Raw genomic sequence first — 72,089 nt, 5'->3', positions numbered from 1 at the left:
TTGTGGCTGCATTTGACTCTTTCTTCTTTGCCTCTTTAGCCTTTAGCTTAGGGCAATTCTTAATGACATGATCAGTTGCCTTACAATAGTTGCACCTGATCTTTTTCTTGCCTTTATCAAGAGCCTTCTCAGACCTATTGTTGCTACCTATGTAAGGAGAAGAAGTTGCAGACCTACTAATAGGAGAAGAAATAGTGGAAGGGGCTACCTTACCACTTCTTCTCTACTGGAGGGCAGCAACAAATGCCTGATCAATTGCACGCTGCCTAGCCTTGTTTTGCCTAGACTGCACTTCTTGCAAGAGCTTGTTGACTAAAGTATCATACTTGTGACAACATCAGGTCTATCCTCAGTAACAAGTCTCCACGTGGAAGCAAAAGTCTGATATGACTCAGGTAAGCATCAAGAACAGTCTGCACAAAAGAATGATCAGGAATAATCTTACCTACAAAAATCAACTGTTCCTTGAGATCTTTAATCTCAGCAAGAAAGACATTCATGTCATCATCTTCCAGCATAATCTTCGATTCTAGCTCTTTACGCAGGTAAGAGATTTTTGCCTCGTTACGACCTGCATACAAACCAGCTAGAATATCCCAAGCCTGTTTTGCTGTTTTAGGTGAACGAATATGTGGAGTGATGTTACGTTTAACAGAAAGTGCAATCAAGGCATGAGCCTACGCATCTTTACCATCCCCAACGAGCTTGTTCAGCACTGGGTAAAACAGCAGCAACAGTAGAGCTGCTAGAACCTGCAACATCCTCAACAGATCCTACATCCACAGAACCTGGACGTACATCCATACCCTGCACAATGTTCCACACTCCTTTTGCAACCAAAACATGCTGCATCATGTATGCCCAAAGTGGGTAGTTGCTGTCTCCATCCAGTTTGTCATCAGCAAAGACAACATGCGAAATACATCATTGCTATTATCAGCCATGGCCACTGATGCAAAAGCTACCTGTAATGGAGCAAAGAGTGAACAGAAAGCAACTCATGCTATGTAGCACGGTCCACAATAGAATACGTATGCCTTTGCAGAAAACTGCACTGTCGAAATTTCTGCACAAAGTGACGAAAACACTTGTACAGAACTTGTAATGCAAAAATGGAGCCCGAAACGACCTCAGATTGTAATTTCTAAGAACCTGCAAGCGCTCGTAAAAGCTCACCTCAATCGAAGAACGTGAGTCGGAGGGTGCTAGCGGCGTAGCCTTGGGAGCCGATGCCTGCTCTAATACCAATTGTTGGAATTAGGGTTGCAGGAAAGCACACAAAGCTTGGAGAAGAAGAAGCAAGAATGCACACAACACACAGTGTATTAGATTGTGTCAATGTACAAAGATAAGTTAGCCCTAGAAGGACAGGCGTATATACAAGCCGGGGGAAAAAACCCTCCTAAAGAGGTAAAAAGTGCCCCAGTGGTCCTAAGTGTGTTCACACACATCACTGCCTGTATATATGGTAACAAAATTGAGATAGAAAATCAAGGCTCAGGGAACAGCCATAAAAAATGCTCACCTTTATGTAGGGTTCGGACTAAAAAACCTATATTAAGTTAGAGTTTAGGTTAAAAAATGCTTATAACATAATTGTTTAAGCAACTGAAAACCAAATTTGTGCAAAAGCTGATGAGAAGCCAGCTCTACAACACATCCCAAGAAAAAACTAATTTTCAACTGCCAAAACGGAGATATACAAATATCATTATATGATGCAAGTCAAAAAATCTCGTATGCCTTCATATTTCCAAGTCCAGGCAGCAAATTTAAGTCTTTAGTATCAGATAGAGGTATAGCAAACCATGCTTAGCTATGTGATAACAACAAGGTAATGCTTCAAAAAATTATCATAGAGTTTCATATGAGATATAGTATTTTAGAAAACAACTATGTAACCAATTGTGACTAGCATATTATATCACCAAAGAGAGACAAGAACCAAATATTGAAAGAAAAAAACCTAATCTTAGGAGTCCTCATGCAATCCTTATGCAAACCATACAAAAACATATTGAGATTTTTAATTTTTTTTCCAGCATCCAAAGGATATACATGACCAAATTTTTTTTATGGTCAGAATAGCCATTTCTCAAAACACATCTCTAAAGAGTCTTCCCCGACCATGATCAAGCCAAGATATCCTAAGCCATCATATAAGTAGTATATCACATAGAGAAACATTTAGTGTTAAACTTCAGTCATGTAAAGACCTCAAGCATAATCATTATTAGGGTGGATTCCACTGCAGAAAGAAATTAGTTTATTAAAGCATCAAGAGTAGTGCTATCATAATTTCAAGTAGTGCCATGAAGAGAAGTGGAGGTTACGGCCAAAAAAACCATGAACTTGCCATATGAAATCAATGTATCCATCCTTACAAATGAGCATCAAGCAACCACCCAAAAAAGAAAGTTGTAGAAGAATTTGTGATAGGGTTGTCACATGCCGAACCAGTACACTCATTTAATGAGCAAGAGAAGGTATCAAATAAATTCTTGACAGAAGGCTGAGCCCTAATATTTCTTTATTATAAAGGCTATTCACACTACAATAATAGACTCACAAAGATTAAGTATTTTTTCTTGTGTATAACTGCCAACGATGTGGTTAAATGTGTGTGTGTGTGTGTGTAAAAAATATTATCTTCTGTGAAAGATAATTATGTGTGTGTGTGTACCCGTTGATCCCATTTTGGATTAACAACAAGTATGCTCCTCCATTTGAGGATATTAATAAGTGTCATGCAAAGGCACTATAAAAGTTGTACATTATGAGATATTGGCCACCCAAGGCCTTAGTTAAGTAAGTTTTGGATGCCCAAGTGTGAATAAGGGCCAATTGTATATTAGGCATTTTCTCATAATGTATATAAGGCCTTAGTTAAGTAAGTTTTGGCTACCCAAGTGTGAATAAGGGCCAATTGTATATAAGGCATTTTCTCATGATGAATAGACACAATCTCCCTTTCTGCCTATTGAGAGCTCTTGTTTGTGTCTTGAGACAAAGATTGAGAGAGAGCATTCTAGCACTTGTGCCTCTTCTATGCGTGTATGTTCCATGCTTGTGTTGAAGAGTGAGAAAGAGTGATTGCCTTGTGTGTGATGGTGCGAGCGACTCTACGGTGACAGCGTGGAGGTGGAGCTTGGAGGATTGGAGCTTCTCAAGTGAGCTTGGAGGCCTCAAGGGACTCAAGTTCAAAGCATTGGTAAGCGCCCTATGACAGTTGTGTTCTATTGCTCTTCCCTTAGGTGAATGCATTGAGTTCCCTGGAGGCGTGGTAGCCCATAACATTTTTGACGTCACTGCCAGGGAAACGCCTTTGTTTCCTCCATCCTCTTTGAGTTTCAGCTCCCATTACATAGGATTCATGATTGCCTTTGCATTCTCGTGGAGTATTAAATAGTGTAGGAAATAAATGGATAAGATTTGAGTGGAAGTTAAAAATCATGAGAAATTGGTTGTGTTTGGTGTGTATTTGTGTGGTGGAGTGGTCTTGGAAGAGAGCTTCACTGTTTTTCTAGTTAATTTTGATGTTCGCATCACCAGAATCATTAACATACATGAACGAGCAGGTTGGTGTTCTATTTTTCTTTATTTTAAAAAATTTACAAAAATCACAAAAAAAGGAGCCATTAACTATGCCTTGAACTTGTATTACACTCCTTAGGCGTGGCACAATCATCTTGGAAGCAATTGGATAAGGATTTTGCACCCAAAATCACTTTAGTCGACGTGGGAAGTTCTCATGTGAAACTGCAAGAAAATCGTTTACTATGTGAGCCATTTTTTGTAACTTCACGTCGTTAAACACTCCCAACACCAACATCCCGATTAACACCGCAATTCACGGGATTACCTTGCCAAAAATAGGTAGCCTTATCCTGACACCTCTGACACCATAGGGTCTGACAAAATTAAGAATCGTGTAGAAAATCATTCACGACGTCAACTATTTGAGAGCACTTCATGGCATGAAACTTTTTCATTTCACGACGTGAACCATTTTCATTTCACGACATGAACAATTGCTTTTCACGACGTGAAACCTTTTCTCTTCCATGACATTAAAGAGAGAAAATCTAACCGTTAAAATGGTAGACGGAACATCTTCAGGGCCCATGGGCTTTTAGAGAATGTGAGACTCAAACTCTTTACGTTTCGCTACCATCATACATTTGACTTTCTATGCCAACCAGACTCATATCACATAATATTGGGGAGAACCTTCATGAGAGAATCCAAATTGGTGCACGATTGGGCATTATATCATGTGTATGTGCATAGGGATTCGTAAATTTTAAAGATAGATCTGAGAATGTGGAGAGCACACCCCATGGAAGGGCAACTGTTCGGTAATTATTCAGTCATAATAACTGAGCGGACCACATCCGTACAAATATGCCAACCCATGGTGGAAAACTCCAAAGAGGAAGAGGAAATGGAAATGTATGCATCACTTCCGCTTCTAGAGTTCAGTGAATGCATGTGCTAGCTACCATAGATGTGATACAACTGAGAGAGGAACCCAATATGTGGAATCTCGAACTGTTCTCACTACCTCTGTTAGTATGGTCAATTGGAAAACCATTGATGAGAGGAATCATAAGAGGAGTTCTCTAGCATAGAAGAGACTAGATCACAAGGCCGTACCAACGCCCAACACCTTAGAAGATGGCAAAAGCAAAAACGATATATTACTCGACGAAATGACCTACTACGAAGAAAACCCACGGATGCCCAATGGTTGAGATACCTCGAAGCCACTAAAGTACACGACGCGTTTTCTAAGGATTGGGGTGAGGAATTGAGTAAGATATCACTTGAGGGAAAACATAAGAAGGAAGTCATCCTTCAAGAAGCCACTAAAGTACACGACGCGTTTTCTAAGGATTGGGGTGAGGAATTGAGTAAGATATCACTTGAGGGAAAACATAAGAAGGAAGTCATCCTTCAAGAACCAGAAATGCGCCAAAAACGAAACAAAGCTTTGGCAAAAGTTGAGCGAGAGGCCAAGAAAGTTATGGATCAAAGAAAAAGTGAGAATGAGGATAGACCAGACTTGCTTTCATTACCATACCATTTCAAAACCTACACAGTTGACGAACGAAAAGTGGTCCGACTGATGGCAAAAAGAGTTAAGGAAGATGGGTTGTCCACATCATACGATGGTTCAGCTTAAGTCAAGGAAGTTGATATTGCTGGACTAGGGGAGGAAGCCAAACCTTTTTATATCGCTAACGGCTTGACTTCGGTTGAAGAAAATGAGATTGTTACCCTCCTTAAGGAGTTTAAGGATTTTTTCACCTGGAACTACAAAGAGATGAAGGGTGTACCACCTACGGTGATGCAACATACAATCTCAATCATGGAAGGATCAAGACCACCAACCAGGCAGAAACCATACCAGATGAATCCTAAATATGCGACAATTGTAAAGAAGGAAATCGATAAACTCATTGATGCGGATTTCATCTATGAGATAGAACATATGGATTAGTTGTCACCAATCGTAATAGTGCCAAAAAAGAATGGGCAACTTAGTGTATGTGTCGATCTTGAATAGGTCAATGCAGCTACTATAGAAAAGACCATTATCCATTGCCTTATACGGCACATGTTTTGGAGAGAGTGGCATACAAAGTCATGCCTTTCGGTCTAACCAATGCCCCAGCAACATTCCACAATGATTGATGTGCACAGCCTTCAAAGACTACTTGTAGAAGTGGTTGGAGGTATTCATTGATGATCTGTGTGCACACTCTCGATGGGCAAACCATCTAGCTTGCTTAAGGAAGGTGTTTGAGCAATGTTGATTATATCTCGTATATCCCTAAACCCTTTAAAGTGCCAATTTTGGATCAAACACGGTGTGATATTGGGACACATTGTCTCTAAGAATGGTATATCCATGGATGATAGCAAGGTCAAGTTGATCTTGGAGCTGCCACCACCCACTAATTACAAAGGTGTGCAAAGATTTATGGGCCACATTGGGTATGACCGCCACTTCATAATCTTCAATGTTGAAATCACTAGGCCATTGTACAAGCTACTCATTGTCTTTGAATGGACTGAGGAATGCTAGGAAGCATATGATCGATTGAAGCAGGCATTGGCTAGCGTGCCAATTCTAAGACCACCCAATTGGGACCTTATATTTCATGTGCATATCAATGCATCAAACTTTTCTATTGGATGCGTACTAGCACAGCCTGGTGAGTTCAAATTGGACTATCCAGTATGCTTCGCTAGTCGTCAATTGAATATGATGCAGAGGTAAATTTTACTCCCACGGAGCGAGAAGGGTTGGCCATGGTTTATGCAATCAAGAATTATCAACATTACCTATTGGCCAACAATTTTGTGTTCTTTGTGGAACATCAGGCCTTATTATATTTGGCGAACAAGCCTTGCACCACGGGAAGAATCACACACTTGTTGCTATTACTATTGGAATTTGACTTTACAGTTACGGTGAGGAAGGGGACACATGTGTTGGCCGATCATATGTCAAGAATTCCAAATGAGGAACCAACAAACTGGTGTTGATGATGACCTCCCTGATGCTTGTTTGTTCAAATTGGACATGGTACCCAAATGGAGCGAGGAAATATCAGACTATCTAGCTTATGGTTTTCCGCAACTACCTTTGAACAAAGATAAAATGGAGCGGCTTATCAAGCCTACTGTACCTTATCAATTAATTGCAGGAGAACTATATAAGCTAGGTAAGGACAATGTCCTAAGAAGATGCGTGAGAGAACTGGATAAAGTACATTCTGGGATAGCCGGTGGAGATTTTACGGGGGAGATCACGGCTCGCAAGGTGCTTCAAGCAGGACTATGGTGACCTACGTTGTTCGGGGATGCCATAGAGTTTGTCAAAAGATGCGAGGAATGTCAGTGATTTGCTATCCCGCAACAAAGGGACAGGATGCCACTCACCCCTGTTATTGTAAGACAACCTTTCAAAAAATGGGAGATTGATTTTGTTGGACCTATTAGTCCAGCGGCGCACCCATCACACAAGCCCGATATGTAATTGTGGCCATGGACTATTTCACAAAATGGGTAGACGCCAAAGCCTCAAAGCAAGCTTATGCACGAACAACAGCAAAGTTCTTATATGAGAAACTTATCTCAAGATTCGACTACCCATTAGAGTTAGTCATTGATCACATTTCATTATTTAATGAGTGATTGATCACTTACTTGCTGGATTCATAATAGTCCACCAGAAGTCATCAACCTATTATCCACATGCTAATGGTCAAGCGGAGAGTACAAACAAGATTTTGTGTACTATCTTGACAAAAACATTGGAAGCAAGTCGAACAGACTGGGAGCATAAGCTAAGAGCAGCCTTATGGGCATACGGAACATCATATAAGGTAGCGACGGGATACACTCCCTTCCGTCTAGCTTATGGTGTTGAGGCAGTAATGCCTATGTAATACCTAGTTCCAAGCTTAAGGATTGCATTGCAAGAACTTCTGACACAAAATGCATTATCTGAAAGGCTAATCAATTTAGAGAAGCTTGATGATACTGGACGGATTGCATCGTATGGACTTATGGTCGAAAAACTACAAAGAAAACACTAGTTTGACAATAACTTAAAACAAAAAGAACTAGAAATGGGGGACCTTGTCCTCATGTATAGTATAGGGAGCACCAGAAAAAATAAACTCAAGTAAAGAGGCCTAGGACTCTTTCGAGTGTCCGATATCACACCTCACGGGTCGGTTAGAATTGAGACAATTGACATCATACATATGGAGGGTTACATCAATGGAAGCAAACTTTAAAAATATTTTGGGCCACTTACCCAAAAGATGCTCTTGCAAGAACATCTTTTAAAACATGGTCACTATTCTAATGGAAGTAGACCAGCGCAGGCGTGACAACTTACCCATAGACACTTTCTTCAGCTTCAAAAACAACCCCAAGAGATGCAGGAAGCTTGGTCACACTATCGAAGAATGCTACAAGAAGAAAGGAAAACAACAAGAAACACATCATGCTAAGTTGGGGTAGCCACTTCCTCTTATACTAACTCAGATGATGATCCAAAGCCCTTAACAACCAACAATGATGCACTGGTAATCATTGTTGACTCATTGTCTCTTTATAGTGGGATGACTACGCTCTCTAAAGCCCTTTAACCTTTTCTCGATAATTTGTGTGGGGTACTCTGCCTAGATTCCAACTCTGAATGATATGTATTTCTTCTTAATATGTTTATCATGGATTCTATTCAGGGGGTAATGTAACTAGCTCCATGGCCTCAGAGTTGAGTCCAAGGACCATGTTTTGGGTATGGGTTTCTGAATCATGTGCATCTACTTCTGAGCCATGCTTACTATTGATAAGCCTCTGAGCCATAAAGATTGAACCTCTGATCATGCTCAGCTTTGAACCTCTGAGCCCGATGGTAGAACATGCCATGTTCTAGCTTCAATTACTGCTATCCTCTCTAGAATCTTTTTTTACAAGACTAGACACTGCCTCTATTGAGGTAAGACCTTCCCTCTTCATATTAGTTTTGGGGGTTAGACACTGCCTATTTACAGGTAAGACCATCCCATAAGCATTGCATCCATGTTTTGTGTCATGGCTTGAGCCATCCACCATGACCCAAAGGGGGGTATATTAGATATTAACGTATCATTCCTCCTAGCGTAGTTTGAGCCACGAAGCTATCTCCTACTGCAATGCTATCTCCTGTGATTTAGGTGGCCTTTAATACGGCTCAGTCAAGCTTATAAAAGAGCTCTTGTAATTTCATTTTATGTATATGTGATCAATCATTGTTTCACCGTGCAACCACCGCCTCACATCTGTTATCCTCTTCTTTTCTTCCTTTCTCTACACGTACAGTTGCCACAGATTCCTTTCATCCTGCATAGCTCAATCCTCCAAGTGTAGTGGTCTTAACCAATTCCAACAAAAATGTCCACATTCAAGAGCATATCCACTAATCGCACCCATATCCTGGAGGCATAGAGCGTAGCAAGCCTCACAAAGAAATGGTGGTGCATCTCAAGAAATAGGTCATCGAAAAACCTTTGTATAACAAGCCATGGATATAAAGGTAGATAAGACACTCTCATGTCGAAAGACCTATAGAACTCTCAACATGCAAGATTAAATGCACCGCCCTATCGCAATCCTCTGCATAATCGTGTGCTATTCTACCTCAGCCCTAGCATTCTCCGCCTTTGCCCTAGCGTGCTCAAAAAGTAAAGCACATAAAAATGATTGTTCTGTATAATTAGGTATAACTTAATAAATTTATAGGTTTAGACATCAATTATAAATCTTTTAATTACAAAGAGAGAGACCTACTGGGTGGATGTTGATATCTCTCACCTGGTGTGCCTCTGTAGTGGGTACCTTTGTTGTCTGCAATATACTACTCTAAGACGATCAATCTCACCAGATATCGGACCCTACGCAAAACAATCAACCACCATTAATTTAAAAATATATAGAAAAGTAGATATAAAGATATAAACAGAAAAATAGATAACCATAAAAACCTATAGAAGCAATGAATATGTATAAATACCTCAACATTGTTGGGCATCAATCGTGAAAAAAGACACATCACATGCTAGATGCTCTCCGTGGCACTACGCACGTCAATCCCCGCCTAGTGCCTCGACAATAGTAGATAAAGGTACAAATGGTGGGTCTGTAGTAGCAAAAAATGCATGTAAGACTATTGGACGTTACCTCCCTTGGTCATGGAGATGATCTCGACCAGCACCACTATCGCGCCAATGGTTGTAGTCAATTTTTTATCGGGGTTACTCGGCATCCTCCCATATGCGAAAACATATTGACTATAGATATGTGCTCCCATACAAGGATATGAACAAGAAAAAGATCCAAGTATGCTCCATCTCTAATAGGTCCAAGCTCACACACCTGACGATATGTCAAGCCACGTGATACTGGAGGAGCAATACGATGATGTGCTATCCACTCATCTATATAAACAACATCATAAAGGCTACAAAGGGATGAGAGCATCGCCTCCAAGTTTGACACAATATTTAAAGTAGATGAAGTGTCTCTAGTACTCCTACGGATAGCTCCTACCTCACGGTCCATCTCTATGATGAGGTCCATAATAGAAGAGTGGCCCTCCTCACATGACCCTAAGCCTAACACAAACAAGCACGGCAATGTAAAAGACCAATGTGAAAGGTCCAATAACTAGTGCTAAGAGAACACTAATGTAGTACTAATGAAGCTCTAAAACACAACTAATGTTAGATTCACCATTAATGGCACTTCAATCCAAGAGAGAACACAAAGGAACAGTGAAAACGTGAAAATGATGTAAGAGAATGAGGGGGGGGGAAAGGTCTTTTATAATCTTGTTTGAGGTCGTATGGCATAACTTTTAGGGTTCACAAAATAAATGGCCCAGATTTACATATGGTTTTAGGGTTGGTAAAGTGAACAGCTTAGAGTTGTTGAAAATGTCTTAATCGACATACATGAATGGCTCTAATTATATCCATGTATCTCGATTGAGATACATGAACAGTTGAGATTATTCACATAACTGGATCGAGATATCTCCATCAAGATATATAAATGGTTGAGATTGCATCGTAATATCTCGATCAAGATATTTGAACGGTCAAGATCACATTTCCATATCTTGTTTGAGGTATGTGGACGATAGAGATCACAATAAAGTATCTCGTCGAGATATTTTGACAGTCAAGATCATGAGGGGCATGGTTGCATTGCATGGCCTCACAGTACATGCTGAATGTACATTTGAGTAGGTAGTTATGCGTATGTCAACCGAGATCCCTTGTGGCATTGACATGGATCCTAATTAACTAAGTTTCTCAATCCAGATATCCAAGTGGCATTAACATGGATCCTAATTGACTAAGTTTCTCAATCCAGATATCCAAGTGGTAGTGACATGTTTTAATGACATGGACCTTGATCGCGATATGTGAGCCCTTCCTATTGTGCTAGCATGGTGATGGTTGGAATCTCGATCAACTTGATCGAGATATTGGGCTTTTGGCTCGGGGGATATGTGTTAAGATTTTCATATTTCGATTGAGATATCCCACCCTCAACTTTTGCTTCTTGCGTCGATGTTCTATTTCCTTTGAGAGTGAATGAAAGTGATCACCCTTACCATGCATCCGCTCGATTAACTTTCAAGGAGGGTCTTTAGGTGGCACTACAACCATCTTGGGTGGGTCCCTTGTTTCCAAAGTGTCCCATGGATGATCCTCCTAGGATGAAGTCTCGGATTCTATAACCCAAGTTTTGGTGGAATGGGTCAATGTAGGAGAGTGACTTCCAATGAGTTCTCATGCTGAACTATTCGGATTCTGAGTCACTGACACCTTTGTACTAGCATTGTCTGGTCTTGTCAAATACCAAGGTGGCTATGAGCGGCGCTAACATGGTTGACTCTTTGTTTGAATGAGCATTGTTAGATGCACTTTCCTCAAAGAGTGAGTTGTTCCTTATGAGCTGCCCAAAGTACATGTGCATTAACTCTTAGAAGATGATTTAGGTGATTGTAGATAAGTGAAGGATGGGTATTCAAGGATAAGTACAAGTATATTAACTCTTAGAAGATGATTAAGATTATTGTAGATAAGTGAAGGATGAATCTTGCTAGAAATAGTAGCTTTCTAGGATGCATGTTACATCCCATGTGTAGCTCTTTGGAGAAATAGCACGTGATTGTTGAGGAATAACACGTTATTTGACAGGAATTACGACCCGACAGTAAGTAAGTGACCCGAGGTACCCATGACCAATTACAAGTGTTTAGCCTTTCTAGCCGAGTTCCTCATGTTCTGACCTTGGCATACAGACTTGGGAAATTCTTAAGAGCCCTCACAATGTCTAATGATGGGATTTACAATATTTAATGAAGACTCTCATTACAAAATGTGCAGACCTTGTCGATGAAGAACCATGTTATCTAAAAGTGGTTAGCAGTATTTGTTTGTAATTATGTGTGTGTGGGTATCTCCAAGGCCATCATATGAGTAGAGGCATGCATGTTTTTTTAGTGTGAGTGTGTATGGGAGCCTTGTGTGAGGTGTAGATACATGTGCAAGCATATATTGACATTGAATAAAATTACATGGATCAAAATTACAATGCACATAAAATTACATTGAAAAGTATATCATCGTTGTCCACAAGAGGAATGCGCACTATATCCTTGAACCATATAATCATATTGTTGTCCTTCATCTCGGAAATGCCACATTTGGCTCATCTATAATGAAACCCAACCTCAGTGTTAGAAAAACATTGTCCTTTAGTACAATTTTCATTATCCTTTAGTATAATTTTCACGGCTCAAATTGGAAAATGTGGTTATAATTTCACCTAGCCCTGACTTTAAAGATTCAAAACATTGAAGTAAACCATGCATTTTTTTCATTAAAAACAGGTTGGTGGGCTTGAAGGCCATCCTTTTTTATATTTCTGGCACTGCTCAGCCTCGTCTACATTGAAGTCTGAATCATCATCTGCGGCCTCATCTTCCTGCAGGTCAGCATCATCTTGGGGCTGTTCTTCCAAAGGCACAGTGGTTTACAGGTGCTTGTTGTTGTTGTTGTATGTGAGGGAAGGCACAAGGAAAAGGGGATTTCCTCAGATGCGATGGAAAAGGGGACCTACTAGAACCGGCCGGAGAAGAAGGGGCCTCCTACTCAGACGCACGCACAAAGAGGACCTCGACACTGTGTGAAAGGCCATGGCAAAGTAGGCCACATATATTGATGTTTCATCATATAGGTTAAGTAATCCCACTGATAAAATTTTAGTCCTCAAGTACTAACTTAAAAGAACTATGTAGGTTTCATCATATAGGTTAAGTAATCCCAATGATAAAATTTTAGTCCTCAAGTACTAGCTTAAAAAAACTATATACAAGCGTTTCTTAAAATATATATATAAGAAGAAGACTAAGAGCGACTTCACACGGGATGGCCACGTTCTTTTTTCCCAAGCATCTTGAACTCAACCAACGAGGCCCATCGAAAACGGGTGTACTTTCATGTGTCAAAAATCTTACTTGTGTCGTTCGGTCACAATGGCCAGTGCACCAGCTCACAATCAAACCTACTACAAAACTAAGAATAGGACACAATCAAGCTCAGACATTCCATTGTAAGATCAATTAAGTATAGTCATTGAGTGGCACTGGGAGTGCTTGGATCAATGTTTCCATAGTCCCATGTGCATTTTACAATTGCACAAGATTGGGACATCAATATTACCTTTTGTCTATGCATTGTAACTGAATGCTAGCATGCAAGGAATCCAAATATAAGGCTTTCAACATTGTATAGATTCATCTTTACAATGTATGTGAGAATAATCCTTTGATATTAGTATACTTACAGGAGCATGTCTTTGATTAATGTTTAACTGGCATTAATTGGGGCATACTCAATATGCTTCCGTGGTACTAACATTGCATAGGTATCAAAGCCCTAAGTTACCCACAAGGAGCCCTTACATTATGCTTGTTCTAAGGCATCTTGCATGGATGTTTGCATTAAGGTTATTTGTTTTTTTTTCACTCAACAAAGGTTTTTGCTAAGGTTTTCTAAAGTAAGTCTTTGTGTAATGTATGCATAGTCTTGCACAAGGTTTCATGCTAGATAGATCTGACTCTGGATAGAAAATTCAGCTCGATAAATTTAAGTTTTTCTCAAAAAGAAAATATGTGTTTTCTTCATGGAGACATTGCAAAGAGTTCTTGAGACTTAATTTAAGGATGAGTTAGAGGTGTGGGAGCAAGGGTCAAGGCTTATAACCTATGGATGCACAAATTAGAAAAGCAAGAATTCAAGCATGATGAGTTATGGCAACGTTGATAACCACAGAGAGTCCACCAGCAAGGGTTGAAACTCAACAAGTGAATTTCCTTGGGCGCCTAAGAGCTTCCATGGCTAGGAGACAATTCCTTAAGTAGAGAGATTGTTCATTCCATAGATTCCATGCCAATTTCTTTGGGAGGTGTGCTTGAAGCAGGGTTCTTTTTTTAAAAGATAGATTCAACTTAGCCTCGAACTTGTTCCATTTTTTTAAAAGCCTTGTCAAGAGGAAAATTTCCTCTTTGAAATTTTCAAGATTTAATTATAATCAGACAAAAGTGTGAAGAATTTGCTTATTCAGAATTGCAATTTCTTCTGCAATTCATGGTGAAAAGGATTATGGTAAGGCTCAGTTAAAGTATTTTCAAAACACTGGCTTGAAGCGAAAGCTACAGTCCGACCATAGCACATTCTTTAATCAATGTTTAATTAGCATTAATCAGGACTAGAATGCTTCCACAATACTCATGTCACGTTAGTATCAAAGTCCAGACCACTGATAGATATCCACAGGGACAAACTAAGACAAATCCTCTGCCATGCGCCCTCAATATGGAGGAGAAGAAACTCTGACAGCCCTTGGTATGGAAAGACTTGGTACCTCCCCTACAGGAATTGTAGTATTGGGAGTCCATGTTGGTTTGGGATAAGCTGTTGTGATTAGCTGTTGGTGATGAGTCCTAACCTTAGAATGGTGGATTGGAGCTACCATTCTAAGGCTAGGACTCATCACCAACAGCTTATCACAGCAGCTTATCCCATTACCATGGACTCCTTTGACATCACAGGAGCTTATCCCATACCATGGACTCCTTTGACTTCCAGCACTGCCTGGCACATATGGCGTGCACCGATGTAATGACGCCATGGAGCGCATTATTTAGTGTTACATTCTCCCAATGTGACTCTTCCCTGTCCTTCGGAGCAGCTTATCCCATACCATGGACTCTTTTGACTTCCAGCACTGCCTGGCACATATGGCGTGCACCGATGTAATGACGCCATGGAGCGCATTATTTAGTGTTACATTCTCCCAATGTGACTCTTCCCTGTCCTTCGGTGTAGTCTTCCTTTTAGAGCAGCCAACCATGAAAGGAACATCTTTCTTATGGCATTTTGGAAGCTTCCTTTAAGCTCTACCTATATAAATGGAGCAAGGTGAGTGCTTAGACACTCAATTATTTTTCTCTAGCATTTTGAAGATGTGCGCTCTTTTCTACTTTAAAAAGCATCTCTTTCTTGGGAAAAAAAAAAAGGGTGTAGTAGAGTTCGTTGTCCTACCCTTCAATTAAGCCAGCCAGCAAGTATACACAGGTATCACTGACTCTTTTTCCCTAAACCAATGTACTACAGGTAAGTTTTGAAAAATAAAGAACCTAAAATGTGGCACATATATGTGACATCACAGCAACAAGGCAACCACATTTACTAATTTGGTAACACTTTATTAAGAAGCAATGTATTTTCATCACACAACACACTATCCATTTTTCTACGAAGATCATCTTGCCATTGTTTGCCATATTAAAAAACTCTCTTCTCGAGTTTAGTTCGTGAATGATAAGGTGTTACAACCACAAAAAGAGGCTAGAGGGCCTTTTCACACAAACTGCCAGCCATGTGTAGGCCACACTACATACATGAGGATTCCCACCAAGAGACAACGCCCGCAAGATACATGGGCAATATATGTTAAGGGTCTTACTTGAGAGGCATACAAGGTTGTTAAGCAAAATTAACATTAATGGTGTAAGACTGCTTTGTAATCTGCCTTCATAATATTGTGCAGTTCTTAGCCTTCTTTTTAGGCTTCTTCTGCTTTGGGGGCTGTAATACTACTCGTATTGCTGCATCAAAGACAGTTTTCACATTCTGCAAGGCAAAAAAGGAATCACTTGCAAACCTGGAAGCTCACTTCTGCAAAAGACATCATCTCAAGGCAACCAAATGCTAGGATGGTAATCCCATACCTGTTGTGTCTTTGAGCTACACTCAACATATGCAGCAGCACCGACTTGCCGGCACAATTCTTCCCCCTGTTCATAGCTAGCCATTAGTACGACTCTTCACCTTGATCTCAAAACATTAAAAGCTAAAAGACAGGATCCCACATTCACACATGCATGTGCCACATCCACACAATGGCAGACGCACCACAATTCTTGTCAAGATTGGTGAACATGATGCAACAAAACTATTGTAGCTTAACATTTATATAACAAAAGAGGCACTACCTAGCAGTTAGGGCATCGGACTTCCATCCTCTCCACATGTGCACCCAGTCTGTATGTGTTTCTTCATAAACAGGGCCCGCAATGGCCTGTGCTAAACCCTAACCCAAGTGTTCCCTTGCCAGGTACTCTGCTGCAAGCGTTTGTAGTAGTAATAAGTCGAAATCAAGGGCTTGTTTCCACACTCGATGGGGTTGGAAACCAGATCCAGAGGTGGTTGAAAATAAAAAAACCTTGTTTTTTTTGTTAGTGACAGGATTAAGACTAATCTACTAGGATTAACACTAAACACTCAACTGTAATTAACAGAAGTCAGGCTTCAAGCAAAAGATAGCCTACACATGGGTTGGTCCACAATCGAGAGTCAATTTCATTAGATCTAATTGCCAACTAAATAGGCAATCTTCTATTTTCATCAAGAAGGACCTCTTAACAGACCCTTTTTTACATGCATGTAAGTTTATCATGGTTGACTCTCACACTACATGTCCAGACAAGGGTCATTAAACCCCCACTCGTCCAACACATGTGGGATCCAGACCTCTCATGCATGGCACAAGTGTTCAGAAATTTTATTTTATCGAGCCGGTTCTCATTGTAATTTGAATACAAGTGAGTACTAAAAGACCTAGGACAAAGTGCCCAACACACATAAGTGTGTTCACACGCGAAAAAAAACATGTGTCCAGTCACAGGGAAAAGTGCCCATGAGTAAGCTGGGTTCACACCTGAACTAGCCAGGAGTGGACATGACCAACAAACCTCCCTCAAGTGAATGGTGTGAACGAGTAGCAACAGGGTGATAAAGCTGTGAATGCTGCCCTGCACTATGCTCCACAGTAAGAGTGAACTGCAGTGCCAATGGAAAAAGCAAGCACTATATGACTAGAAAAAGGAGAATCCCCAATGTCATAGTGCTAACGCTAGAGCACAGTAGTACATAAATGCATGACCAGAAATGCATGGCAAAGATCATGTGGACATCAACTGCATCAAATCAAGAGGCATCGCATAATACCCCCCCTGAAGGCAAGCATCCAAATGCCAAGCTGAACTACATGTAATCCACATCAATGCTCTGTAACTGCACCAGTGATAAGCATGAGAAGAGGTAGCAGATATACACGTGTAAAGGCAATAGGATCCAGAAGTCATGCCTGTGAGACATGCAATGTAAGCTGCAGAAGTGATACTCATCAATGGATGATCCAATGAGGAAAAATCAGCAATTGTAGGGCTGATATAAGTAAAAATTCAGCAATGGAAAAAGCTGAAAATGGGGAGAGAAAGTGGGGGCTCGAGGCGGGTTATCAGCCAATGTTATGAGAGGATAGGTGAACTCTCAGCGATCCCATGATCAGTGGCATGTATGGCAAGTGTAAAGATGCATAATCCCACAATGAATAATATACATGTGACATGTCAAAACCATGAGAGCAGGCCAACACTGGCCAAGTGTGTAAAAGGCACTCCCAATAAACATCACATGTGAGAAAGTGACAATGTCAACACTATAGAAACAATCCCGCTGCAAGGGAAAACTGCATAAAAGGCATCTCTAGTAGACATCACATGAGAGAAAACGTCTAGCATAAACCAGCATAAGGGTCAACAAGCATAAGTGACCATGAGGCATCACCAACTGCATGTGGGCAAGTAGAATCCCCCCCTAAAATGCATCTGCCAGAAAATACATATCATGGAGTACACACTATAAAGCATACTCATCAAAAGCAATGGCATAAGAAGACATCTCTGCAAGCAACAAAGATGTAAGTGTCAAGGCTGACACATGTGTAGCCAAATTGGTCTGATCCGCAACTGTGGAAGAAGATGCCAGCTTCTTCTTTTTTTCACTCTCAATACGCTTCCTGCATTCCTCTATGGTGTGCCCTGTTTTCCTGCAATAGTTATAGCGCTTTTCTTTTCAGGCTTGTCCTCTATCTTGGGAGGATCCGATGGGCTAGGTTTAGGCCCAGATCTATCCCCACGAAAAGGAGAAGCCATTGCTGACTCTGCAGACATCATGTTGTTCCTCTTGGAACGAGATTGCTCTTCACTGAACAAGAGAGTCACAAGGTTGTCAAAAGTGACCACATTAAGTGCATTGCTAGCCAACAACCGCAAAGTGGTGCCAAATGTCTAATAAGAGTCAGGCAAGTTGCTCAAAATTGTCTGAACAAGATAGCTATCTGTCAAGACCTCATCAATGTTAATGAGCTGCTCTCGTAGGTCCTTCACATGTGTAAGGTACTGATCGATAGAGTCACCTTCAAGCATGCAGTCAATCTCAAGCTTGCCCCGAAGGTAAGCTACACGAGCCTCATTGCAACCTGAATACAACGCCGCCAAGGTATCCCAAGCACCCTTTGCAGTGGTGCAAGAACGAATGTGTGGAATGATATGCCTGTGGCATGAGAGAGCAATCAATGCATGGGCCTAAGCATCCCTAGCATCCCAAGTACGCTGGTGCTGAGTAGGAGGAAGATGAGGAGGTGGACCTGCAAGAGGATGAGCGGGAATCACTTCACCTTCCGCTGGAGCAGGTGTAAGAGGACGCTCCTTAGTGCCATCCACATACAACCATACATTTTTGCCAGTGAGCTTGTCCTCTTGAGATAGCATTCCAAAGAGGTCATTATTACTGTTGGCCATGATAGCACAGCAAATCTGTCACAAGTCACCACGAGTATGCAATGCCCAGAAAACCGTAAGAATGTGGGAGATAAATAGCATGATAACCAATGGACGGAGAGGGAACTTCTTCACCACGAGAAATACATATGCATGTTCCAAATTTGCAAGTGTACTGCACGATGATGCAAATCTGTCAAAGTGTCCACAATGGCATACATATACTGCAGCAAACCACAAATGTATACATGTGCCGTGAAAAACACAATCAACTGACACCTGTAAGAGCTACAAGCGCTCGAATCCTGGCAGATCAAATGAGAATTGGTCGAATGCTCCAAAAATGAGCTCAATGTAGAAAAGCCCTAATTTTTAGGCAACCAATTAGACCAAATCTAAACCGGATCTGCACCTGAAAATCTGCTAATGCGATTGTCACCTGTACCAAGTGTTGCAATGCCCAAAAATTGGGAGAAATGTCCCAATGCCAACCAAATGTGCCTGTAATACCCAAAAAATTGGGGGAAATGTCCCAATGCCAACGAAATGTGCCTATCATACCCAAAAATTTGGGAAAAATGCCCCAATGCCAACCAAATGTGCCTGTAATACCCAAAATTGCTGCAAATAGTACCAATTTCTACAAAATTGAGTCAATTTCTACAAAATCTCCAAATTTCTAGTGCAATTATGCACCAAATCTACTGAAATCAATGCCAATGTGTGCCAATGTTGCAATTGCAGGCTCAATTGTAAAAAGCCCCAAATTTGAACAAGCAATGTGTGCAATTTCAGGTCAAACCTTGCAAATCTGGAATTTGAAGTTGCTTTGGGCAGTGCAGAGCATGCACAATCGCAAGTACAATCGTACGGTGCAGGTGCAGGTACAGTCGCATGACGGCGCAAGTACGATCGTACGACAATACAGTTGGTAAGGGACATGATACAGGGTGGCGCAGGTGGCGGCAGGTACGAGCACAGACTGCGGCGACGCTCGGCAGATGACGGGCGGCACAAATCTAAGGGCGACGATGGTAGATCTGAAGGCGGCGACCCCAAATCTGGCAGTTGTGAAGCCGGCAGTGCACGGATTTGGTATCTACAGTCGACGGCGGCGCACGCAGGGGCAACGGCAAAGGCGACAATGCCGCTGCGAACTGGGCTGCGCAAAGGGCGACGGGCGACACTCGATGCAGACGATACTTGCATACGACGCAAATCTGGTGGCGGACGCAGAGGGCGGCGGCGGCGTGCAGCTGAGAGCGGCGGCAGGGTGGCTACAGGGCGGCTGAAGGCAAAACCCTAACCCTAACCTAATGCAGCAAAACCCTAATGCCCTGATGTGTGCAATAGGCTCAAAGCTCTGAAGGGCAGCAGGGGGCAAGTCCTAATGCAAACCCTAACCAAGCTCTGATACCAAGGTTGGATAGGAGGGAAGCTAGCTTGCACGCGCGCGCGCACACACACACACACAACCTCAAGCATAGAGAAACGTGAGTGCTAGAAAAGATGTACTCAATAATGATATGAAATGAAAGTACAAGTGAGTACTAAAAGGCCTAGAACAAAGTGCCCAACACACATAAGTGTGTTCACACGAGAAAAAACCTATGTCCAGTCACAGTCACAGGGAAAAAGTGCCCGTGAGTAAGTTGGGTTCACACCTGAACTACCCGGGAGTGGACATGACCAACAGCCACGAGACGAGTGCGAGAGACTCGTCTATCCATCTCCTCTAGCTTTTTGTAGAGCTCTACATATATGGCCTCCTCCTCTCCATTACGCTCCTTGTGGACACTTTTAAGAGTGTCCACCGTCAACTTGAATTCGTCGACGTTTACCTATAAACTTTATAATTGATTAGGGGCTAAATAATAAAACATTGAAATTTATGTAAGTCTAACATGTTACATAACAATATACCTATCTAGCTTGACTCATATCGTGCATTGCACACACCATGCGCAAGTTATTGCGGCAATAGACCAGCCGATTTACCTGTCTCATGCTCAGTCGATTACCTAGCTTCATGTGTATAAGTCAGTAGGAACTCCAGTTCCTCTCACATGCACCGGAAGAGCAATCCTAATCCATAATAAAAATAAACAATGTTCAGGATTCTAGTATCTACACATAATTTAGTACATTGGTGCCAAGTGGTTAGTGGTTACCTGCGCTAGAATCCTCAAAGCCACTCTTTTGTAGGTGAGGTTATTGGTAAGCAAATGACTCCCACCAAAAGAGAGGCTTCACCATAGAATCCCTCCTCCAACATACCGCATTGGCGAATGCGGGGCCCCTCTCATCATTACAATTGATGAGCTCCTGTAAGAACTCAAATTGCCCATTCTCATCATCGGGTAATGCTTTCGATAAGAAAGCATCCCTAGCTGAAAGCAACTCTTGATCAGTGAAAAGTGGGAGTGATTTGTAGGCAGGATGCAACAAAGCAGCAAGGCCATGGATAGCCTCTTCATCCACTTCCATCTCTTCTCCACGAGTGCCAAGATAGCATCGTGTCGAAGAGTAGCCTCAAGGGGATCACTGTGAATTTTAAAATAAAGTGGAGAATATCTTATATGAGAAAAACGAAAGAACAAGTATTTAGATTCAACATTCTATTTTAGTTTATTACTTATTCTTGAAAAGTCGAATCTTATTTACCTTGTTAGCATATACTCTAGATCAAGCTCATCGAGGATTGTGGTGCGGGTAATCTCAGCAATGGCCTCTCTCATAAAGTGAGTGAGAAGCCCCATAGTAACCCCCTCCATGTCTGTCATGCATAAAACCCTATACAAGGGAGTAACCGCAATGACTAGGATGCGGATCTGGCGCCAAAACTCCTCTCTCAAGCATAGCCGTTGAATGGCTCTTGCCTCATCGACAAGCGAAGGTATCTCACCTTGTATCCATTCTTGCCACTCTAGTGAAACCACTCTTACTTGTAGCTTAGGCATGACATCAAAAAGGCGCTCTAGAAGAAGCCACATGTAGACAAAGTGCGTCGAGGATGGCTTCTTCATCTCAAAGTCGTTGTGATGGCGGAAGATAGCAAGGGCCTTGACTTTTTGACTGAAAAAGTGACAATTTGAGTGGTTTGTGTCACCACACTCGTCACCCACTCTAACTTGCCTCCATAAGCAAGTCAAGGCAATGAGAGAGACGAGGAGTCCATATTGTGGACTTAAACTCCTCCTCAAGCAAGCAGCCCATCTTACCACAATTGGACGCGTTGTCCGTAACCACTTGAACCACATTTTCAGAACCTACAAGGATGATGGATCATGGATGCATGAAAAAGAAAAATAAATAAGACTTGAAAGTTGAGTAAAAGGCAAAGGCTAAACTTTCAAGCTTTAAACTCCAAAATTAAAATTGTATCTCACCTTGATTATAGCTTGTCGAATGTGGCGATAGATGACCTCGCTCGAGGTTTTCTCCCCCACCTTTCTGATATCCACGGCCCGCAAGAAGTACGTGCCAAGAGGGCAAGATACTAGAATGTTAAGGATGCCCCTCTTCTTTCTATCGGTCCATCCGTCAGAGAGGATGGAACACCCATACTTCACCCATCCCGCTGGGACGGGCTTGAGAGTCTTGTTAATTCTCTCCTTTTCTTCATCAAGTGCCTTCGTGCACATGTCGTTGCCATTGAGGAGTTTTGAGGATACGAAATGCGAGATTGCACTCAATGATCGTGCGTACAATCTCCACATTTGCGTCTTGTTGCTTTGCTAGGACTTAAGAGAGAGAGGCCACATTTGCATGGAGCCTCCAAGAGTGGCTTGCCTCTTGTGTGGAACCTCAAACTCACTTAGCCTCTTTGATGAGGGGTTGGAGTTGGTGAAGGGGAAGAAGGATGGGGAGAATGATGAAGAGGATATATCCATTGTCAACGAGATGACTTCGTCTTGCACGGCGACAACTGCAAGGGACATAGTAACAGGGGACGGAGAGGACGGAGGGCCAAGACGCAAAAACGCCGTCCCGAATCGGCAATTCGTTCCTATGCGGGCTGGGGACGGAGGGGACGCCTCGCGCAGATGCGTCACAAGGGGACGCCATCCCAAGAACGGTGGATCGGTACAGGCAAGTCGGGGACAGAATTGGAACGGGACGTCGTTTTTTTCCCCGTTGTTTTTTTCGCCCATTTTTTCGCTTTTTTTCGCCTTGTTTTTCGTCGTTTTTTTTTTCTTCTACCCGTTGCAGCTGACCGTTGCTTTCCTCTCGTTGCTGGCTAGCAGCTGCCCGTTGCTTTCCGTGCAAAGACTGGCCTAGCTGCCATCACCCGTGACATGAGCCTATAAGGCTTGTGCTGAGTGCTCTCCTCTCTCTCTCTCCCACTCTCTCACTCTTGGCAAGCCGCCCCAGTCTAGAGCTTAAGGCTTAAGCAACAAGCGCTCTAGCCTCTCTCTCTCTCTCTCTCCCAATGCCCAGGCCAGGCCCCACTCCCCCACTCTCTCTCTCCCACTCCGTCTCCCACGAGCCACTCTCTCTCTCTCTCTCTCTCTCTCTCTCTCTCTCTCTCTCTCCCACTCCCTCACTCTCTCTCTCTCTCTCTCTCTCTCTCTCTAGTCTCAACCCGCAAGCTTTCTCTAGGCTCTAGCCTCTCTCTCTCTCTCTCTCTCTCTCTCTCTCTCTCTCTCTCTCTCTCTCAACTTTCACCCTCTCTCATGGCATCTTCTTCACAAGCAACCTTCGGCTCCCCACATCGTGGTGGTGCTAGAAGAACCGATGGTTGGTCATGGTGGGAAGAGGTTAATGCCAACCGCCCTGGAAGTGGAGGAGGTTCACGTCCGTGCTCTTGCAAGCTTTGCCCCTATAGGCGGACGAGTGGGTCAGACAAAGTGAGAGCCCACCTTATGCATGAGTCCGGGCACGAGGTTCGTTTTTGCACGGGAATCACATCGGAGAAGAGAAGGGAGCTTCTTGAGCACATTGTCGGGCATGAGGCTTTGAGGGCTGCAAGGCCGGCACGTGTGGCTGTGGATCCTGTAGCATTTGTGACACCACTTGAGGGGTCTGTTTCAAGGTCAGGGGGTGCATCTACCACATCTACACCACGGCCACATGGTGTAGGTTCCTTTGCGCACCCGCGCGGCGAGACAGAGTACACTTGAGGGAAGTTGGGATCCTAAGAAGGAAGAGGTTGATTGTCACATGCACTCTGCACTAAGTGCATGGTGACAAGATGGCTCATCATCAGAAGTGCAGCATTTGTACAGTTTTAGAACCCAATAGGATGATAATTGTCGTACGCCGTGACCCCATTGTACATCCTCAGTCCAGGATAAGTCAGGCACGAGCTACGTAGGTCATTCCTCAGCCTTAGTGGGTCAGTCAATCAGTCAAGTCCCTTAACCCACTTGGAGAGAATCATTCATGCATGTAGAGTCAGTAGAAGCCTTAGGGTTTGCATCAGAAAGCACTCTGCATCTTGCATAATATGCATACATATGCTTGTGCATCATTTAGAACATCCCCAAAGCCTTAGGGAATTTACTGGGATTTATCTGGTATTTTTTCCATATTTATTAGTATTTATTTATCATTATTTGCATGATTGGGCATTTATAAATATTAAGTTTATTAAATGACCAACCTCCAGTTAGTATAAATAGGCTTGCCTAGAGCCTCTTTTGCTCATTCAGTCTTCATTGTGCTAAGAGCTCTCCTCTCTCTCTTGCTCTCAGCATAAGACTAATCCATGCCCTAGTGTCCATAAGCTTTCTTCTCCAGCCCTTGAGAACCATAGCTTCAATCCAGCCCTAGGTGTTTGTCCTCAGCCTCTAATCAGCCTGAATTCAGCATCAGTTCATGCCCATAGTTCAGCCCCAGACTCAGCTCAGTTCCACGCCTTAAAACCAGTAGCATTCAGCCTGCATACCTGCGTTTTCTGGTCCAGCACAGCAGCAGTGCTGCGTTTTGCTCCAGCCGTACAGTTTCCAGCCCTACAGTCATCTGTTGCTGCTGCGTTTCAGTCCACAGTCTTCTCCAGCCATCAGCGTTTCTGTCCACAGCAGAATCCAGCCTTGAAACAACAGTTTACAACAGTTTCCAGCATTGAAACAGTTGTTTGCATCAGTGTCCAGCATTCTCTGCATCATCAGCACATTCAGCAGTCATCTGGTGAAGGTAACTCAGCATTCATATGTGTTTTCAGCATTCTAACAGTGTGTAGAACAGTCCACCTTCTTCTTCTTTGAGCCTCAGGTGTGCAGCCCTTCCTCATGCCCTTGGGAGGAGTGCATAGGCTCAAGATCAAGTCATTGAGGTGTTTCTACAGCAGTGTACAGATCAGCCTTACTCAGATCCTCCGAGATCTTGCGTTTGGCTTATCTACAGTCCAAAGTCATTCTCTCTAAAGTAATAAAGCAAATACTATCTCGTTATCGGGATAGGGGGCCCTTCAGTGGTTAATTCGGGACCCAATCTGGTGTACAGTGTTCATATCTCTCTCTCATCTCTTTAAAGTTGAAGTAAATGAAATGGATTGCTAAACTCACGAAACTCAGGATACAGAAGACGGTGTGAGCATATTGTGTGACAGGATCAACCAATACAAAGACTTCCGCTGCATATCACATTGGTATCAGATTCAGATAGTCCACACACACCGTATCCTAGCGTGGGGGCATCCTCGGATGGTTAGATTGCGTTCCGGCACGACCACCGACTTCAGCATCATGTCTACAGGAGAGAGTACTCATCAGCCGGAAGACGTCTCCTCCGAAGGAGACCTTGCTCTTCCGCCTACAGCAGACACCATAGCTCTTCTAAGAGCTCAGAACCAGCTACTCATGGAGCGTCTCCAACTCTTGGAGGCAGCAGCAGCACGTCCTTCTACACCTCCAGCAGCACCCGACTACATCTCCCTCTTCTTTCAGATGGAACAACAAAGGAGAGAGGACGAGGCCCGAAGGAGAAGAGAAAAAGAAGAAAGATGGGACTATGAGGAAGCCCAACGCAGGATCAACGAAGACCGGCGTCAGGCTGAACTCGCCGCTCGGGAACACCAACGTGAGCTTGATCGAGAACGTATGTTACTCGAACACCAACGGGAAAAGGAGGCCATACACTTGAGGTATCAGCAGCTCTCCTCAGTCTCCCCAGTCATAGGTGTCACCAGCCAGCATCCCGCAGCAGCTTCAACCACCATCATTCGCAGTCAACCGAATTTCAGCAAGTATGATGGTAAGTGTGATCATTCTTCAGTTAATCAATTTGTTCATCAGTTTAATGCACATTTTCCATTAGCTAGGATCACAGACCCACAAGACAAAGTCCACTTAGCGGCTCCCCATCTCACTCGTGAGGCAGTCACTTGGTGGCAACATTGGTCTAGTATTCATACTGACCAGGCCACAGGTGTCACAGCCTTTGAGTGGGACATCTTTGTCCATGACCTGAAGACCAGATTTCTCCCGCCCCAGTACATGACCGGTCTGAAAGATGAGTTCTATGGACTCAGAAAGAACGGTTCCCCAGTGCTTCAGTTTTCCGGTAAGGTTATTACTTTAGCACAGCACTTAGGGTTATCTGAGCAGGCCAAGATGGAGCAATTCATTCGTGGATTGGACTCCAACATTCGGTTCACAGTTCGTAACTTTGAACCAAGTACATATGACCGGGCTCTGACTCTCGCTCAGAACGAAGAAATGAAGCTCGACGGGGGCAAGCCCAAGCAGACATCTCAGTCCAGTACCAAACCCCAGCAGCAGCAATCAGCTGCACAGTCAGGGAAAGGTACCGCATCTTCTAAAGATGCTAAGAAGGACAGCAGTAATAGCTCCAGTTCAGGGGGTAAGAAGGATAAAGAACCTAAGAAAACCCCTGATGAAAAGGCTAAAGCAGGCATTACTGGAGGTTATCTTCCTCCAGAGGAGCAAAAGAAGTATCAGTCAGAAAATAGATGTTTTTTCTGTCATATTATAGGGCACGGTAAGAAGGATTGCCACAAATGGCAAGCGGCACAGGCTACCAAAGCTCCTTCTGCCACAGTTGCCACAGCTTCCCCAGCTCCTCCAGCCCCGCCTACTACCTCAAATGCAGTTCAACTTTTACCTTCCATGCATCCTATACCATCCGTGGTATTTGATGCTAAGCAGGAGGGTGAGAGCGATGCTGCTCAGAAGAGCCTTATCCGAGCTTATGGCTCTGCCCAGGGCCGACAGTTTGTAGTCCTTTTCGATATGGGTAGTTCTGAAGACGCCATCTCTCCCCAGTTGGCTAATAAATTGAACTGCACTTTAGTCCCATATCATTTGGATGTGGACGGGTTTACACCTGGTCTTCGCACCCACATTTCCCAGAAGGCACAGCAATTTGCCTTTGAAGTTCAGAAGGCCTCATTTCAACGAGATTTCATCGTCTCCCCTCTGTTAGGGTGTGACATGATCTTAGGAATTCAGTGGTTCCGTCAGTATGAGCCTATTCCCGATTGGGGGCAGGACACTTTTACTATTTGTAAAGGTTTTCCTGAGCCTGTCATGATTCGTGGGGATAGAAGCATTCTTGGCATCCCATTGATTTCGCATCTCCAGGCCCGACGAGCTATCCGCAAGGGAGCAGAAGGAGCACTCCTTTATATTCGTGCTCAAGCAGACCCTCCCTCATTGGTAGCATCCATTACATCTTCAGTCCTTCAGTTAGCAGACCTCCTATCCAGACACCAGGACATTATGCTTAGGGACGATCTCCCACCCAGTCTCCCACCCTCTCGCCTTGAGGACCATCACATTGATTTGGTCCCTGGATCAGACCCTCCTAGCAGGTTTCCCTATCGTCTTTCCAAGACTTTAGAGGGCGAGTTGGAAAAGAAGTTATCTGAGCTTCTCCGAGCCGGATTCATTCGGCCTTCTTCCTCCCCATTTGCTGCACCTATCCTATTTGTCCAAAAAAAGGACAAGTCTGCACGCCTTTGTGTAGACTACAGGGCATTAAACAAACTCACTATCAAGAACAAGTTTCCTATGCCCAGGATAGAGTACATTTTGGAGCGTTTAGACGCTGCTAAATTTTTCACTAAGATCGACCTCAAGAGTGGTTACCATCAGGTCCGCATTTTTGAAGCTGACATTCCAAAAACAGCTTTCAGGACAGAGCGTGGTCACTACGAGTTCGTAGTCATGCCTTTTGGGCTTACAAACGCACCAGCAACGTTCAATAAGATGATGTCTAGGATTTTCGCAGTCCATATTGGGAAGTGTGTTTTCATATTCCTTGATGACATACTAGTCTTCTCAGCCACTGCGGAGCAGCATGAGAAAGATGTGGAGAAAGTCTTGAAACTTTTGCGAGATAATCAGCTCTACATAAACGCCAAAAAGTCTATCTTTGGTGTTAAGGAAGTTCAGTATTTGGGCTACATCATTGGTTCCGATGGGATTAGACTGGACCCATCAAAGGTTCAAGAGATCTTAGATTGGGATATTCCTAAGACCGCCCAAGAAATCCGTTCATTCGTAGGACTTTGTCAGGCCTATAGTACCCATGTGCATCAGTTTTCCAACCTTGCAGCACCTCTTACCGACTTGCTCAAGGGGGTGAAGACTCGCAAGCAGAAAGTCTCAGTTACAGGTAAGGCACTTGATGCATTCCGTGCACTCCAGAAAGCTGCCTCAGAAGCACCTGTATTAAAGTTAGCATCATGGGACGAACCTTTCGAGGTCATCACCGATGCCAGCAATGTAGCCATAGGTGCAGTCCTCCAGCAGGACAATAGACCCGTGGCTTATTACAGCAGAAAGTTGGATGTTGCCGAAAAGAATTATTCGGTATATGACAAAGAGCTTTTGGGTGTGATCACAGCGCTCAAACATTGGAAGCCTTTTCTTTATGGACAGGCTTTCACAGTGAAAACAGACCACCAAGCACTTAAGTGGCTTCAGACTATGCCAAGTGCCCAGTGGAGTGATCGACAGGCCAGGTGGAGTCAAATCTTCCAACAGTTTGGAGGTATGATTGAATACATCCCTGGTAAGCATAACCCAGTAGCAGATGCTCTCAGTCGAAAGTCCAGCATCCAGGCAGTCCAAGAAGCTACCATTCTCGAAATCACAGGGAAGGACTTGGATAGTATGAAAGACCAATATGTCGACTCCCCTGAGTTTGGTACTCAGTATAGTTTGGCCCTCACTTCTGAGCCTGGCCACTATTCAGTACAGAACGGTTGGTTGTTCTACAAGAACCGTCTCTGTGTTACTCGAGAAAAGCGTTCCGCTCTTCTCCACGATGCCCATGACTCCTTAGTTGGAGGACATAGGGGTATCAACAGTACCCTCGAGAAATTAGAACGGTCCTTTTATTGGCCAAAGATGAGGCGTGATGTCTATGCACATGTACAAGCCTGTAAGATTTGTCAAAAAGTCAAGGTTCCCCATACAAAGAAGGCAGGTTTACTTCAACCTTTGCCTATCCCCGACGGACCTTTCATTGACATATCTATGGACTTTGTAGGGCCTCTACCAGCATCCACTGGATCCCGTACCACTCAGTGTTTTACCATTGTGGATCGCTTTAGTAAGTTCTGCATGCTCATCCCATGCAAGCATACGGCCACAGTCGAGGACGTAGCCCGTCTGTTTCTCAAGCATTGGTATCCAATTTGTGGTTTGCCTAGCACCATAACATCAGACAGAGACTCCAAGTTTACCTCGCATTTCTGGAGGGCATTATTTGAAAACTTTGGAACTAAGTTGCAATTGTCTAGTGCATTCCATCCCCAGACAGATGGCCAGACAGAAATTTATAATCAATTGGCCTTTGATGTCCTCAAGTCATACTGTCATGACCAGCAGTCCAAATGGGAGCACTATCTTCCGTTGGTCCAAGCTATCTTGAACGACACGCATTCATCCAGTGTCGGACGGACTCCATATGAAGCAGCCTTTGGTCGCCGTTTTTCTTCTCTTTTGACGAGAATGGTGTCTCCATCTTTAGAGGCTAATAAAACCACGGAAGCATTTTCCGAGATTATTGAGTCAGTCAAAGACCGCTTGACCAAAGCTCAGGAAGCATATAGCAGACAGGCAAATAAATCTAGACGAGATGTCCACTTCAAGGAAGGGGATTGGGTCTATTTGCGTATCATGAAGCAGAGATTGAAACAAGTGGACAAACGTTGTCCCAAGCTTTCATTTCGTAGTTTTGGCCCTTTTCCAATAGTTAAGAAGATAAGTGATGTCTCAATGAAGTTAAAGTTGCCTGCCAGTTGGACAATGCATGATGTTTTCCATGTTTCTTGGCTAAAACCATATGTTGGTCCAGAAGTGTTTGATGTTTCAGATGAACAGCAGCCAGACGTGGTAGACGAGGTAGAAGTTATTGAGCCTAAGCAGATCCTTCTTCATCGATGGAAGCATGGTTCCGGTCGACGGATTCGTCAATTCTATACGAAGTTCCGAGATCGAGGTACCCACGAAGCCGTATGGCTCGACGAGGAGTTCTTCCAGGAGTACCCCCAGTTATTGGCGGACTATTTGGAAGCCATGAACCTGCCGCCAAGCTAATCAGGAGGGAATGTCACATGCACTCTGCACTAAGTGCATGGTGACAAGATGGCTCATCATCAGAAGTGCAGCATTTGTACAGTTTTAGAACCCAATAGGATGATAATTGTCGTACGCCGTGACCCCATTGTACATCCTCAGTCCAGGATAAGTCAGGCACGAGCTACGTAGGTCATTCCTCAGCCTTAGTGGGTCAGTCAGTCAGTCAAGTCCCTTAACCCACTTGGAGAGAATCATTCATGCATGTAGAGTCAGTAGAAGCCTTAGGGTTTGCATCAGAAAGCACTCTGCATCTTGCATAATATGCATACATATGCCTGTGCATCATTTAGAACATCCCCAAAGCCTTAGGGAATTTACTGGGATTTATCTGGTATTTTTCCCATATTTATTAGTATTTATTTATCATTATTTGCATTATTGGGCATTTATAAATATTAACTTTATTAAATGACCAACCTCCAGTTAGTATAAATAGGCTTGCCTAGAGCCTCTTTTGCTCATTCAGTCTTCATTGTGCTAAGAGCTCTCCTCTCTCTCTTGCTCTCAGCATAAGACTAATCCAACCCTAGAGCCCATAAGCTTGCTTCTCCAGCCCTTGAGAAACCCTAGCTTCATTCAGCCCTAGGTGCTTGCATTCAGCCCTGATTCAGCCTCAGTTCAGGCCCAGATTCAGCATCAGTTCATGCCCATAGTTCAGCCCAAGTACAGTAGAGTTCTACGCCAGATTTCAGCCTGTTTTCTCCTGCGTTTTCTGATTCAGCAGGGCAGCAGTGCTGCGTTTCTGTCCAACAGCTCCATCATTATGCCATGTCACTGTACACCTGACTGGTGTGCACGTGACATTCCCCGCTGCTAAACTGTTGCTAGGTGGATACCTGGCAACCTTCGACTCTTCTGCGATCCTTCTCCTCCGAACCACTGCCCCCTTCTGTCTTCTGCTGGGACTGAGGCCGTCTGCAGGAGTGAAATCCTTGAGCCAAGACGCTATATACTGTGGGAACTGGATGGCAACTACCTGAGTCACCCCTGACCTGTTCCTGGAAACCTTTCACCTACCATCTCCGTCGTACCTGAAGCTCTGAACCTCCTGAGGCGATGTTGGAGCAAACTTCCGTCTTCTGTGGAAGAGAAACCCCCTGCTGCCAGTTGAAGCCAAAACTTATGTGCTCCTTTGATGATGGATGTCATTCTTCCCTGAGAGTTCATGGGTAACATGTATGCAAGACTGACTGCTAAGATGACTGCTATGCAAACCATGTGCAACCCTATATGCTGTGCAAGAATGCAGATAAGATAAATGGGTTATTGATGCAGACCTAAGGGAAAATCCCTAAGGGTGGCTTGCAAAATTTTCAGAACTGGGTTTAACTGTGCGGAAGCAATAAAACTGATGACTGACTGAATGACTGCTGGAATGAACATGCTCTAAGGCTGGTTACCCTGTGACGCTCTGATACCAATGTGACATGTAGAGGCTTCGACCGTAGTAAACACAACCTTAGTCTACACTTAACTGCACTTAATGATGTTTGAGAGACAAACAGATATGTGTCAATGCAATGCAGCTATATTAGATGAATGAAAGATGTTACAATGAAGATCCAAATGGATCTGTAAGACTGAATATGCTGCCTATATGCTGAATATGCGGGCTGAACTGCTGATTATGATGCTGAATGCTGTCCTGAGGATGAAACGCAGATCTGACGGGCTGGTGATGATACGTTTGCCGAGGACGAATGCTGATGTAGATGTGTTTACTGATGATGCTGCTGAGATGATGCGTTAACTGAAGATGCTGCTGAGAAGGATGCGTTAACTTATCTGCTGATGGGATGCGTTAACTGAATGCTGATGGAGATATGCTGAAACGCTGCTGATCCGGATGAAGGATGTGCTTCACTCTGATGATCCCCTGATGACTGAATGGATGATGTGCTGAATGGAGAGGCTCTGCTATTTATATGGGTGAAAGGCTGCTGGTCGGCCAGATGCTGTAGTCGGCCAGATGCATAACTCCCATAAAATACCATAATACCATAAATGGTAGTCGGCTGCCCCAAAAATGCATAAAAATGCCTGATAAATGCTGGTAAAAATACCTGATGAATCTGTGATGCTAATGATGCCATAATGATGGTTAGATCCTGTCATCATGACAGTATGAGCCTATTCCCGATTGGGGGCTTGACAGTATGACTTGAGGACATCAAAGGCCAATTGATTATAAATTTCTGTCTGGCCATCTGTCTGGGGATGGAATGCACTAGACAATTGCAACTTAGTTCCAAAGTTTTCAAATAATGCCCTCCAGAAATGCGAGGTAAACTTGGAATCTCTGTCTGATGTTATGGTGCTAGGCAAACCACAAATTGGATACCAATGCTTGAGAAACAGACGGGCTACGTCCTCGGCTGTGGCCGTATGCTTGCATGGGATGAGCATGCAGAACTTACTAAAGCGATCCACAATGGTAAAACACTGAGTGTTACGGGATCCAGTGGATGCTGGTAGAGGCCCTACAAAGTCCATAGATATGTCGATGAAAGGTCCGTCGGGGATAGGCAAAGGTTGAAGTAAACCTGCCTTCTTTGTATGGGGAACCTTGACTTTTTGACAAATCTTACAGGCTTGTACATGTGCATAGACATCACGCCTCATCTTTGGCCAATAAAAGGACCGTTCTAATTTCTCGAGGGTACTGTTGATACCCCTATGTCCTCCAACTAAGGAGTCATGGGCATCGTGGAGAAGAGCGGAACGCTTTTCCCGAGTGACGCAGAGACGGTTCTTGTAGAACAACCAACCGTTCTGTACTGAATAGTGGCCAGGCTCAGAAGTGAGGGCCAAACTATACTGAGTACCAAACTCAGGGGAGTCGACATATTGGTCTTTTATACCATCCAAGTCCTTCCCCGTGATTTCGAGAATGGTAGCTTCTTGGACTGCCTGGATGCTGGACTTTCGACTGAGAGCATCTGCTACTGGGTTATGCTTACCAGGGATGTATTCAATCATACCTCCAAGCTGTTGGAAGATTTGACTCCACCTGGCCTGTCGATCACTCCACTGGGCACTTGGCATAGTCTGAAGCCACTTAAGTGCATGATGGTCTGTTTTCACTGTGAAAGCCTGCCCATAAAGAAAAGGCTTCCAATGTTTGAGCGTTGTGATCACACCCAAAAGCTCTTTGTCATATACCGAATAATTCTTTTCGGCGACATCCAACTTTCTGCTGTAATATGCCATGGGTCTATTGTCCTGCTGGAGGACTGCACCTATGGCTACATTGCTGGCATCGGTGATGACCTCGAAAGGTTCGTCCCATGATGCTAACTTTAATACAGGTGCTTCTGAGGCAGCTTTCTGGAGTGCACGGAATGCATCAAGTGCCTTACCTGTAACTGAGACTTTCTGCTTGCGAGTCTTCACCCCCTTGAGCAAGTCGATAAGAGGTGCTGCAAGGTTGGAAAACTGATGGACATGTGTGCTATAGGCCTGACAAAGACCTACGAATGAACGGATTTCTTGGGCGGTCTTAGGAATGTCCCAATCTAAGATCTCCTGAACCTTTGATGGGTCCAGTCTAATCCCATCGGAACCAATGATGTAGCCCAAATACTGAACTTCCTTAACACCAAAGATAGACTTTTTGGCGTTTATGTAGAGCTGATTATCTCGCAAAAGTTGCAAGACTTTCTCCACATCTTTCTCATGCTGCTCCGCAGTGGCTGAGAAGACTAGTATGTCATCAAGGAATATGAAGACACACTTCCCAATGTGGACTGCGAAAATCCTAGACATCATCTTATTGAACGTTGCGTCAGTATGAGCCTATTCCCGATTGGGGGCAGGACACTTTTACTATTTGTAAAGGTTTTCCTGAGCCTGTCATGATTCGTGGGGATAGAAGCATTCTTGGCATCCCATTGATTTCGCATCTCCAGGCCCGACGAGCTATCCGCAAGGGAGCAGAAGGAGCACTCCTTTATATTCGTGCTCACGCAGACCCTCCCTCATTAGTAGCATCCATTACATCTTCAGTCCTTCAGTTAGCAGACCTCCTATCCAGACACCAGGACATTATGCTTAGGGACGATCTCCCACCCAGTCTCCCACCCTCTCGCCTTGAGGACCATCACATTGATTTGGTCCCTGGATCAGATCCTCCTAGCAGGTTTCCCTATCGTCTTTCCAAGACTTTAGAGGGCGAGTTGGAAAAGCAGTTATCTGAGCTTCTCCGAGCCGGATTCATTCGGCCTTCTTCCTCCCCATTTGCTGCACCTATCCTATTTGTCCAAAAGAAGGACAAGTCTGCACGCCTTTGTGTAGACTACAGGGCATTAAACAAACTCACTATCAAGAACAAGTTTCCTATGCCCAGGATAGAGTACATTTTGGAGCGTTTAGACGCTGCTAAATTTTTCACTAAGATCGACCTCAAGAGTGGTTACCATCAGGTCCGCATTTTTGAAGCTGACATTCCAAAAACAGCTTTCAGGACAGAGCGTGGTCACTACGAGTTCGTAGTCATGCCTTTTGGGCTTACAAACGCACCAGCAACGTTCAATAAGATGATGTCTAGGATTTTCGCAGTCCATATTGGGAAGTGTGTTTTCATATTCCTTGATGACATACTAGTCTTCTCAGCCACTGCGGAGCAGCATGAGAAAGATGTGGAGAAAGTCTTGAAACTTTTGCGAGATAATCAGCTCTACATAAACGCCAAAAAGTCTATCTTTGGTGTTAAGGAAGTTCAGTATTTGGGCTACATCATTGGTTCCGATGGGATTAGACTGGACCCCTCAAAGGTTCAAGAGATCTTAGATTGGGATATTCCTAAGACCGCCCAAGAAATCCGTTCATTCGTAGGTCTATGTCAGGCCTATAGTACCCATGTGCATCAGTTTTCCAACCTTGCAGCACCTCTTACCGACTTGCTCAAGGGGGTGAAGACTCGCAAGCAGAAAGTCTCAGTTACAGGTAAGGCACTCGATGCATTCCGTGCACTCCAGAAAGCTGCCTCAGAAGCACCTGTATTGAAGTTAGCATCATGGGACGAACCTTTCGAGGTCATCACCGATGCCAGCAATGTAGCCATAGGTGCAGTCCTCCAGCAGGAAAATAGACCCGTGGCTTATTACAGCAGAAAGTTGGATGTCGCCGAAAAGAATTATTCGGTATATGACAAAGAGCTTTTGGGTGTGATCACAGCGCTCAAACATTGGAAGCCTTCACAGTGAAAACAGACCACCAAGCACTTAAGTGGCTTCAGACTATGCCAAGTGCCCAGTGGAGTGATCGACAGGCCAGGTGGAGTCAAATCTTCCAACAGTTTGGAGGTATGATTGAATACATCCCTGGTAAGCATAACCCAGTAGCAGATGCTCTCAGTCGAAAGTCCAGCATCCAGGCAGTCCAAGAAGCTACCATTCTCGAAATCACAGGGAAGGACTTGGATAGTATGAAAGACCAATATGTCGACTCCCCTGAGTTTGGTACTCAGTATAGTTTGGCCCTCACTTCTGAGCCTGGCCACTATTCAGTGCAGAACGGTTGGTTGTTCTACAAGAACCGTCTCTGTGTTACTCGAGAAAAGCGTTCCGCTCTTCTCCACGATGCCCATGACTCCTTAGTTGGAGGACATAGGGGTATCAACAGTACCCTCGAGAAATTAGAACGGTCCTTTTATTGGCCAAAGATGAGGCGTGATGTCTATGCACATGTACAAGCCTGTAAGATTTGTCAAAAAGTCAAGGTTCCCCATACAAAGAAGGCAGGTTTACTTCAACCTTTGCCTATCCCCGACGGACCTTTCATTGACATATCTATGGACTTTGTAGGGCCTCTACCAGCATCCACTCGATCCCGTAACACTCAGTGTTTTACCATCGTGGATCGCTTTAGTAAGTTCTGCATGCTCATCCCATGCAAGCATACGGCCACAGCCGAGGACGTAGCCCGTCTGTTTCTCAAGCATTGGTATCCAATTTGTGGGTTGCCTAGCACCATAACATCAGACAGAGATTCCAAGTTTACCTCGCATTTCTGGAGGGCATTATTTGAAAACTTTGGAACTAAGTTGGAGTTGTACACCCATACTTCACCCATCCCGCTGGGACGGGCTTGAGAGTCTTGTTAATTCTCTCCTTTTCTTCATCAAGTGCCTTCGTGCACATGTCGTTGCCATTGAGGAGTTTTGAGGATACGAAATGCGAGATTGCACTCAATGATCGTGCGTACAATCTCCACATTTGCGTCTTGTTGCTTTGCTGGGACTTAAGAGAGAGAGGCCACATTTGCATGGAGCCTCCAAGAGTGGCTTGCCTCTTGTGTGGAACCTCAAACTCACTTAGCCTCTTTGATGAGGGGTTGGAGTTGGTGAAGGGGAAGAAGGATGGGGAGAATGATGAAGAGGATATATCCATTGTCAACGAGATGACTTCGTCTTGCACGGCGACAACTGCAAGGGACATAGTAACAGGGGACGGAGAGGACGGAGGGCCAAGACGCAAAAACGCCGTCTCGAATCGGCAATTCGTTTCTATGCGGGCTGGGGACGGAGGGGACGCCTCGCGCAGATGCGTCACAAGGGGACGCCATCCCAAGAACGGTGGATCGGTACAGGCAAGTCGGGGACAGAACTGGAACGGGACGTCGTTTTTTTTCCCGTTGTTTTTTTCGCCCATTTTTTCGCTTTTTTTCGCCTTGTTTTTCGTCGTTTTTTTTTTCCTTCTACCCGTTGCAGCTGACCGTTGCTTTCCTCTCGTTGGTGGCTAGCAGCTGCCCGTTGCTTTCCGTGCAAAGACTAGCCTAGCTGCCATCACCCGTGACATGAGCCTATAAGGCTTGTGCTGAGTGCTCTCCTCTCTCTCTCTCCCACTCTCTCACTCTTGGCAAGCCGCCCCAGTCTAGAGCTTAAGGCTTAAGCAACAAGCGCTCTAGCCTCTCTCTCTCTCTCTCTCTCCCAATGCCCAGGCCAGGCCCCACTCCCCCACTCTCTCTCTCCCACTCCGTCTCCCACGAGCCACTCTCTCACTCTCTCTCTCTCTCTCTCTCTCTCTCTCTAGTCTCAACCCGCAAGCTTTCTCTAGGCTCTAGCCTCTCCCACTCTCTCTCTCTCTCTCTCTCTCTCTCTCTCTCTCTCTCTCTCTCTCAACTTTCACCCTCTCTCATGGCATCTTCTTCACAAGCAACCTTCGGCTCCCCACATCGTGGTGGTGCTAGAAGAACCGCGCACGAGTGGGTCAGACAAAGTGAGAGCCCACCTTATGCATGAGTCCGGGCACGAGGTTCGTTTTTGCACGGGAATCACATCGGAGAAGAGAAGGGAGCTTCTTGAGCACATTGTCGGGCATGAGGCTTTGAGGGCTGCAAGGCCGGCACGTGTGGCTGTGGATCCTGTAGCATTTGTGACACCACTTGAGGGGTCTGTTTCAAGGTCAGGGGGTGCATCTACCACATCTACACCACGGCCACATGGTGTAGGTTCCTTTGCGCACCCGCGCGGCGAGACAGAGTACACTTGAGGGAAGTTGGGATCCTAAGAAGGAAGAGGTTGATTGTCACATGCACTCTGCACTAAGTGCATGGTGACAAGATGGCTCATCATCAGAAGTGCAGCATTTGTACAGTTTTAGAACCCAATAGGATGATAATTGTCGTACGCCGTGACCCCATTGTACATCCTCAGTCCAGGATAAGTCAGGCACGAGCTACGTAGGTCATTCCTCAGCCTTAGTGGGTCAGTCAGTCAGTCAAGTCCCTTAACCCACTTGGAGAGAATCATTCATGCATGTAGAGTCAGTAGAAGCCTTAGGGTTTGCATCAGAAAGCACTCTGCATCTTGCATAATATGCATACATATGCCTGTGCATCATTTAGAACATCCCCAAAGCCTTAGGGAATTTACTGGGATTTATCTGGTATTTTTTCCATATTTATTAGTATTTATTTATCATTATTTGCATGATTGGGCATTTATAAATATTAAGTTTATTAAATGACCAACCTCCAGTTAGTATAAATAGGCTTGCCTAGAGCCTCTTTTGCTCATTCAGTCTTCATTGTGCTAAGAGCTCTCCTCTCTCTCTTGCTCTCAGCATAAGACTAATCCATGCCCTAGTGTCCATAAGCTTTCTTCTCCAGCCCTTGAGAACCATAGCTTCAGTCCAGCCCTAGGTGTTTGTCCTCAGCCTCTAATCAGCCTGAATTCAGCATCAGTTCATGCCCATAGTTCAGCCCCAGACTCAGCTCAGTTCCACGCCTTAAAACCAGTAGCATTCAGCCTGCATACCTGCGTTTTCTGGTCCAGCACAGCAGCAGTGCTGCGTTTTGCTCCAGCCGTACAATTTCCAGCCCTACAGTCATCTGTTGCTGCTGCGTTTCAGTCCACAGTCTTCTCCAGCCATCAGCGTTTCTGTCCACAGCAGAATCCAGCCTTGAAACAACAGTTTACAACAGTTTCCAGCATTGAAACAGTTGTTTGCATCAGTGTCCAGCCTTCTCTGCATCATCAGCACATTCAGCAGTCATCTGGTGAAGGTAACTCAGCATTCATATGTGTTTTCAGCATTCTAACAGTGTGTAGAACAGTCCACCTTCTTCTTCTTTGAGCCTCAGGTGTGCAGCCCTTCCTCATGCCCTTGGGAGGAGTGCATAGGCTCAAGATCAAGTCATTGAGGTGTTTCTACAGCAGTGTACAGATCAGCCTTACTCCGATCCTCCGAGATCTTGCGTTTGGCTTATCTACAGTCCAAAGTCATTCTCTCTAAAGTAATAAAGCAAATACTATCTCGTTATCGGGATAGGGGGCCCTTCAGTGGGTAATTCGGGACCCAATCTGGTGTACAGGGTTCATATCTCTCTCTCATCTCTTTAAAGTTGCAGTAAATGAAATGGATTGCTAAACTCACGAAATTCAGGATACAGAAGACGGTGTGAGCATATTGTGTGACACGATCAACCAATACAAAGACTTCCGCTGCATATCACATTGATACAGCTGTGGCTCGTTTCTTCTTCCATGACCATATTGCTTTCCAAACTGCTAGGTAAGCCTTGACTCTTCCCTCTTAACATGATTTTTCTAAGTTTCATTCTTGAAAGTTCACTTGTTTCTTTTTGTAATCAGATCCGAGTACTTCAAGGCTATGGTGAAGAGGATTGGGGAGTATGGTCCAAACTACACCCCCCCCCCATTCATCAAAGTCTCTACGTTCGTGCAAAGACTGGTCTGGCTGCCATCACCCGTGACATGAGCCTATAAGGCTTGTGCTGAGTGCTCTCCTCTCCCTCTCTCCCACTCTCTCACTCTTGGCAAGCCGCCCCAATCTAGAGCTTAAGGCTTAAGCAACAAGCGCTCTAGCCTCTCTCTCTCTCTCTCTCCCAATGCGCAGGCCAGGCCCCACTCCCCCACTCTCTCTCTCCCACTCCGTCTCCCACGAGCCACTTTGTCACTCTCTCTCTCTCTCTCTCTCTCTCTCTCTCCCACTCCCTCACTCTCTCTCTCTCTCTCTCTCTCTCTCTCTCTCTCTCTCTCTCTCTCGAGTCTCAACCCGCAAGCTTTCTCTAGGCTCTAGCCTCTCTCTCTCTCTCTCTCTCTCTCTCTCTCTCTCTCTCTCTCTCTCTCTCTCTCTCTCTCTCTCAACTTTCACCCTCTCTCATGGCATCTTCTTCACAAGCAACCTTCGGCTCCCCACATCGTGGTGGTGCTAGAAGAACCGATGGTTGGTCATGGTGGGAAGAGATTAATGCCAACCGCCCTGGAAGTGGAGGAGGTTCACGCCCGTGCTCAGGCAAGCTTTGCCCCTATAGGCGGACGAGTGGGTCAGACAAAGTGAGAGCCCACCTTATGCATGAGTCCGGGCACGAGGTTCGTTTTTGCACGGGAATCACATCAGAGAAGAGAAGGGAGCTTCTTGAGCACATTGTCGGGCATGAGGCTATGAGGGCTGCAAGGCCGGCACGTGTGGCTGTGGATCCTGTAGCATTTGTGACACCACTTGAGGGGTCTGTTTCAAGGTCAGGGGGTGCATCTACCACATCTACACCACGGCCACATGGCGTAGGTTCGTTTGCGCACCCGCGCGGCGAGACAGAGTACACTTGAGGGAAGTTGGGATCCTAAGAAGGAAGAGGTTGATACAGCTGTGGCTCGTTTCTTCTTCCATGACCATATTGCTTTCCAAACTGCTAGGTAAGCCTTGACTCTTCCCTCTTAACATGATTTTTCTAAGTTTCATTCTTGAAAGTTTACTTGTTTCTTTTTGTAATCAGATCCGAGTACTTCAAGGCTATGGTGAAGAGGATTGGGGAGTATGGTCCAAACTACACCCCCCCCCCCATCATCAGAGTCTCTACGCACCACATTGCTTGACAAGGAGAAGCGCCTTGTCGAGCAAGCTGCAAAGAACACAAAGCAACTATGGGCAAAGAATGGAGTGTCAACTCGTTGCAGATGGATGGAGTGACACACGAAAGCGGTCCATCCATGGTCTCGTTGCATATTCCCATGGCGAGATGTACTTTATTGCTTCACATGATGCCTCACGGACAGGGAAGAGTGCAAAGGTGCTTGTAGCAGAGTGGGCAAGTGGCATTGAGCTCATGGGCCCGGAATGTGAGGTGGGTTTTGTTGCAGATGGCGAGGCTGCAAATAGGGCAGCTTGAGCTATTATTGAGGGCATGTATCCACACATGACTGTGTCATATTGTATGGCACATTGTTTGAGCAATCTTTAAAAGGATATTGGAAAGAAGTCATGGATTGAGTCAATCATTCAGGAGGCCAATCAAATGGTCACATTTGTCTTGAACCACCAGTTCCTCCGCCACGAGTTCTCCAAGAAATCAAGGCTCTCACTTCTCAAATACTCACACACCCAATTTGCCTTCAACTTCTTGATGCTGGCCCGCTTGAGGGAGTGCAGTGGTGCATTGAGGCAGCTCTTCATCAACGACGAGTTCACCACTTCTGCATTGGCTTCAACAGCCATAGGCATATTATGCAGGGAGCATGGAGAGAACACTTCCTTTTAGGAGGATGTGAAACGCATCGATGCTATGGTGAGGCCTATTGTCCACTTGTTGAGGCTTGTAGCTGCTATGCAGCCATGCATCAAGAAGGTGTATGAGGCAATGGATAGAATGATAGAGAAGTTGCAAGAGTTAGAGTCCGATGAGGACACATACGAGGAGATTCGTTCCTTATGTGTGACGAGGTGGAACTCCTATGCCTCTCCTATGCATGCAGCTGCATATATGGTGGACCCAGAGTCTCAAGGTAATGGACAAGAGGGTGACAGAGAGGTCAATGATGGTTGGAGGCGTATCTTGGATTGTCTAGTGCCCAATGGAGTATTTGGGGCAAAATCAGAGACCAGCTTGCTGCATACAGGTCCTTTCGTGGTGCTTTTGGTTGTGCGGATGCACAGGAAGATAGGTTGAAGGTTGGGGCTGCATTGTGGTGGGAAGACTATGGTTCAGATCGGCCTAAGCTGCAGCACTTGGCTGTCCGCATTCTCAGCCAAGCTGTAAGCTCCTCTTGTTTGGAGCAGCTTTGGAGTTCTTACATCCATATTGCATCAAAGAAGAGGAACCGCCTTGGTGTAGAAAAGGCCAATGATCTTGTCTTTGTAAGCGCAAACTTGTGAATGCTTTGCAAGGGTGCGACTGCAAAGGCAGATCTCTTCACTCAGTGGGAGATGGAGCAAGAGGAGGAAAATGAGCAGGTGGAGACACAACAAAGCCCAGAGGATGATGCCACTACCTTTCAGACGGGTCATGTAGGCAGCCATGATCATGACGCTAATACTTCTTATGCTCTAGGCTCCGATTGAGCATTGCAAGCTCTATGATTTATCATTTAGCTATGTTTCATTGTTTTTACTTTTGAGTCTTGATTCAGCACTTTATGTGCATTGTAGACACTAGTCTTTTGTTATTTGATAGTAATCATCATTCCATGCTTATATATTGGTTTGAACTTTGTCGGTGTACTTAAGTCTTATTAGCGCCTGTTCGGTGTTTGCGCCGCGTATTGCACATTTAAAGTGATCCCTTGACTGTTCAAAGTGTGAAAACATAAATGTTATTTTATTTAGTGTGCTTTGTAGTCAATAAATTGCATATTCCATATGCCGTCCACGTCACCCCGTCCCTGTTCCATGCCTTCTGCCGTCCCCGTCCCATGTTACTATGGCGGGGGGACTCTTCCACTATCACTTGCTTTGCCAAGCAAGGAGTACTTCTTCACAATGCCATCGAAAATGTCTTGAGGGATCATCTTGCATGGTGCAATTTGCCCCCCCATCTTAGAGAGATATGCAAGAAGCCTAGTGGCAGTACTGGTGTAGGCCTTGCCACAATACTTGCAAGTCCACTTCCATGCCCCCGACTTCCCCTCGTTCTTCTCATGGGTAATGGCATGCAAAGTCAATGCTTCATGCTTTTCTCTCACGGTGAAAGAGGAGAGAAGGGTCCCGGGAGATGGAAAGGGAGAGGTAGGGAGAGACTTGAGAAAGAGGGAGAGAGAGAGAGAGGGAGAGGGAGGGAGAGGCTTGAGGAAGACTCAAGACTCAAGAGGGAGAGCCTAGAGGCTTGAAAGTTGAGGAAGAGGGAGAGGCTTTAGCCTTGTGGGGGAGGCTTGAGCCTTGGCCCTTGAGGAAGAGGGAGACAGCCTAGAGGGGACTCAAGGGAGAGGATAGACTTCAGCACTTGTGAAAGGAGTGGGGAGGGTTGAGCAATGAGAACTTGTGAGGATGGGGTTGGGAGAGGGCCTATTATATAGATAATAGGGAGAACCTAGAAGCTCAAGGCTCAATAGTCGAGCCTCAAGCGAAGGCAAGTTGGCAACCAAAGGGCCAACTTGCCAAGCCTCAAGCCTCAAGGCAAGCAAGCAAGGGCCCCAAAAAACGCCCATCAAACAGCTCTCCAAATGGCCAAAAAATGGCGAAAAAGATGGGCAAAGAACGGCCCCCAAAAAAAAGTAGAAAAAAAACGACAAAAAAAGCGGTCCTTTCAGGTTCGATTCGCACCGCACCATACTGTACCGAACCGCCTCGAACCATACCATTCGAATTGAACTGAATCGGCGGTGCGCAAATCGGTTGCAACTATGGTTTCATTGAGGAAATTTGTTCTTTGGGTGTTTCCTGCTTGGCCAAGGTTGCTTGTAATTCTACCAATTTTTTTTTTCCCATATGCACTCTTTCGAGTTGAATCTCGAGTTGCCGTATATACTCCTTTAACTTTTGGTTGTCTTCGTCTTCTTTTTAAGGAAGCGTTTCTTCGAATGGTTCTTCTTGATGTCTTCTGAGCTTGATACTATTGTAGATGGGCGAGTGGTTTTTCTCGATTTCAACTTTACCATCCAACGGATGCCCTCACCCTAGGTTGCCTGGTTGAATTACGTCCCAAGCTCTTATACCAATGTAGCATGCGTCGAGCTAGGACCGTGTGAAACAACGAAGCCTTTCTTTAAACCTAAGTTTAGTGAGTCTTTAGCAATCCTTTAAAACAGCATACATGAATCTGTAGTAGAGACGACACCAGATGGGGTCCCGAATTACCCACTAAAGGGCCCCCCTGCAAGCAGGAGTATTTACTTTATTTCTTCTTCTAGAGAACCATATACAAGCTGAACTATGTCCACAAGACTGAGCGGACTAAGTGATTGACTAACTACCAAACGCAAGGACAAAGCGACCAAACACTGGGTAGAATAGTGCATAAGCTTTAGGCGAGACTGTGAAGCTATCTTCAAGAGAAATACACCGGCCCAAGACTAAGGAAGGTGTGCTGAATACTCTTGAAGAGACTGAGCTTCTTTGCCTTGGGCCAAGAGAACAAGTATGGCTGTAAGTATACACACGCACAAGCCTAAGCATACATGCTTGAGTTTTGATGAAGATCTTTCATTTCTGACAGGTGATTTATGGACGGATGCCTTTGTATATGCCTCAAGAAAGCAGATCATACATTAAATGCTAGTTGACTGCTGGAACTAAATGGTTGGCTGATCGGCTGGCTGCCTAGCCTGGCCGACAGAAGCCCAAGCCACGTGGGCTTGGCCAACATGGCCTTGTATGCATGGCAAGAGGTTGGCTACCCCTTGCAAGGCTAGCCACCTCTTGGGACTGGCCATAGGGATGGCCCCTCTGCATGAAGTGCATCGACATGCTCTAATGCATCTACTACTATGGCTGACATCTACATGCTCTTGAATGATGAACACTTGCTGAATTCTCCTCAGTGGGTTAAGAGGACTGACCTAACACGCTAAGGCTAGAAGCATAGTCACAAGGGACGAAGGGGACAGACCCTTGGAACAGAGGGACGCCGTCCCGGGAACACTGTGGGACACGGACGAACGGACGTCCCCAACTGGGCATCCCTCACAAGGGACGACGTTCCGGGGACAAATCCAGGAGGGGACGGTTGTGGGGGACGGCTACATGGGAACGCCGTAGGTTACTGTTTGGGCAATGGTCACATTTTTTACCTTTTTTTGGCTGTTTGGGAGGGGCTTTTCATGGGCCTTTAGCCTTGGCCCATAGGCCTTGAGCCTTTGAGGCCCAAATTTCGGGCTTGGCCTCTCTCTTGCCTCCCTCCCTATAAGAAGACACACACACACACTCCCTCTCACACTTCAAGCTTTAGCTTCACACACAAACACACACACTCTCTCCCTCAAGCGGCAAGCCTCAAGGGCCAAGGTCTCATGTTTCAAGCTGTCACAAGCAAGCTGTAGCCTCTCAAGACACACTCTCTCTCAAGCTTCACACACACACACACACACACACACACACCCTCACACTCAACTTCTCAAGTTCTCCCTCAACTTTCAAGGCTCAAGCCTCACTCCCTCTCTCTCTCTCTCTCAAGCTATCAAGTGACAAGGAGGCATCCATCATCCATGGCATCCTCCTTGTGGTAGTGGCTCTTCAAGTTCCAACTACCCGTAGAAGGACGACGGGATGGACATGGTGGGATGGTCAATCACACCAAATCCCCTCATGGAGGTGGTGCAATGCAAGCTTTGCCCGTATAGGCGAGTGGGTGGTACTGACAAAGTAATTTTTAAGTGTCGTTCCTACCCCCGTCCCCGTTCCCTACATATGGCCGTCCCCCAACCCGTTCTCGTTCTCGTTCTCGTCCCCGTCCCCCATCCCTTGTGACTATGGCTGGAAGACTGGCCTACGTAGCTCGTGCCTGACATGTCCCAGACTGGGCTCACAAAAGGATCATGGCATACCACAAATAAATCCTAAAAGGTACTACTTCTACACATGATTCTTGCGCTGTTGATGAGCCAATTTGTCACCGTGTAGCACAATGCATGGGTGCACGTGACAAATCTAGCCTTAAGTTTGATGATTTGTATCACCAACTTGGGCATTTTTCAATATGAAAGGGGTCTAGTGGACTCCAAGTTGTCTAAATATTTGTTAAGTACAAGCTTTGGGAATGGGGGATCATCCTTGAATACAAAGGATCACACTCCTAAAATCTAGGAGGGTTACTATTTTTAGCCCGACTCCAATGGAAATTCCATTCGCATCATTACGTCTGGAATTGAGCAAATGGGGGGGGGCATGTCAAAGCACATTGGGCATGAGATTGGGACATGTGGAAAGAAAGTAGATCAAAGTGAGACAAGTGGCCTAACACTTGTTGGAAAGTGGACCAAAGCGAGACACGTGGCCTCACACTTGTCACTTCAGCTATTGTGTGGCTCTCCACTTGCAAATCTATAAATTGGAGCCCTCTCTCTTCATTTGGAGGAGGCTCTACTGCTTCAAACTAGCCTCTACCATGTTGGCACCTCCTCTCCACGGTTGCATTCCGTACTCGTACTTATCCGTTCGGTACTTTCAATATGTACCGTATTGGTACCATGTGTTCCATCCCATACTCTAAAAAAGCTTAAAGTGACTAGTCACTAATAACTACTAGTGAATACATGGTATGTAGGTTGATGTTGAGGAGCTCGAGCGTCACAATCATGACAATCTTGCAAACCAAGGTGGACTCCTCTAGGGAGGCGACTATCGATGCGAGGAGCAGGAGGTCCTCTTAGGAAAAAGATGAGCAAGGGATGGCGGCCTCACTCAGGGACGATGGAGCGGCTACCATGGAGTCCTCCTAAAGTGGTAAGGACCACAAAAGCCGACTCGTGCTGCCAAAAGGAAAACCAAACCAGGCAGATACTTGTGCTGAGAAGACAAGGACGGACGGAAGACTTGGCAGAGGGGGCTCAAAACGACAAGGGGAATGAAGGAGAGGAGGTAAGGCAATCCAAAGGAGGGCAAAGAAGGTGGGAAAAGGCAATGGCAGCTGGCGAGAAGGGGGGGGGGGGCGGGGGGGGGGGCAGCAACAAGGTGACGGAAGAGCAAAAGGTGCTGGCATCGAAGGGGCATGGGAGACAGGAGAGGGACAGCAGTGGTCAGCGCTGCAAGACAGGGCAATCGGCGAAACAAGGGCAACAGGAGGGAGGCGCGAAAAGGCGGGCGAAGGGGAGGCAGCACGAAAAGCCGAAGGGGCCAGGGCCAGGCCGAGCAAATCTGCACAAAGGAGGAAGGAGGGGGAGGCTCAAGAGCGTGATGCACACAAATTCCCTTCTTAATGATATGCCGGTAAGTTATCTGCCATAGAAGCATGATACTAGTGCATAGGGTTGATAAAAAAGACAGAACAAAATCACTTATTGCCAATGGCCTGGCTCTCCAGCCTTTTTATGTGTCTATACAGCCCTAGCCTAGTATGTCCACACGCATCTCTATAGGAGGCCGTGAAGAATGTGACAACATGTCACACATTGCTCTAACTACGCCATACAGTTGTATCTAGCCTGTCTACATGCATCTATAGACAGGCATCTATAGAATGTAACAGCATGTTTAGCTGCGCCACATGGTTGTATCATGCCCTAGCCTGTTATATCCACAGCATATATGTAAGAGGCTGTAGTGCATGTAACAGAAATTCACATAATACCGTCATATACCATCAAGTCATGCCAGCAAAAGAATAGCCAACATAGCAGTTTCACATTCCAAAATTTAATTTCATGACATGCCACATATATACTCTTAATTATACCCACATACCATAATTGTGACAAGGATTTATCTGAAATTAATGATTCGTCTATCCTAACTAATGGAACTGCTACATGAGAATGTCGAAGGGATAGACTCACTTGAGCTGCAGAGATCGAAAGAGCCCCAGGGTGGTCAGCAAAGAATTGTTTGTCATCGCGCAGATCTGCACACATGTAGTCCCAAAAAAACACCTAAGCCTCATGGTTCAAGAATACAAGAAATCTTCATACATGCACTCAGACCTCAGGAGCCTACCCAATTTTGTACCAACCAAAATTATGGGGACATTTGGAGCATAATGTCTCAGTTCCGGAATCCACTGCAGGATAAAGAGGGATGATAAGCATTCACATGAACTGCCCAAGACAATATTGTGCCTCATCAATCCAAAGATACTTGACATACCATTAGAACATCCATACCTTCTTTGAGACATTTTCAAAACTTGCTTTGCTAATCAATGAGAATGCTAAAAGGAAGACATCTGCTCCTCTGTAACTTAAAGGCCTCAACCTATTGTAGTCTTCTTGACCTATCACATTGGTAAAAAGCATTGAAAAAAATACTTAAAACATGAGACTGAGCATGTGCTATTATCATTTTGCAGAAAGGAAAAAGATAATATCCATGGTTACCCCTTAAATATGTTGGCAGACACATGCCAAAGTGGATAGGGGTACCCAGCCACAACAGAAGCAGCAGCACTGGATCAATCCCCAACATCACCAACATGGGTACCCCTTCAATGTGTTGTCATAGAACAAAATGATCATGCATAGGCACCCCTTAAATGTGCACATGCCCAGAGGCTAGAGTGGATAGGGGTACCCAGCCACCACAAGTACATTGTACCTGACGTGGATACCCTTCCATTGTGTTGGCAAGGAAGAAAATGCTGATGCAGGGATATTCCTTAACTGTGCTGGCAGACACATGCCAACATGGATAGGGGTACCAGGGTCATCAAGGAAGCTACACGAGCTCGATACTCAATATCATACCCCAGATGGAAACCCCTTTGATGTGTTAGCACGCACAAACCAATGCTGACTGGTGTAGCCAACCACCAAGCAGGAGGCTCCATCGCTGACATATGGGTACCCCTTCAATGTGTTATTCACAGAGAAGAAAAGGATATTGCATGGATACTCCTAGTGTTGGCATGTACCTAGCCACACGAAGGCGGCTGCAGGGCTCGATCCTCAACATTGTACAGAGGAGTTTCAAGTATTCTCGAGAAGTGCAACAAATTAAGAAGTGAATTGAGTAGGCTAAGTAAGCACCTGCAGTATCCCAAAGTCCTAGATTTATTGTGCTCCCATCAACAACCACATTTGCACTGAAATTATCAAAGACCGTAGGAACATAGTCCTGCACATCCCAAAAGTAATGATTTTGTGTTGTGTGTGTGTGTGTGTGTGTGTGTGTGTGTGTGTGTAAAATGTGTGTTCATTACTAGAAAAAAAAAGTGTGTGTAAAATGTCATCATCAATCTTCAATGGTTACTAAGCAGGAACAGCATCAAAATGTAACCTTCTGTTTCTTGACTTACCGTGGGGAAGGTATTACTTGTGTAAGAGATGAGCATGCATGTTTTGCCTACAGCTCCATCTCCAACAGTCACACATTTGATGAACCTTGCAGTGCTCATTGGTTCTCTTGAGAGGAAAAAGGGGGAGAAGGCGTTGAAGGGTGTGAAGGTGGGGTGGGGGCCGGAGGGGAGGGCCCGGGGGGGGGGGGGGGGGGGGAAGGAATACAAAATGGGTCTTGGGCTACAAACTTAACCTTGACCTAAGTGGGTTTCAGGTCCTCAATCTCAATCGACTGGGGTCCTGCACAAGGATTGAAAGAGAGCTGCATTCCAAGGCAAAGATTACAGAGTTTTGCAACAAATTTGGAAATCCGGCCAACCGTGAAGCTAAGAATAAAAAGGCAAAACTCTATGAGCTGAAGAAGAAAGCTATGGAGACGAGCATCATGGACTGTTGCTTGGAGATGGGCAGAGCAGAGAAACCCTAGACGTGTTTTTTCAGACGAGAAAGCTGCAGCAGGTGATTACTGGCAGGCAGAGACTGTGCGAGGGAAATAATAAGAACATAGGGGGGTGTAAGAAGGGCAGGTGTAAAAAACCCAACAAGGATCACGGACGCGATGGAGACAGGAGACTTGAATGCCCAAGGCCCCAGGTTGCTTTTTGCTTTGGGCCTTTTGCTTTTTTGGGGAGAGATGGAAACAAGAAGGGTAATACCTATGATGGTGGGCCCTTGAACCGTTGGAATATTTTAACTTTTTGAAATTCAAATCCCTTACTTTTAAGCCTTGACCAATTCATATTTCACCTCTCTTTGTGTGAAAACAAAAAATTTCCACACAACTTGGGGAATTTTTTTAAGCAAAATCCCAAAACTTCTAACCTTTTTTCAACCATTATTTAATAAGATATTTTTCAATTTAAGTGTTGAAATTACATTAAAATCGGGTCTTAAACTTGGAGCAAGGGTCCTAGGAAAGACGAGTTTGCTTATCCCGGAGCTTGCTCAACTTTTCAAAAATGCAACCTCTAATTTTTTTAAAATGGTAGTAATTTGATGAAATTATGAAGAAAATGCTTGTTCAAATTTGCGGTTCTTCCATGGTGAGAAGGATTCATGTTAGGTTCACTCAAAAAAGTTTCCTGACTTGGAGTTGAAAATACACTAAGCTCTAGCCAATTTTGAACTGGGCAACCCTCATAATGACAAAGGTGCATTCCACATATACCTATAACTTGATGGTCACCTTTTCTCAAAACATCTACACAGAGCAAAGGCAAATTCCCCTTTGAAAAAATAATGCACCAAAGGAACTTCACATATCTACCCTACCCACTAAAGCTTAAATAAATTATATAACCTCAAATGGACAACGTGCAACAAGAGAAGCCTAAGGACTAATGGCTTGTAATTATAGGTAGATTATGAAACATAGATTGTTATAATCATGGTGATTGTATTTATACACACATGATTGTGAATATATACATAAATAAAATGAAGAGAATTGTTTATGTAGGTTTAATCAATGAGGAGTGTGAACACACCACACACAGATAGCATCCTCCAATGGGTCAACACAACCCATTACCCTTGGAGATTATATGGGTTAAAAATTGTCGAAGCAGTCAAAATTAATACTAGTTAGAAAAAGGAAGCCAACTTGAATGATTTTCTTTTCATAGTCCGCTAATTAAGTTGATATTAGCAAAATGTTTTGTGTTTATTAATATGATGGTGCTTTTCAAAAGTAGAAAATCCTTGTGATAACATCCTTCTTATTTTAGCTCTTCCAATATAGTTATCCATAAGTTATGAGGTACATTCATTCAAAAACAATGCCAATCAATAGGACTTCAGCTTGAAAAGTAAAGATAAAGTGTCTTTTAAAATTGGATATGTACAAAGAACATTGGCATGGGATGCATGTGCTAGGATTAGCCTTCCAAATGCTTCGTAGTCCATGAAGAATGAGTCTCCCTAGTGTGGGAACCTTGGGTCCACTGGGCCCTACCAACCATATCACCTAACTTGGTTATACCATATTACAAATCAAATTGTAGGTCTTAGTGCACCTTTCAACCACATATGAGATTATTTGGGTGTTTGGGACCCACAACCTACAAATAATGTGTTACAGAAGAAGATTTCCCTCTACCCTTAGTGCATTACATATTAGAATATCAGCTCGCACTTACATGTAGCCTATGTGGCTAGATGTCAAACTTTCTAAGCCGTCTATCTAACCAAACTAAGATTTGTTGGTGAGCATCGACGCCAACCACTGTATTATTTTCACTTCTTTTGGGACACAAGCGTTGAAATGGCCGGAATTCATGGGAAAACCATGTACTGTACATTTTAAGTGTGTGCTCGCCACTTGTCTATTAAAGGCACACCATAGGATCCTAGGTTGAGAATGATAGCTTTAGAAAAGGTGTTTACACTAGCTAGAGTGGCCAAATGAGCCGCGAGGACCAAACTTTTAACTTTGGTTGCCTAAGAGTGTGAACCCTAGAGGTCACCTACAAAACCTAAGAGTGTGATTCTCATGACTTGTTCTCTTATGCCAACTAATAGAGTGTTCTTTTTCTCTACTCTCTTGTGTCTTGCTTGCCTAATCTAATTAGAGCTGTTATATGCTCATTGTGTATATGTGAGTGTATGTGAGCGAGAGAGATTGAGTGAGAGGAGGGTCGAGCTTCTTTTGGAGGTAATACCTATGATGGTGGGCCCTTGAACCGTTGGAATATTTTAACTTTTTGAAATTCAAATCCCTTACTTTTAAGCCTTGACCAATTCATATTTCAATTCCTCCACCTCTCTTTGTGTGAAAACAAAAAATTTCCACACAACTTGGGGAAATTTTTTAAGCAAAATCCCAAAACTTCTAACCTTTTTCAACCATTATTTAATAAGGTATTTTTCAATTTAATAGTTGAAATTACATTAAAATCAGGTCTTTCATACTTGCACCTCTCATTTCTTAAACTTGGAGCAAGGGTCCTAGAAAAGTCGAGTTTGCTTATCCTAGAGCTTGCTCAACTTTTCAAAAATGCAACCTCTAATTTTTTTAAATGGTAGTAATTTGATGAAATTATGAAGAAAATGCTTGTTCAAATTCGCAGTTCTTCTTCAACCCATGGTGAGAAGGATTCATGTTAGGTTCACTCAAAAAAGTTTCCTGACTTGGGGTTGAAAATACACTGAGCTCTAGCCAATTTTGAACTGGGCAACCCTCATAATGACAAAGGTGCATACAACATATACCTATAACTGGTCACCTTTTCTCAAAATATCTACACAGAGCGAAGACAACTTCCCCTTTGATAAAATACAAAGGAAATGTGTAATGCACCAAAGGAACTTCACATATCTACCCTACCCACTAAAGCTTAAATAAATTATATAACCTCAAATGGACAACGTGCAACAAGAGAAGCCTAAGGACTAATGGCTTATAATTATAGGTGGATTATGAAACATAGATTGTTTTATACACACATGATTGTGAATATATACATAAATAAAATGAATAGAATTGTTTATGTAGGTTTAAAGAACGAAGAGTGTGAACACACCACACATAGATAGCATCCTCCAATGGGTCAACACAACCCATTACCCTTGGAGATTATATGGGTTAAAAATTATCGAAGCAGTCAAAATTAATACTAGTTTAGAAAAAGGAAGCCAACTTGAATGATTTTCTTTTCATAGTCCGCTAATTAAGTTGATATTAGCAAAATGTTTTGTGTTTGTTAATATGATGGTGCTTGTCAAAAGTGGAAAATCCTTGTGATAACATCCTCCTTATTTTAGCTCTTCCAATATAGTTATCCATAAGTTATGAGGTACATTCATTCAAAAACAATGCCAATCAATAGGACTTCAATTTGAAAAGTAAAGATAAAGTGTCTTTAAAAATTGGACATGTACAAAGAACATTGGCATGGGATGCATGTGCTAGGATTAGACTTCCAAATGTGAGTCTCCCTAGTGTGGGAAAGCTAGAACACTTTGGGATTTTAGAGCAATGCTTTTGAAAGTAGCATACGATGATTTGGAGTAGGCCACCCTATCTTGGGTCCAACAACTGGGCCCTACCAACCATATCACCTAACTTGGTTATACCATATTACAAATCAAATTGTAGGTCTTAGTGCACCTTTCAACCACATATGAGATTATTTGGGTGTTTGGGACCCACAACCTACAAATAATGTGTTACAGAAGAAGATTTCCCTCTACCCTTAGTGCCTTACATATTAGAATATTAGCTTGCACTTACATGTAGCCTATGTGGCTAGATGTCAAACTTTCTAAGCCATGCATCTAACCAAACTAAGATTTATTGGTGAGCATCGACCCTAGCCACCGTATTATTTTCACTTCTTTTGGGACACAAGCATCGAAATGGCTGGAATTCACAGGAAAACCATGTGTTGTACATTTTAAGTGTGTGCTCACCACTTGTCTATTAAAGGCACACCACAGGATCCTAGGTTGAGAATGATAGCTTTAGAATAGGTGTTTACACTAGCTAGAGTGGCCAAATGAACCGCGAGGACCAAACTTTTAACTTTGGTTGCCCAAGAGTGTGAACCCTAGAGGTCACCTACAAAACCTAAGCGTGTGATTCTCATGACTCGTTCTATTATGCAACTAATAGAGTGTTCTTTTTCTCTACTCTCTTGCTCTCTTGTGTCTTGCTTGCCTAATCTAATTAGAGCTGTTATATGCTCATTGTGTATGTATGAGTGTATGTGAGCGAAAAAGATTGAGTGAGAGGAGGGTTGAGCCTCTTTTGGAGTGTAGCAACAGTGGGACGGAGTGGAGCTTTGGAGTGTGGCTATGTGGCAACATCGTCTCCTACGAGAAGCCAAGCACAAGTATTCACGAGGTGACCCTTGAAGCATACCAAGGAAACACGAGTCTTTAAGATACCAGTTAACCAACTGAGATGCTACTATGAAAGTGATGACATGAATGCTACCATCCCGATTCATCATGATGGATACCAAGCATTGGCTATCCTGGATGGTGGGGCAGGTGTCAACATCATTACCAAACGTTGTTGGGAAAATTGGGGGAAACCTGATCTAAAAAGAGCAAATCTAATCGTTAAGATGGCTGATGGAAGATCTTCGAGACCCATTGGGCTCTTGGAAAATGTTAAATTTAGACTTTTTACATTTCACTATCGTCATACATTTGTGATCATGGACTTCCTACGCCAACCTAATACATATGACATAATATTGGGGTAGATCTAGAAGTGAAAGATTGAGTGGACAGAGAAACAAAGAGAAGAAAGAAGATCCCAATCTTCTTGGCAAATTGTAAAATAGTTGAAAGATGAGTTTGAGATCATACCAAAAGAGGCAAGCAATCCCTAACTCTATCCGAGAAGAGATATAGTTTTACCATACTATATTGTGATTTTGACCGTAAGCATGGGAAGGTGGACCACTTCATACCAGTAGGAGCTAGTGTGTAAAGAGGAAAATTTTGTTAGTGGTTGAAAACTTGAGTAAATTTTTGTTTAAATTGAAAGGAAATTATTGAAAAGAGTTTACATCAAGCATCAAATCTCACTGATTTCTCCATGATTCACTCCACCTCTTTTCCCTGATTCTCTCCACCTCTTCACTTTTCCCAGATTATCTCCCAGAATATCTCCACACTTCCCAGAATATCTCCACACTTCCTAAATCTTCTCATGCTACCCTTTATTCTCTCCCAGTAGATTCTTCTTACCTTTTCACAGGTTCTTTCACATTTACATCTTCTCTTTTACAGCCTCTAACCAAGGGCTTGTTCCCGCACACATGTATTTTCAACACCTCCCCTCAAGTGAATACTCTCTAGCACACCTGGACCCTATACCAAGTTTCCCTCTTACTTGATAGCCCGCGACCAGTGCCTCAAGTCCCTAAACTCCATAGTCCTTGACACTCTCTCTCTCTATGTGTCCAAGGCTACTATAAGTGCCCGCGACCTTGACTAAAGTGCTCACACATACATCTACCACATGGCCTACATCATCGGTGGCTCAGAGGTGGTTTTACTTTGTTGGGCAGGTTACATTGGGTTGCGGGGTCTCTCTCTCTCTCTCTCTCAGAAAAGATGATCCGACTCCACTTCCTTTGGAGCCTCCATGAAGTTTGCCGATGTCGTTCCTTCTCCACTGAGTTTGCTGTAGCAGTCTCTCGCCATGTGTCCTGGCTTTCCACATTTGTGGGGCAAGTGAAGGTCCTTCCTCCTACTCTGCCTCTTCCTCGTCCTCGAGAATCCTCCACGGGTGAAGAATGCCTTTTCTTCTCCTGCTGTTGAGTCAAGCCATTTCTTCTCTTTGCCTCTGCTCTCTTGCTCTAGTAGAGCTGCTTCTATCTTGTGTAGCTTCAATTCAGGTACATTCTTTAGTGTTACTACAATGTTTTCATAATCACCTTTGTCCACACTCTTCAGAAGCACTGCTAGTGCCTCATCATCTTCTACCTTTTTGCCAATAGCTGCCAGCTGTTGCTTAATGCTTTTATATTTGTTCAAGTGTGTGATTAAAGGTTCACTTTCCTTCATGTCCAATTTGTAGGATTGCATTAACAGATTTATCTTTGAATTTTTTGCTTGTGTGCCAAATAATTTATTGAGTTCATCCCATGCATCTTTTGCCCATTGTATCCCTATGATGTGATGAATGATTTCATCATTTAAACTGAGTGCAATAAGTCCCAATGCTTTTTCATTCATGCTCTTCCACTCATTTTCCCCTCTCTCTGGGCATTCATCTCTCCCTTCAACTAATCCCCACAGATTTTTCCTCATGAGCAAATACATGGTTTTTGTCTGCCATGTATAAAACTGCTCCCCATTAAATTTGGCTATTTCTTGTGCTGAACTCATGGTGATGTGAAGGGGGTCTTACCTCTTGATCCAATTTCAAGATTCAAGGGCAGTGTCTACCCTTTTACAACTCAATCTGGTGTTTAATAGATGATTACAACGAATTTATCAGCATAAAATCACCAGAAATTACATTAAACCAATTTGTACGAAATGGTTGGAGTATCAAACTAACTCCGAATTGCAATTAAACCAATTTGTACGAAATGGTTGGAGTATCAAACCAACTCCGAATTGCAATCTGAAGTTATAGAGATCTGTATCAGATACCTAATGGTTAATTTAAACCCTCAATTGCACCAAAACATAGTGATTAGCATTGATTAATCATTGATTAGCAAATTAATCCATTATTTTGTGTGCAAAAAACAGAGTATGCGGGGAGTCCAGATCTGGTGCCTTAGACTTCAAATGAGCTCAAATGCTTTCAAAGGCATCAATAGCAATGAGTCTAGTAGAGGATTAAGCCAAGAAACACAAGATTTGATCAAATATTGAAAGCTTAATCTCTGTTTTACCAAAGTCACCTGCAGATTTGATGAAGAACTTGGATCTCACTGTAGACTTGATGAAACTGAATTCTGTCTTCACCAGCTTGTAGAGCATGCTTGAAAACATCTTGGGCTAGGAGGAATTAGAAACATTTGATTTGTGCAAGCTGCAATGTCACTTTTACTCAGAAAAAAACACGCCGAAAACACGTGCTGCCGCCGTCAGCGATTCGCGCTGTTTTCCCTTCAATTCCTTGGAGTGGCTTGTAGCCCCTTGAGTGTAGTTTAAGCTCCTAAAAGGGCTTGGCCTAATTTGAAGTGTGCAAGGAGAATGGACTCCTCCACCACTGGCTGGGGGTACAGAGATGAGTTGAAAACTAACTAAAATTTTGATTATTTTCTAATTATCTACTAATCTTAATTAATTAGATAATGGGCTCATAAACCTGATGGATTCTAGGCATGGCTCTGATACCATGTTGAAATTTGAGCATTGTGATGAGCTATGGTGGATCAAACACTAGAATCAATATCATTAACAAAGTGATTAGTAAATAATTAAGACGTAATTAGTGGGTCATTAGCAAATAAATTAATGTAGGCATGGATACTCAAAAACCAGCAAATTCTCATTAGGGCTATGCCTCAATTTATAGAGTTTACATCAAACATCAAATCCCATTGATTTCTCCATGATTCACTCTACCTCTTTTCCTTGATTCTCTCCACCTCTTCACTTTTCCCAGAATATCTCCCAGAATATCTCCACACTTGCCAGAATATCTCCACACTTCCTAAATCTTCTCATGCTACCCTTTATTCTCTCCCAGTAGATTCTTCTCACCTTTTCATAGGTTCTTTCACATTTACATCTCCTCTTTTATAGCCTCTAACCAAGGGCTTGTTCCCGCACACACCCTATTCACTTGTATTTTCAACACCATGCACCCTACCAAACTCAACATTTCCCTCACTTTGCTCTCTGCATTCTTGCCATTCCCTCTTGCTACATCCCCTGCGCCCTAGCTTCTTTGTCCACTATGGCATTTCAAAAGTGCAAGTCTAGAGCATCGCCACCACAAGTATGCCCAATGTAGAAATTTTGGTTATATTATGGCATCAACCCTGGGTTTTTGTCAAGAATAAAATTTTTTCAAAATTTTTATTCACCTAGGATCAATACATATGGTAATTTTGGCCATAAGGGGTTACCAAACCTTATTTTATAAAAAGATCCCTTTTTCTAGCATTGGACATAGTATAACAATGTATGATCACAAGTGCATTTCTATACTTAAGGAATGGTTTTTGGCCAAGTAGATGGCTTTCTAAAAAGGCGAGAAATACATACATACATACACCAACATGCATGTATGTACCCTCTCTCTCTCTCTCTCTCTCTCTCTCTCTCTCTCTCTTCTGCTTGAAAGGCTATTCACATTAAAAAATAATAAGGTAAATAGAGTTACAAATTTCCATGTCCTCTCAAAATCCCATTTTTATAAAGATCCAATTTTTGAAGTGTGTCCACCACCCTATACATGCATACAATATTCTCTCTCTCTCTCTCTCTCTCTCTCTCTCTCTCTCTCTCTCTCTCTCAACATTTATCTCTATTTCATTCATTATTCCTCTCAAAAAAAGTTGGGAGATGTAATTTTGAACAAATGCAAAAAGGACATTCACATCATAAAAAACAACACAAAAAGACCATGTTCTCACAAAACAATATCAACAATGAGTCATGAAAAACGACAACGAGTCATGAGTTGTCATTTGCAGGCTATCTTGATTTTTCACTAGTCCTAAATATTGATTAATTTTACAATCTTTTGGAGACATTAAAGAGAACTATTTTTATAACTTTTGCAAAATACACATAGTTTCAAACTTCTTTTAAAAAATGTACATATTGCTAATTTAAAGGTGAATTTTTTTTCACTTTTCATGTCAAATAACAAAATGAAAAAAACAAGGTCAATGATAAGATCTAATATTCTTTAAAACTACTAATAATTCACTCATGTCTATGTAATGTATAATACATTCTTTACTTAGAATTACAAAAATGTACCTTTTCTTCTACAAGAATTTAACTAACTTTACCCCAAATTGAATTAGAGCATATATTTGATGTTAAGATAAGTAGGTATATGTAGTTCATGGCCATAGAAGAGGCTTATCAAAAGAAAAGATTTCTTTGGATTTAGATAGAAAACCAAGGATCCAAAAGGTCAAATTTTAGATGATAGTAAGTACTACAATTTATCAGTTTACTTTATTTTGATCTAACGGTTCAATTTAGAGTTATAGAGTTTGCAAAAACATAGTTTTTAGTTTATAATGGTTGGATTTTGAGACATGAAAAAGGCAGCAGTTGTCATTTTGAAAAATTGATGGAAATTCGGATTCTAGAATCCACTTTGTTGACAAAGTGGATTTTGGAATCCAAAATTCCGTGAATAGATTTCACTTTTGTTGAATGAAAATTTAAGTTTGGCAATAATGGATAAAAATCTCCGTCGATGGACTTAGAAATTTTTTTTGACGCGATGAAAATTTGGATTGGATTGATAGAAAAAATTTCCATTGACTAAAAATTTTGTCGATGGATTGAAATTTTCATCGATGAAAATTTACGTAATTTACTTCGGAAATTTCAATCCGTCAACAAAAATTTTCATCAATAGAAATTGAAATCCATCAATGGAAATTTCAATCTGTTGAGACGGAAATTTCAATCCCAGAATCCAAGTGGATTTTGGAATCCAAATTCTGATCAATGGAATTTTTTCGTCGGGATGGAAAGCTTTTTTCGTCAGACAGAAAGTTTTGTCCATTGAAACAGACTAAAATTTTTGTCCAATAAAAGTGAAATTTTCTTTCATTATGGACCAATTTTTTTTTTGACGAAAATTTCACTGTCATGATAGAAATGTCAGTTTGACATGGAATTTTGGACTCCAAAATCCACTTTGTTCAACAAAGTGTATTATCGAATCCAAATTTCTATCAAATTTTCAAAACAACAATTGTTATAATTTTCATGGCTCAAAATCTAAATGTTATAAACTAAAAATTATGTTTTTGCAAAGGCTATAACTCTAAATCGAATTGTTAGATCAAAATAAAGTAAATTGATAAAGTGTAGTTCTCACTACCATCTAAAATTTGACCGTTTGGATCGTTAGATTTCTATCTAAATCTAGAGACATCTTTGCTTTCAATAAACCTCCTCTATGGCCATGGACTTCATATACCTACGTATCTTAATATCAAAATATGCTTAAATTCAACCATTGTATCAACTTTGTATACAAAGAAAAGTTATTTTTTAGACAATGCACTAGCCCCATGTAAGAGAGTTTCATCAAATTATATTGGCTCTAAAAGTAAACACCCATCAGTGGATAGCCTACTACGTACAACACACTCTAGAAACGTGTATTCGTACAAAACTTATATGTGCTCAAGGGAAAGTATGATCTAGAGATGCTTAGACAAAGCAAAAAAGGAAAGAAAAGTGGAATTCGTTTGCGATGTGTGGACATGCTTAATTTGCATGATATAGAAATTTTTGTGTATGGATTTGAGTTAAAAAATCTGGACACTTGCACCAGAAAACAAGTTATATTTTAAAGTAAAAGGTCCAATGACTCTCCTAGTAGTTGATTGGAAGAAGAGAACTCTTTTTTCAATTGATAATATCGGACGTTTTTGGGTTCTAGAGTAAAATGTAAGTAATGTTTTATGCATTTTTTAATTATATAAAAGTAGTATTTTTTTAAAAATGTTCAACATGAAAGTGTGTCTTTTGTCTCCATAAATTTGGAAAAAGGTACATTTTGGGTTTTTTTTTCTTCCAAAAATGAAGTTTTCGTTTGCATGATTTTTTTGTCATTTTTCATGACTCGCTGTTTATCCCATTCTTACAAAGAGTAAATCATTAAAGTTTGTCAATCCTATACATAATAAGGTGAGTACTCATGTGCTAGGGGGTAAATAAGATCATCTAAGGTGCTGTATCTCTCATTTGAATGGAGGGATCCTAAAGGTATAAGTAAAGGAGGTGTAGGAAGCAGGTAATAAGGATAAGGGGCATGCAATGTTGTAGGAGGTGCCAACAACATTCTTGGTTGACTTCCCACTACTACAAACTATGTTGGAATGAAAGATACTTACCTTGTTGCAATGGTTGCACCACCAACCAACATGTATGAATCATGTTGTAACAACCATTGGTACTTCTAGCTTGGTAGTTTTGGTGTTTACATAGTGGTTTTTTTCAACTTTTTATGGACGGTGTGGCCAAGCCAAGCAGAGACATATTTGATTACACAAGATCATCATCCAAACATCAAGGATAATAAGGGAGTAGGGAATTGTTTCTATGAAACAATTTCAAGTGAAGGAATTGAGATGATGTTTTTATTAAAAGTCTACTTATATTTAGACTCTAGTTGTCTTTAACTATCCTTACCATAGCCTCAAGCCAAGTTGAAAGGACTTGGTTTAAAGAACTTGTTAATAGAAAAATCATCTCATTTTTGGTGCATTGAGCATGGATACGGCGAGCTTGGGAAGATGCATAAGGAAACTTATTTTTCTCCTTGGGAAGTGACCTTTGATAGTCAAAAAGACCTTGTTACTTTTTTACAATGGTACAATGCCTTCGAGGTTGAATTTTTGCTAGAAGGCTTCAAAAATTCTTCATAGGATTGGCTTCCACATGGTATTTGGTAATAACTATATATAAAGAAGAGTGATTAGCCCTCATTAAATCAAGGGTATCTGGCCACTGGTTTTTTTCCCATGGCCATCCAAGTGTGAAAAGGAACCTTAGGGTTAGCTAGTATATAAGCAACCTCATTCACCGTTTAGAGTAGCTTGCTCATTTGTACTTTCTCTTTGTACTTATAGAGAGCTTCATCTCTCTCCTTTTAGCTTGCCAATCTCTTTCTTTGTACTTATAGAGAGCTTCATCTCTCTCCTTTTAGCTTGCCAATCTCTTTCTTTGTACTTATAGAGAGCTTCATCTCTCTCCTTTGACCTTGCCAATCTCTCTTATACTCTACACCCTTGTGTTCATGTCTTTGAGCATTGTGTGTGTGTGAGTCCAGGTTTCCATTCTATTTCAACTAATAGTGGTATTAGAGTAAAGCTTTTCTATAGCTTAGTTTTTAGTTTTTATCTTCATTGTGTTCAAGATTCCATAGCTTCGTCCAAGCTTTCCATAGCCTAGGTTGTTAACTTTCATCAGGTGGTTGTAGAGCTCTTCAAGTTTCCATTGAAACATGTTGCTAGTGGCTAAGTGCTTTCAACCCATGAAGGAAGTGATTCAAAACCTCCTATAGGCTTTAATAAGCAATTCGACTATAGTTGCCTTTTGCAATAGCCAATTCTTCATACAATTCAGTTGTCTTAGTAAACGACTTGATTTCCTCTAATTGAATTGCCTTTGCTAGTCGAATTGTTCAACTACGTAGTCTAAGCAATCCTACTTTTCCATTGGTTCACCCTAGTAAACGACAAATGGCAAATGGAATTGCTCCTTTCTGTGATCATTTTTATATGTGATCGTTTTCAGGTTTACAATCAGCCTATCTAACTGGTTAAATCGATTGATTTCACTTTTTGATTCCTATTTTGGAATCACCCATGATTCTTGGTTCAACCCACCGATTTCACTTTTTATCGATTCAACTTTTTGGACTGATTCTATTTTTTTTGGCAATTCCACTCTTCGTTGATTCCATTTTTTGGCAATTTCACTCTTCATTGATTCCACTTTGTCTCATTTGATTCCAAAAGTCAAATCATTCAATGATCTTCCTCCAAGAATTCTACTTCAATGATCCTACCTTGGTGATTTATCCTTGGCGATTCTACTTTTTGGGATCATCTGATTCTACTTTTTAGTTCAACCGATTCAACTTTTAAGGATCATCCGATTCAACTTTTTGAATTGATCGATTCTACTTTCTTAAATTTTTCGATTCTACTTTTTGCTAAGCAATTCCACCTTTTGTGATCGATCAATTCCACTTTCAAGGATCATTTGGTTCTATTACTAATTTTCAACAAGTTATAAATTGCTCATTAGTACCAAGTGACTTCAGTTTAAGCTTTGGCATTGATTGCCTTGTCAATTAAAAGGTCTGTTGTTCCACATATCCACTTTTATAAAACATCCATGCTTGTTTATAGCACTCTAGAAATTATTTATCAGACTAAAAATGATACAAGGATTGTCTACCTCAGTTGATAATGAAAATATACAAGAAAAGGGGTCCATGAACGAACATTCAAGAAAATTACACGACTTACGAGAGCAACTTCTCAATTTTGACGAAGTCCATCCTGAAAAGGATATGATTAACATAACCCTTAACTCATTGCCCGAATCTTATATGGGTTTCAATACTTCCCTCAGGCTTTCTTTGAGAGGCAATGCATCCCCTCTTAATTATTAGGAGCTTGTTAGCTTACTACTATAAGAGGAATAGTCCATAAAGAATGCCTTTGATCCAGTATCAATAAGACAACATACATAATATATCTCAAACAGGAAAAGTGTATGTTTTGAAAAAATAGTTTCTCAAACACTATAGCTACCCCCAGTATCAATAAGACAACATACATAGTATAGTTTCCTGAACATTGTAGCAACCCACTATCAACAATAAGACTATCCACTATCAATAGGACTACATACATAGTATATCTCACATGAGGATGATTTTTAATGGTTTGGGTCACCCTTCGATATGATGGTTTTAGTGATATTTTACTTTATTTTTTGATGATTGGGATGTATTTAATGGCCAATCAAAGTAAGTGGCTGCATTTAACGACCAAAATGCCCTAAAACGAGCATGAGCAACCTTGATCTCACAATTATATTCAAGAGTATAATTGCTTGTAAGGATTGTCCACTAGAAGGTATTTAGGCCCTTTACACAGCTCCTAGTATGAAAAAGCAAAGCATGGGAGGAGATGTGTAAACTTGAAGTGCTCGAAAAAAACATATTTTTCAACCAATCAGAATAAGCCGGTTTTTGTTTCAAAATGTCTATCATATGCAGGTTTTTGTTTCAAAATGTCTATCATATGCCGGTTTTATAACTAAAATATATAAAAAATCATTCCTTAAAATAAGGGCTACTTAAAATCTCAGCCGATTTTTCTTAATTCTGGCTGGTACAAATACATTTGAATGCCGTTTTTTTTTTCCGAGCCCTGGTGTAAAGGCTCTTATTAACATTTGGGTTTCAGGAGAAAAATACACACACTCAATTATATTCAATTTGGAGGGGAAGTTTATTAAATGAACATGTGTGAAACCATGTACTTGTACAGTGCTGTTTTTCTTCGAAAATGCCCTATGCTCTGCAGCAGCAAAGCCTTGGAACTTTTTGCAAAGAGAGGAGGACAGGAAGCACATGGTGGCAAAACTGGCTCACAAACTGGTATTTGGAAGTAGAGTGACAAGCAACCAGAGAAGCATGGAATACAGCAAGCTTTTGGAAGGTTTTACAGCTAACCTTATTGGTGTAGAGACTAAGAGGCATTCTGTGGGATCACAAGACCCCTTTCCAAGTCATCACCTCATGGCATACACCATACATACATGTCCATTAGTGAGGTAGCCATTTGAGAGATCCCACAGCCCACTTGAAGCTCTGCAATCATCATCAATGACATACATTTGTCGCCATCGTAGATCATCGTGTCTCTCTGCAGTCATCATTGTTGGAATACCAATGTTACCTCTCTGTAGTTATCATTAACACAGCATACATATGTCATCACTATGTATCATAAGACCTCTATGACATCACCATCAATGGCATACAAGTGTCAGCCTGTGTGGGTATCAGAAGACCTCTCTGCAATCATCATCAAAATGGTATACATTTGTCATTACCATGGACCATGGGACCTCTGTGGAACGTTCCATCATCAATGGTATTGTCGATGTGGATCACAAGACCTCTCTGCAATCATCACATACATAGGTCATCACCATGTCATTAGTCCTCACTGCAATGATCATCAAAATGGCATTACTATGGATGCTAAGACCAGTGAAATTATCATTAATGCCATGCATGTGCCATTGATGAGAATCGTTACACCTCTTTGCAACCATATGTACAGTTAAGAAGATCAAGGACCCGAATGTGAGACATGAGATTTTGGACATGGATCATAAGAACCCAATGCAGCCATGCATCCACAGTATAAAGCATATACCATAAGTTTCCATGGCAGTTGGAAGCTCTGATGAGAGGTGTGTAACAGCAACAAGTCATGCCTTAGAATGGTGCCCTCGGTCAAGCAGACCCTCCATGATGATTTTCTTCTTGTACTCATTGGACTGCAAGTCATACTTGCCGCTACCAACAACTGTGATGGCCTTGTTGCTCTTGGTTTTGATGTTAAGGGTGGTGGTGGTGTTATTAGCATGGCTATGGTGATGGTGATGGTGATGGTGATGGTGATGGCTTCTGACAGAAGGCTTGTATCCCACTGCTTTTCTCAAGCTAGGCAACGCATACCACCAGCATACAACACCGAGAATCGCGGGAACGTAACCCATCACAAGACCACTCAAACCTAACACTAGCCCTGCAGCTTCAAGAGCTTGGCCTAATCTCTCCTTTTTCACCTTCTCAGAGGCCATGTCCCTTACCATAGAAGTGGAGCCTCTCAACACCTTATGTGAATCGGCCTTCTGAACCAACCCATCCTCTTTGGTATCCATGTGAACAGCTTGGTTGTGGAAACCGAGCATGTTCGGGAGCGCAGCTGCATTGGCGAAGGGTTTTGTTGGCTGCCTGGAGTCTCTAGGTGTGCTGGGGGCAGAGAAAATCTTGGAAGACTCTTTAACCTTCCATCTATCAGGCTGCATGTCTTTGAAGCCCTCTCTGGGAACTTGATCAGAGAGAGCATTTTTGCTTTTGACTATCACTGGGGCAGGACGTGAAGCGGAAGGCAAGAGACCAGCTAGCAATGAAGATGAAGAAGAGGCCATACCCGATTGGGAAAAAGCGAAAGAAGAGGACGGTGTAGTAGGAGCTGCAGATGGGTGAGCTATGGTGACACTTTCCTCTTTGGGCAAATTTGCCCTCTCTGCAGAAGGTATGCTCTTCACCATTGCCTTGGCATGCCATCGCAACATAACAACATTGCTGGCTACGATTGCTGCCATTTTTATAGCCAAAGCAACAGCTTTTGCCACCCATATAGCCCCTGCTGTGGCTGCCATCAAGTACCCCGATTTCCCTTTCTGGTAAACCTTAGTTTTTCCTTCATTTGCAGCTCCTTCTGGATTAGTTCCTACAGTTTCACCCTTCAAACCACCCAAATGCGTCTTACCTTCAGTAATCAGACCACCCAAAGCAGGCTTATCTCCACTAATTCCAGCAGGCTTATCTTCACTAATCAAAGCTTCTGCTGCTCTCCTGAGGGCTTGGATTTCTGTCTGTGACGATGAGGAGATGATGATTGGGATCCAATTTCTGTGAGACCCAATGGCAAATCGCACCACTGACAATGGAGTGCCCAATTGGGCAGCCAATCTCTCTCTCTTTGCTTCAAGCTCTGCAGATACAAGGGCAAATTTGTCCAGCCCTCGGCCAGCATAAGGGTTTGAACTGGCCTTTTTAGACCTCCTGTACTGCCCCCTCAGGGCAGACATGACTTCTCTCAATGCAGCCAGTTCTGTTGCAATCTCTGAGTAATTAAAGGCCAAGTAATCTTCACGTTAGTCGCTAATCCACCGCGATTTGTTGCCAAATTGGCTTGGATGATCAAAAGATCCAAACGATTGGAGACCAAACTTGGCGATTTACAACCTGATCAAAAAAAGGGGATTTCTACCCAATTGGGCTGTTAATGTTTGATCTATTTGGATGGCTATCCAGCAAATCAAGGCGACTAATGAGTTAATGAAACAGGATTTGAGACAAAAAGGGAGATTAATGAGATGATTAAACAGAGAACTTATGCGTTTAGATAAGCTTGATGATGAGGCTATGGAGATGAAGGAAATGAGCTTCGCATAGATTTTGCAGGAAAAGGGCATACGTTGCGTTGATTTTGTTTCATTTTGAGGAAGAAAATGCAGTGAGGTAGATGAAAGCTTCTCTAATGGAGTGGCATGTTTCGCAAGCCAAGGAGGGCGACACAGCCAGCAGATACGTTTGTCAAAGTCAAAGTCGCGACGCAGAAGCTTCTGCGGTGACCGTGGGGTTTCAAACTGTGTCCGGCCGACTATTGAAGGCCGGTCCGCCCTCCATGCCCTCGTATGTGTAAAGGCCATAACTTGCCAAGGTTTGATAGATGCCAAGGTTCATGCCAAGGTTCAAAGTTCAAATCCTCTACCTCTTCCTCATGTCAAGGTGTTAGCACTCATGCTAGAACCCTCTACTAGCAAGGAATTCTTAAAGTGTCATCTCACCCGCGCTCTTAGGTGGATAGTTCCTGAATTGAGATGCAATGTGTGAATATGAATACTTTGGAACTTGTGTTACATCATATTGTTACAGTACTTATGTAATCAAGTCCTCAATGTTCCATCATTTCTTGAATGTATAGCCCACTTAACATTAGAATTATCATTATTGATACATATCACGAAACCATACATATATATATTCTTGCTTAGCTTCTCTGAAATGATTTATGGTGTGCACTGACATAAGTAGATGTTTCTGTGAATGCCAAGCCTACTAGATACTTTTCCAGAGTTGGGATTGTGTTTTTTAATCTCAAACTATCCAAAGATTTAGGAGAGATACTTGGAAACCCCATTCATGTTTGCCATTCTATAGGTGAAATTCTATGCAAATTGACTGGAGCGGTTAGTTCATGCATCCTTCCATACATGGAATAGCCACTTGGTGGCCAATTTATCTGCAAAAGTCTGGATGTGGAGGAGCCCCAATTCTACTTTATCCTTTGGGAGGCAAAAAATATTCCATCTATTTTTTTCATTGCTCTTGCCCCAAAGTGTATTCCTTTAGAGTTTCTCAAGTTTGTGAATGTGTTTGCTAGACTGCCTGAACCAACATAAGAAATAAAACACACACATAGAGTAAATTTTCTTTTGAGGCTTAGCAAGGACAAGGATTTGTACCTATATTGAGCACAAGGTTGGTATATCTTTAAAGATTAAAGGAGATCCTGGTTTTCCAAGTTTTGATCTTCTAGTTGCTTAAAGAAATCAGAAGGAAGTGGCTCGGGCTTTGTAGGAGGAGGTGTTCCTTTGGTTTTATCAAAAATATTTTCAGTCAACTCATCGTTTCTAGAGAAATTCCTATTTTTATCTTCTCCCTTACCAGTAGATCTACTCTAAACACTTTCTTTAAGAATTTACTAAAATATAAGGAAGTCAACAATGCTAATTATAGATGATACAAAAAACTCATCATTTTTGGTTATTTTTATCTTCTCCCTTACCACGAGTAGATCCACTCTCAACACTTTCTTTAAGAATCTCCAAATTCAATAAAATATAAGGAAGTCAACAATGCTAATTGCAGAGGATACAAAAAATTCATAGGTGACAATACTCATTTTGAGTTCATAAAACAATGAACAAGTTTAAGCCCATGCTAGGTCTAGATTTTTCTAAAGTTCCAATATGAGCCTTGATCAAGATTAAGTACGGCTAGTTACTTGTTTTGAAGCATGCCTTTAAAAAGCTTGCCATGGTGACTGCATGGAAAAAGAATTTGAGCTAGGTCTAGATTTTTCTAAAGTTCCAATATGAACCTTGATCAAGATTAAGTACGGCTAGTTACTTGTTTTGAATCGTACCTTTAAAAAGCTTGCCATGGTGACTGCATGGAAAAAGAATTTGAGCTCTCAAATATTACTCATCATTGTAAACAAGAGAAAAGCTTATATTTATGAGATGGTCCAGGCTCTAGTTGGAGGAGACAGAGAGGCAGAGATCAAGCTAGAGGGATGAAAAAATATACCTATCACACCATGGGCCCATCAAAAAAGAAATGATAATTTTTGGTGCGACTTCTTTTGACCTTGTTTAAATAGCATACCAAGTTATCTATTATCTAAAAATTGTTAACTTGACATTTTTTCTTTGTTTAAAGGGTTCTTTTCACAACTCAAAAAAAAGCTTTAGAGACATCTTCATATAAGTAAATATGTAAGTGTGTCAGGACATGCATAATGGTAGGCTAGGTTCTACTATTCTCTTTAGCTAGGTTTTACTCTTCTCTTTAGTTAAATAGGACATATAAACTTTGGGGGATAGTCAATGTTGTAGAATAAAAATTTCTATAATTTAATGTTTCTTTTGTTAATGATTTTAGTCAAGGCTTTCAATGGCAATGTAAGGATGTTTTTAACCTTAAAATACATTGTCTATAGACTATCCATCCAACCATTATCCAAATCAACATACCATACATCTCTAGTGTTCCTTACATCTACAGTCATAGAGCTAAGCATATGTTGTATCACAAAAAGCTTCTTGCTTCTATCTTCAGCTTGCTTGCTTGAAGATGCACAATTCCCTTGTTGTAGCTTTTTTTTTAAAGAGCACTCCTTTGCTATATATGACCTGGTTTGCCACAAAAATAGCACTCCATGTTGTTTTTACTCTAGTTTCTTTGCCATCAACCTCAGCCTCTTGGGCTCCCCCTACCTCTAAAATAACCTCTTCCACCTGTTTGTACATTAGAATCTTGTTGTTTGTTAATGCCCATGATTTTGGTTTCCAAATCGACATGCACCTTGGCCTCTAGATGCTTGTGTCCTTCTAGAAGGCATGCTCCTGTATATTTTGAGAAGATAACTTACTCCCAATATTCATCTTCTCAGTGATAAAAACGGCTATAAGATCTTTGAAGTTTGGGAAGTTTTCTCGATTTTGGATAGATGTTTGAAACTGGTCATACTCTTTACCAAGCCCATTCAATGTGATTGACACCAGGTTGTTGTTATCCACAGTAGCTCCAATAGACTCGAGAGCACCTGCAAGCCCTTTTACTTTCAATGAGTAATCACTTATCTTATTCCTCTATACATTATGCAGATCTTGCTTCAACTACATTTTTTTGGTACTTATGCTATACAATTTAACCAAGTATCCCATGCATCCTTAGGTGTTGTTGTGCATCCTTTGTGTGTGTGTGTGTGTCCTCTTCTAGAGAGAGAACAGAAACACATGTTTTTAATTGAAACTTTACATCCACTTATAAGGAGTGGTGGTGATGGTGCAAGTGATAGGAAGTGGTCCCAACTTCCAAGTCCCAAACATATTTTTCTTTATCACATGGTATGCATGGTGCTATATGTCTTTATCACATGTGTTGTTCGTGGATGGGCATGACATGTTGTGGGCTTACGCTCCATGGTCTACCTATTTGCATACTATGTGAAAGTAGGTGGAGGCGGGCCTTACTTTATTTTTTGTCAATCAGCTTCTAGTAGATCCTTAAAGAAACCCATGTAATGGACCACAAATAAATGTTGTTAATCATTCAATCATGATATAGATTATTGCATGCCTTTCTTTCAAATAATGAACCAAGGTACCCTAAGTTAAGGTCTCATCAACAGACCAACTTGGGGGTGGGGAAAATAGCGGGGTGAATAAGGTGGCAACTTTTCTCCTTGGGGATGGAAGTGGGTTTGATTATGGCCCACCTCTCCCCCTCACTCCACAAAGGGGGTGAAAAGAAAAGGTGTTTGTGTGTGTCCCTCCTAAAACAAAGAGAGAGAGAGAGAGAGAGAGAGAGAGAGAGAGACCAAGTCGATGTGACAAGTAGGATTTTCACTCCTTTGCTCTAACCAACTGATACTTTGCATTGATTAGAATTTGAGGGCCACTATGGAGAAATCTCACAAATGATAGAGCCAAGGGGGTCAAAAATGGGTTTTTTATTGAAGCACTTTATAATGCATTTTAATTGGTGTAGTTGAGAGCTGCATTTGAGCGGCTAAGATGCGACTGTCTCATTTTGGGCACGAAAAAATTCTTTTTTGTTTGTTGGGAGGCGGAAACCGTCAACTTCTGACCGTCGTCACTGGTGGTATCACAAATGGGTTTCTAGAACTCCCACGTGGCAACGCCTTCACCTTAGATGTGTGTAACGATAGGTCTCTCATTAAAATGACTTGTAAGGTCTTCACCTTAGGTAATGATAGTCCTCTCATCAAAAGCGACACACACACACACACGATTAATTTTCGTGCCATGCTAACACTCAAAACTCCTCAATCGCACCTTAAAATAATCCACAAACGGAAAACTTCAAGATAACCTGCATATTTTAGCCTTGAATGCATGCGGTAGGTCACCCTATGACACCTTAAAGTAATGTCACATCTCAAATGAGAAAAGTAGAAACAATCTAATCCTCATTGTGATGATTGTGAACCCTTACATGTCACACATGTGGGTCCAGATAAGGAAGATCTATCTACACAATTTCTAGAAGAATTAAGACTTGCAATTTTCTATAGTTCAGATCAATCATTTCAAAGCTGAGTGTGACCTTGTTTCCTATATGTATATATATATATGTACATACATACATATACACACACACACACACACACATGCATATATATATACATGTGTGTGTGTACACACACACGCACACACATATATGTATACACACACATGCACACATATATATGTGTGCATGTGTGTGCGTGTGTATATATACATGTGTGTGTGTGTGTGTACACACACACATATACATACACGTAATACATATATATCACACACACACACACACACACATATATGTATTATGTGTATGTGTGTGTGTGTGTATACATATACATATACATATACATATACATATTGTATATATAATACATACATATATATATATATATGTGTGTGTGTGTGTGTGTATGTATGTATGCATGCATACACACATGTATATATATATATATATATATATATATATATATATATATATATATATATATATATATGTATATATGTATATACATATGTATATGTATATACATTTATATATATATATACATATGTGTATACATGCATACATACATATATAAATATGCACACAAACACACACGCACACATACACACACACACACATGTATATATATGTATGTATATGTATGTGTGTGTGCGTCTATACATATATCTTCAATTTGTTCCTCCACCCCTCCTCACATCCGTCCTTCTCTCTCTCTCTCTCTCTCTCTCTATTCCAATCTCTCCTGCTCACTCTATCTCTCCCTCTCTCTCTCTATTCCAATCTCTCCTGCTCACTCTATCTCTCCCCCTCTCTCTTATTCATCTCTCTCTCTCTCTCTCTCTCCCCCCCCCCTCTTGCTCTCCTCCTCCTTCTATCTCTCTCTCACACACACTCTCTCCCCTTCCTCCTATTCTCTTTATCTCCATCTAACTCTCTCATTGTCTTCTCTCTCACTCTCAATGTCCCCTCCTGTTTATCTCTTTCTCCCCCTCTGGTCTCTCTCTCTCTCTCTCTCTCTCTCTCTCTGTCTCTCTCTCTCTCTCTCTCTCTCTCTCTCTCTCTCTCTTCTTTTACATACACATCACTCAATATCCATCCATGCAAACACAAAACAAACTTCCACTAGTTCGCTGCAAGATAGGAGGTGTTAGGTCCCAATATGTATCGTACATCTATTTCTTATAAACTATCTATCTATATATTGTTCTCACTATTTACAGCTATTTCTTACATGAATTTCTTATAAACTTTATAGCTATATGGGTGGTTATACAA

General features: G+C 42.6%; 2 protein-coding genes across 5 annotated transcripts; both read right to left on the bottom strand.

The window, feature by feature from the left end:
• Positions 1 to 15,428: 15,428 nt before the first annotated feature.
• Positions 15,429 to 49,471, bottom strand: LOC147632120 (rac-like GTP-binding protein 5). Its single transcript, XM_086808750.1, has 7 exons — positions 48,943 to 49,471; positions 48,674 to 48,761; positions 47,813 to 47,922; positions 47,646 to 47,709; positions 47,489 to 47,553; positions 15,875 to 15,940; positions 15,429 to 15,776 (listed from the first exon to the last, which is right to left on the bottom strand). Exons 1-7 carry the CDS (start codon positions 49,039 to 49,041, stop codon positions 15,678 to 15,680), a joined length of 591 nt encoding a protein of 196 aa, XP_086664876.1. The 5' UTR covers positions 49,042 to 49,471; the 3' UTR covers positions 15,429 to 15,677.
• A 14,148-nt stretch (positions 49,472 to 63,619) lies between these two features.
• LOC147632119 (uncharacterized) lies at positions 63,620 to 66,608 on the bottom strand. Of its 4 annotated transcripts, XM_086808749.1 has the most exons (3): positions 64,576 to 66,607; positions 64,247 to 64,316; positions 63,620 to 64,056 (listed from the first exon to the last, which is right to left on the bottom strand). In XM_086808749.1, exon 1 carries the CDS (start codon positions 66,020 to 66,022, stop codon positions 64,631 to 64,633), a length of 1,392 nt encoding a protein of 463 aa, XP_086664875.1. In that variant the 5' UTR covers positions 66,023 to 66,607; the 3' UTR covers positions 63,620 to 64,056; positions 64,247 to 64,316; positions 64,576 to 64,630. The 4 variants fall into 4 exon arrangements, with proteins under 4 accessions (XP_086664875.1, XP_086664872.1, XP_086664873.1 ...); XM_086808746.1 differs by having other exon boundaries at positions 63,620 to 64,362; positions 64,576 to 66,608; XM_086808747.1 differs by having other exon boundaries at positions 63,620 to 64,316.
• Between the last annotated feature and the right edge of the window lie 5,481 nt (positions 66,609 to 72,089).

Source organism: Cibotium barometz, chromosome 14 (genome assembly GCF_041138505.1).
Source record: "Cibotium barometz isolate CiBa-2024 chromosome 14, ASM4113850v1, whole genome shotgun sequence".
Classification (NCBI taxonomy): Eukaryota; Viridiplantae; Streptophyta; class Polypodiopsida; order Cyatheales; family Cibotiaceae; genus Cibotium; species Cibotium barometz.
The sequence above is the reverse complement of the archived record's forward strand: the minus strand, read 5'-3'. Positions and strand labels throughout refer to the sequence as shown.

What these genes read in the sequence shown, in the direction of transcription:
- LOC147632120 (XM_086808750.1), bottom strand. Translation starts at nt 49,041, where the DNA reads ATGAGCACTGCAAGGTTCATCAAATGTGTGACTGTTGGAGATGGAGCT. An exon ending in CAAGTAATACCTTCCCCACG is followed by an intron (nt 48,762 to 48,942) that starts GTAAGTCAAGAA and finishes TGGGATGTGCAG; the next exon opens with GACTATGTTCCTACGGTCTT. An exon ending in GTAGCTCAAAGACACAACAG is followed by an intron (nt 15,777 to 15,874) that starts GTATGGGATTAC and finishes TTTGCCTTGCAG; the next exon opens with AATGTGAAAACTGTCTTTGA.
- LOC147632119 (XM_086808746.1), bottom strand. Translation starts at nt 66,022, where the DNA reads ATGTCTGCCCTGAGGGGGCAGTACAGGAGGTCTAAAAAGGCCAGTTCA.